Raw genomic sequence first — 50805 nt, 5'->3', positions numbered from 1 at the left:
ACCAAGGAAGGACGGGCACGGGCCGAAGCGGAAGACCGGGACGCCGGGGGCGGAGACGCTTCCGGCAGGGGATCTTCAGAGGCCGAGGGACGGTCCGTTGGTGCCGCGGGCTTGACGGCCGCCCCCCCCGCCACGGGAGGAAGCGTGACGGGCTGGGGCCTCCGCCCGCACCGGCCACGGCGGGCGGGAGCCGGCCGGAGGGACGCGGCCGGGAGGGCGTGGGCCCGGCGGCCCGGGTCACGCGCGTCTGGTCCCGCTTCGCCGGCTCCCACGGCGGCGACGGCGGGGGGGGGGGGGGGGGGGCGGTTCTCCGGATTGTCCTCACTCCCCCGAGGGGGCTGCCCGGGGACGGGAGAGGTAGTCCCTACGCTCCCATCCGGGAAGGTCTTGCTCGGAGGGCACGCTCTGCTCGGCCTCGGCACGGCCTCCGTGAGGAAAAAAGCGCGCGATCCCCTCGGCCGAAAACCGACGGACGAGGGGCGAACAAAAAGAGCCGCGAGTCTGAAGAGAGCCAACCGGCCAGAAGTAGGCAAGCACGACAAGAGAGGGATACTCCAAAGCCCGAAGGAGACTGCCCGCGTCGAGGGTCACTCGATTCACAGTGTCGAGTCGGAACCCCTCCGTTTCCCCTCCCCGCCCCCCAACCCCCGCCACTCCGTGCAGCTTTGTCCCCGAAACGGGGACGCGCACGGTCCACCTCAAAGGCTTCGGTCGGATTCAGTACTTCACTCCCGGAACGAACTCCTTGGCGTCGGGATTCAGGTTACTTTTGCTCTGAAAAGAGGACGGGAGAGGAGAGGGTGAACGGCGGGGGCGGCCGAAGCCCCGTTCCCCTTCCCTCCCGGGCCCCCCGGCCCCGTCCCGATCCGCTCCGGGACCCGGCCGGGCCCCGGGCCGCGCTCTCCTCTCCGGCCACGCCCGGGGTGGCCGCCGTTGGGGCCGTCTCTTCCGTCCCCGAGCTCCCGGGCGAGCCGCCCCGCGGTCGCGTGCCCACCCTCGGATCCGGCGCATCCCGCCCCTCCCGCCCCGGCTCTAAATCCCCGCTCCGAACCGAGGAAGCTGCCCCCGATCGACCCGACCTCGTCTCCACCCCGACCGGGGACCCGGACTTCCCCTCAACATCGATCCACTCTGGCAGATCCTCCACTTCTATTTCTACACTGTCACGTGTATCTGGAGAGCGAGACAGAGGGAGAGAGCCCCAGAGAGGCAGAGAGACACGGCATCCTTTGGGTCGAATCGTGGAAACTGCTTCACCTCCCTCTGTCGGGTCCGGGTGAGGCGTCGCCGCCACGTAAAAGGGAAACGGCCCAGGGAGCTGGGATCTGATCCCACCTGTCCGCTGTGTGACCTCGGGGAAGCCACCTCACTTCTCCGGGCTTGGGTCACCTCCTCTGAAAAGCGGAGAGTGAATCCTTCTCCCTCTTACTTACGACTGTGAGCCCAATCTGGGACGTGGACCGGGTCCGCCCTGATCATCCTCTATCTGCCCCAGTGCTTCGTACAGCGACTGGCACATTGTAAGCGCTCCAGGGCAAAAAAAAAAAAAAAAAAAAATCAGTTGGCCTACAGTTCTACAGTTTCGATTTTTAACTCGCCGGGCCTTTCTTACAACATTCTGTCGTTCTTCCACAGAAAACACCGGCCTCCTTGAGTCAAGCCATTTTGACTGCTACTGATGATACCCGTCCATTCGTTCGGTCCTATCGATTGAGCGCTTACTATGTGCAGAGCACGCTTGGAGCGTGCAATTCGGCACGAAGCACTCACTAGGTCCAAACGCGGTACTAGACACCGGGGTAGCTCTAAGATACTCAGCTTGGGCCCAGGCCCCGTCCCACTGGGGACCCACATCCTAAGTAAGAGGGAGTAGGACCGCGTCCCCACTTTAGAGGTGAGGAAACTGAGGCACAGAGACGTTAAACGACTCACCAAAGACCGTGCGGCAGGAAGCGGCACCTCCGGGATTAGAACCCAGTCCCTCGGACGACCAGACCTGTGCTTTTCCCGCCAGGCCACACCGCTTCTCTACAGCTTTGTTTACCCACCCGTCACTGGTGGGGGGGGGGGGGGGGGATGCTACCCAGGTAGCAGAACTGGGTCATTCATTCATTCATTCGGTCGTATTTATTGAGCACTTACTGTACGTATTGAGCACTGCATTAAGCGCTTGAAAAGTGCAGTTCGGCAACAGAGAGAGACAACCCCTACCCGACAACGGTAGGGCTCGATGGCGCGCGAGGGCTTTGCCGATAGGCATCTTAGGCCACGCGGAAGGCGCGCGAGCGTACGAGCGTCGGGATAAACACGGGTGCCTGATCTTGCGTAGATAGGCACGGGCGGGCACCGGGTGCTGGTCTTCCGGACCACGGACGCCACGATCCACCCGCGTGTCTCGGGAATGTTTTAGGCGAACCCGTCCGTTTCGATGACACGTTTGTCCGCTGGGAGTTCCCTAGCATGCTGAGCTCCTCGAGGGCAGAGACCGTGTTTCCCCCGGCTAAGATCTCGGGGGAATGAGGACGAGCAACGCCGAGAGCTTCCCTAGTCCGGGGATGACGTCAGAGAGGGTGGCAGGGAAGCCGCCACGAAGTCACAGCGAGGCCCGCTGCCTGGGCGCTCTTGCTCTCGGAGGCTAGCCGAGGCTGGCTTCCTTTTGCGACGGCTTTCCTGACCTCCGGTCCCCAAGGAACGGCGTGATCCCGATGGGATCCTACCGCTCCTCGCAAGCCGGGGATGGATCCTCTGGCCGACCCGGACCCAGCGGGTGACGGGACCCGAGGACCGGGGGCGGGTGATGGGTGAGTAGGGGGCCGGGCCCCCGAGCATACGTATGTAAATACGTACGTACGTACGCGGGTGAACGTGTGGACGTGAGGGCAGGTGATGTCGCACCTATCGAGTTCCCGCGCTGCTCCTGGTCCACAGAGAGCTCTCACCCCGGCGAGATTTCACCCGGACTTTTAACAGAGAAGTGACCGGCTTTCCCCGCCCCCGGAGTCATGGGGAGCGGGGCTGTCAGTGCCGGGGACGGGGGCGCTCCCTGGGGCCCCGCTGGACCCCCGAGCACGCCAACCTTCGAACCCCATCGCCCCCCCACCAGCCCCGAGCTGTCCGCTGAAGACTCCGTCATTCCCCTCCCACCTCCGGAGCCCCAGGCGGGGGAAACCTCCGACCGCAGAGTGTCCGATCTTCTCTCTCCTCACCGAAAAAAGGTCTCGGCACCGCAAGCCACCCTGAAGGCAGCTCCAACCTCAACCTCGCCCCTGAATCGTTCGGGGGCCTGGTCTGACGGGCCACCAGGAGCACAGCTCCGGGACTTGGCCAGAATGGGCTTTGAGTGGGTTGGGGTTTTTTGCGGTATTCGTTAAGCGAGCGAGCGAGGTGTACACGAGATCATCGGGTCGGATCCAGCCTCCGTCCCACGTGGGGCTCACGGTAAGTAGGAGAGAACGCCGATGGGGAAACCGAAGCACAGAGAGGTGACGTGCCCGCGGTCGGAACAGCGGGTAAGCGGCTGGGATTAGAACCTAGGTCCTCCGACTCCCAAGGCCGTACCCCTTCCATTAGGCCACACCGCTTCTCCGCTGGGATCCCCGGGATCACTGGACTTCCCCGCTGGCGCGGCGCTGCCGCGCCAGCGGGGGATTCCACGGATACACGGGGATCTCCCTCGACGGCTGCAACCGAAGATCGAACCGGCCTTCGGAGACCGTTGAGGAGCTGGCGGGGGGAGAAGAGGACACCAAGTCCCGCCTCCGTACACACGGACACACGCCCTTGTTAGAGTCTCTCCCTCCACCGGCTCAAGGGCGCGTGCTGGGCTGAGCCCAGCCTCAACGGTTGGGCCCCGACCTCAAGCTCCCGGATCGGCTTCCTCCTCCCTCTCCCGCCATCTTTCCCCACCCCGTCTGCCCAGGGCCGGACAGGAGCCCAGGGGCCCACGTCTGACCAAGAGATTCGTTCCCGGCCTGCTGAGGACAGCCGGCCGGCCCGGAAAGAAACGCCCGACATTCTTCCTCTCTTCCCGCACTCGCTTCTGCGCCGCTCTTACTCGGCTCGCATTCGTCCTCCCTCCCATCCCAACGGCACCCACCTATCTGTCATCTATTTATTTATACGGGCAGGAACGTACCCTCCCAGGCACCTCGAACAGTGCTCCGCACACAGGGAGCGCTCAACGGATACGACCGAATGAATCCTCGCTGGACGTCAGAGCGGCTCGGCTCCGGCTTTCTGACCTTCATTTTTCTCTAGCCTTTAAACGTCACCAGCCCCCGGGGCTTCCTGCTGGTGCGGGATCTCCCAGCTGGAGTGCAGAATGACACAAAACCAATAATCCTCTCACTCAGGCCGTGAACCCCACACGGGACGGGGACGGTGTCCAACCTCGCATCTACCCCGGTGCCCGGGACAGTGCTCGGCCCACGGTAAGCGCTTAAATGCCGCAATCGCTGTCGTGTCACTCGCTCGACGGCGCGCGCCACCGAGACCTCCGCCGACCCCCGCACGAGGCACGTTAAGCCCGGACTCACCGAACCTTCTGAGGAACAGGTCCTCCGGTAAAGGACGCCCGGTTTCTACGCGGCGGTCGATCTCACGGGACGTTCAGGAGAGCGGCCTAGGCCCGGGGCGGGGCGATCCCACCCACTCGGCCACCCCATCCGGGCTCCGATCGCTTCCGTTCCCGTTTTCATTTCTCCCGGCACGGGGCCGGAGGGAGGCGGGCGGCCGGGGGGGGCGAGCACGGGGGTGGGGAGCCTTACCAAAATGTCTTCCGAGCTGTGGCCGTCGCTGACGGAGAGTCCGTTCAGCTGCTGCTGCAGGTGCCCGATCCCCTGAGGGAGGTCCCGGGAGGGAATGAACCAGTCCTGGTCTTCTTCGTCCAGCATCTCCTGGAAGCAGCGGTCGAGGAATTCCTGCTCCTGAAGCTCCTCTTCCACCTGGCAGGGGCACAGTCGGTGCTGACCTTCACGGCTAAACCGCAGCCGGGACCGCCGGGGCGTCGCCCTCCCCTCCCGTCGCGGGGGCTCCCCGGAAGGACTCCCGGAGCCCGTCGGGGCCCTCCTCCCGCTCCGCCGGCTCGGACCGCGGGGAGCCACGACCGGGGCGGTGCTTCCAAAGCCCCGGGGGGCCGCCGGCGCGACCGACCGAGGGGCCGCTCCGAGCTGGGTTCCGCCGTGACGGGGGGTGTAGGGTGTGTGGCGGGGGGAGGGGAGTGCGGTCACCCAGCGGCGAGTGGGCTTTAGCCGACGCGCGACCGTGCTCCTCAAAAGACTCCAGTGGTCGCCCATCCGCCTCCGTACCCGCAGCTCCTCTCCGGTGGCTTTACGGCTCTCCATCGCCTTGTCCCCTCCTACCTCACCTGGCTTCCCCCCTCCCAGCCCCGCAGCCCGCACGCTCCGCTCCTCTGGCGCTGACCTTCTCGCCGGGCCTCCATCTCGCCTCTCTCGCCGTCGACCCCAGTCCTCAGTCCTCCATCGCCCTCCCTCCTCAAATCCGCCAGACGACCGCTCTCCCCCACTTCAGGGCCTTATCGAAGGCCCGTCTCCTCCAAGAGGCCTTCCCGGACTAAGCCCCACTTCTCCTCATCTCCCGCTCCCTTCTGCGCCACCCTGACCTGCTTCCTTCGCCCTCCCCTCACCCCCCGCCCGTCCCAAAGCACTTACGTACCTATCTGTAATTTTATTTACCCCCTTGCTCTTCCCCTCTCCCAGCCCCAAAGCCCTCACGTACAGATCTGTGATTTTATTCATTTGTACTGACGTCTGTCGCCCTCCCTCTGGACCGTGAGCTCGCCGTGGGCAGGGAATGTTCACTGTTGTACATTCCCAAGCGCTTAATACATGCCTTGCACACGGTAAGCGCTCAATAAATACGACTGAATGAATGAATGGCCACTCACGGGGGGGACGGGGCCACCTATATCGCAGACACGGAGGAAGACACCGGTCCACTTTCCCGTGACGAACGAGTAAACCGAGGACGCCTGGGAACGCGGAAACCGGCAGGCGGGCGCGCTCCGAGACGGACTCCAGGGCTGAGAGGGAGAAGGAGGTGCTATTTAATCTGCCCTGGAAGCTCCCCGAGGGCAGCGATCGTGTCTTCCGATTCAGCGGCACTGGACTTCCCCGACCGAGCCCTCTTTTCCCCGGCTCGCTCTCCCTTCCGCGCCGTCTGCGCACTCGGATCGGCGTCCTCTGGACGCCTGCCGTTCAACCCAACCCCGCGGCACTTATGTCCAGATCTCTCAATTACGTTATTACAAAATCACTCACGTTGGGGTCCGTCTCCCCCTCTACGCCGTAAGCTCATTACGGGCGGGGGACGTGTCCGCTCATTACGCCTCGTTGTATTGTCCCAAGCGCTTAATACGGCGTATTATAATCTTTATAAATACCACGGCCCGCTAGACTGACTCTCCTGAGCGCTCCGAGCAGTGATCTGCACACGGTCAGCCCTCGACAAATGCCACCGGTTTGGAGAATAACAACGTTGGTATCTGTTAAGCGCTTACTATGTGCAGAGCACTGTTCTAAGCGCTGAGGGAGATACAGAGTAATCAAGTTGTCCCACGTGAGGCTCACAGTGAATCCCCGTTTTCCAGATGAGGGAACTGAGGCCCAGAGAAGTGAAGTGACTCGCCCGCAGTCACACGGCTGACAGGCGGCAGAGCCGGGAGTCGAACCCGTGACCTCTGACTCCAAAGCCCAGGCTCTCTCCACCGAGCCACGTGGACGGCTAGCGCGGCCCCGCTCTCTCGCTGCCTCCTCTGGACCGGTCACTCGGTCGGGCCGGAGCCGAAAGGCCCCGGCGAAGGCCTCCTCCGACGGCCGCCCCGGGCGCGTCTCTTCAAGGGCGATCGATTGGGTCATCGGACTTGATGTGGCACAGGGCGGCGGGTAGTCCGCGGTCTCTTTATTGAGCGCTTACTACTAATGACGACAATGACGGCGCTCGTTAAGCGCTTACTACGTGCTGAGCACCGGGGTAGATCCGAGTGAATCGGGCTGGACACGGTCCCCGTCCCACGCGGGGCCCGCGCTCTCCCCATTTTACAGACGAGGTGACCGGGACCCGGAGAAGTGAGGCGACTGACCCAAGGTCACGGAGCAGAGATGTGGCGGAGCCGGGATTAGAACCCAGGTCCTCCCGACTCCCAGGGCCGTGCTCTATCCACCAAGGCACGCCGCTTACTGTGCGAGGGGCGCTGTCCTACCCGCTCGGGAGGGGACGATACGACAGAGTCGGTCGACGCGATCCCTGCCGATGGGGACGACAGGCGGACGACGGACTGCAGACGGGGAACCCGGACCCAGCCCGGGGACAAACCCCTCGATCGGAAGGCCCGTCTGCGCGGCTCGGACAGTTGCCGGCGGCGTCCGTCCAGCCACGGGGCGGGCACCTCCTCCCCCTCCCATCCTTTAACCGTCGGAGTTCCTCGAGGGTCAGTTCTCGGCCCTCTTCCGTTCTCCATGTACACTCACTCCCTCGGCGAACTCATCCGCTCTCAGGGCTTCGACTACCATCTCTACGCAGATGACACGCAGATCTACGTCTCCGCCCCCGTCCTCTCCCCCTCCCTTCGGGCTCGCGTCTCCTCCCGCCTCCGGGACGTCTCCGCCCGGATGTCGGCCCGCCGCCTAAAACTCGACGTGAGCGAGACCGAGCTCCTCGTCTTCCCTCCCGAACCCGGTCCTCTCCCGGACTTCCCTATCGCCGTGGACGGCACGACCGTCCCTCCCGTCTCTCGGGCCCGCGATCTCGGTGTCGTCCTCGACTCGTCTCTCTCGTCCGCCCCGCGCGTCCTATCCGTTACCGAGACCTGCCGGTTTCACCTTTCCGATATCGCCGAGATCCGCCCTCTCCTCTCCACCCGAACGGCTACCTTACCGCTACGGGCTCTCGTCATATCCCGGCTAGACTACCGTGTCGGCCTTCCCTCCGATCTCCCTTCCTCCTCTCTCGCCCCGCTCCGGTCTCTTCTTCACTCCGCCGCCCGGCTCATCTTCCCGCAGAAACCATCTGGGCACGTCACTCCCCTTCTTAAACAACTCCGGTGGTTGCCTGTCGACCTCCGCTCCAAACAGAAACTCCTCACTCTAGGCTTCGAGGCTCTCCGTCACCTCGCCCCTTCCTACCTCTCCTCCCTTCTCTCTCTCTACCGCCCACCCCGCACGCTCCGCTCCTCCGCCGCCCGCCTCCTCGCCGGCCCTCGGTCTCGCCCGTCCCGCCGTCGACCCCGGGGCCGCGTCCCCCCGCGGTCCCGGAACGCCCTCCCTCCTCGCCTCCGCCAGACTGATTCTCTTCCCCTCTTCGAAACCCTACTTAAAACTCACCTCCTCCGAGAGGCCTTCCCAGACTGAGCTCCTCTTCTCCCTCTCCCACCCCCCCCCGCACCTCTCCGCAGCTTAACCCTCTCTTCCCCCCCATCTCCCTCTGCTCCTCCCCCTCTCCCTTCCCATCCCCTCGGCACCGTACTCGTCCGCTCGACTGTATATATTTTCGTCACCCTATTTATTTTGTTAATGAAATGTACATCGCCTCGACTCTATTTAGTCGCCATCGTTTTTACGAGACGTTCTTCCCCTCGACTCTATCTATCGCCATCGTTCTCGTCCGTCCGTCTCCCCCGATCGGACCGTGAGCCCGTCAGAGGGCAGGGACCGTCTCTATCTGTCGCCGACTCGTTCATCCCAAGCGCTCAGTACAGTGCTCTGCACCTAGTAAGCGCTCAATAAATACTACTGAATGAATGAATCTCCCATTCTGGAGGACCCCGCTGCTTCTGCCACCGAAAACGGGGGCAGGCAGGCGGCCCCGAGGGGTCAGGCCGAAGAAACCGGGCGGGACCTGACCCTTCAGGGGGCGCCTGGGCCCGACAGGCCGAGGAGCAGCGTGGCCTACCGGATGGAGCAAGGGCCTGGGAGTCAGAAGCGATACCGTCTCCGCTACCTGTCTGCTGGGTGACCCTGGGCGGGCCGCTCGACTTCTCTGCGCCTCAGTTCCCTCGTCTGGGATTTAGCCCGTGAGCCCCATGTGGGACGGGGACCGTGCCCAACGCGATCGGCTTGATTCCACCCCAGTGCCTGGCACGGAAGTAGCGTTTCGCGAATATAATTACTACTACCACTATTATTATCGTCGCCTTAACCGGCCTCTTCTCTCCTCTGACGACCCCCCCCCCCAGCCGCTCACACACATCCGTTCCGCTCCAGCCCCCTTCCTCCCCGGGTCTCTTCCGCCGGCCACCGGCCTCCCGTTCACCCCCTCCGCGCTTTCCGCCCAACTTGCCGCTGCTCTCCCCACCCTCCGAGTCCTCCCGAAATCCCATCTCCTCCCCTCCGTCGCCCCGTCGCCACCCCCGGAGGTATCTGTCGGGCGCCCGCTGCGTGCGGGGCGCCGACTACAGAGTGCGGCCAACGGAGTCGGGAGACGCATTCCCCGCCCACGAGGAGCTCACGGTCTAGAGGGGGAGACGGTCATCGGCGTAAATAATCTTTTAGACACCCCCCCCCCCCCCGCCCGTTGCCTCCGGTGCCATCTAAACGCCTCGGTCAACACCGTGCGCCCTCCCGACCCGGTACCGCTCAGGCCGCACGGGAGGCGAGAGGCCGAGGCGGGACTGGAACCCGGGCCCGGGCTCTTTCCACTGATCCCAGGCGACGGCTCGCTCCTGGCCGGCCGTCACTTATTCTAGTTCCCGTCTCCTCCGGCGGACCATCGGCTCCTCGGAGCCGGGGATCGCGTCGATGAACTCGACGGTCCTCTGCGGAGCGCTCGGTCCGGTGGCCCGCCCTCGATCCTCTCGACCGATTCGCAGTTTTGGAGAAATCAGACCGACGGGATGACGATACCGGTATTGGTCGAGCGCTTACCGTGCGCCAGGCACCGGAAGATAACGGGGTTGGACACGGGCCCCGTCCCGCACAGGGCTCGCGGGCTTAATCGCCGTTTTAACGGATGAGGTAACGGGGGTCCGGAGGAGTGACCCACCCAAGGCCACACGGCCGACAAGTGGCAGATCCAGGATCAGAACCTGCGCCCGTCTGACTCCAGGGCCCGGGCCCTAACCGCTAAGCCAGGCCACGTCTCTACCTGGATGTCTGCCCGCCACCTAAAACTCAACGTGGCCAAAACTGAGCTCCTCATCTTCCCTCCCAAGCCCCGTCCTCTCCCCGACCTTCCTATCACCGTGGACGGTACGACCGTCCTCCCCGTCTCTCGGGCCCGCGACCTCGGTGTCACCTTTGACTCGGCTCTCTCGTTCGTTCTCGGCTCTCCATCCCCTCGCCCGCTCCTACCTCGCCTCCCTTCTCTCTTCCCGCCGCCCACCCCGCACGCTCCCCTCCTCCGCCGCCCGCCTCCCCGCCGGCCCCCCGTTCTCGCCCGTCCCGCCGTCGACCCCCGGGCCGCGTCCTCCCGCGGTCCCGGAACGCCCTCCCTCCTCGCCTCCGCCAGACTCATTCTCTTCCCCCCTTCGAAACCCTACTTGAAGCTCGCCTCCTCCGAGAGGCCTTCCCAGACTGAGCTCCCCTTTGCCCTCTGCTCCCTCTCCCCGCCCCCCCCGCTTCACCTCTCCGCAGCTAAACCCTCTCCTCCCCCCTCTCCCTCTGCTCCTCCCCCTCTCCCTTCCCATCCCCTCGGCACCGTACTCGTCCGCTCAACCGTATATACTTTAATCACCCTATTTATTTTGCCGATGAGATCACCTTGATTCAATTTATTCGCTATTGTTTTAACGAGATGTTCATCCATCCCCTTGATTCTATTTATTGTTATTGGTCTCGCCTGTCCGTCTCCCCCGATTAGACCGTAAGCCCGTCGAAGGGCAGGGACTGTCTCCATCTGTTACCGATCTGTACATTCCAAGCGCTTAGTTCGGTGCTCTGCACATGGTAAGCGCTCAGTAGATACTATTGAATGAATGACCGAAGGAACTTCAACCCGCTAAGCGGCCCGAATCCTTGTTGGGAGGGTCTCATCTGATCCCCGGTCTCTGAGTCCGGCCACCGCAAACCATCCGTCGACGATCAATCGATCCGTCGATGGTATTTACTGTGTGCCGGGCACCCAACTGGACGTCGGGGAGAGGACTGAAGCAGAAGCGGCGTGGCCTAGCGGAAAAGAGCACAGGCCCGGGCGGCGGAGGAGCCGGGCTCTGATCCCGGCCCTGCCGTTTGTCTGCGCCGTGACCTCGGGCAAGTCGCTTGGCGTCTCTGTGCCTCCATTACCTCACCTGCAGAAAGGGGATCAAGACCGTGAGCCCAGTGAGGGACGGGGGCCCGCGTCCAACTCGATCACCTTGCGTCTACCCCGGCGCTCGGTACGGAGCCGGGCACGTAGCCAGCTCTACGGATCAAAGAGAGGAAACAGGGACAAGGCCAGAAGACCCGAACAGTTCGACTGAGTTGAAAGACGGGTTCCCCGGCCCCGAAGGGTACCCGGTCCAGGGGATTCTGGCAGCCTTCCAGACCGATATAATAATAATAATGGCGTCTGTTAAACTCTTACCACGTGCCGAGCACTGTTCTGAGTCCGAGGTAATCAGGTCGCCCCACTTGAGGCTCACAGTCTTGATCCCGACTTTACAGATGAGGTAACTGAGGCCCAGAAATTCCGTGGCTTGCCCGAGTTCACCCGGGATTAGAACCCACGTCCTCTGACTGCCAAGCCCGGGCTCTTGGCCCTGAGCCACGCTGCCTCCTTCCCCGATCCCCGGCGAAACCCTCGGCCGTCACTGTCTGCCTCCTGCTAGCCGGCAGTCTTCCGCGAGGGTCCGACGGTCGATCGGTGGCATTTACGGGGCGCTCGCTGTGCGCGGGGCGCTGCACTAAGCGCTCGGGAGAGGACGATACAACAGAACCGGCAGACCCGTTCCCCGCCCGCGACGAGCTCACAGTCCAGAGGACCCTTTCCTTCGGAGACGCCGCGCGCCGCCCCCCGTTGGGGCTCCTCAAATCCCTCCGCCGAATGAGCCCCCGGGCCTCCGGGCCGGACTCCCCCACGGCCATTTCTCGGTAGCCGTCTCCCCACGAGACCGACACGCTCCGCTCCCTCCCCCTCGGTGCTCCGTTCTTCTCCGCCTCCAGCCCAGAGCTTAGTCCTAATTTCTCCCAAGGGAAGACGAGGGAAGCGACACGGCGTGGAGGCGACAGCCCGGGCCGGGAGTCAGAGGTCACGCCGGGTCCTGATCCCGGCTCCTCCACCCGTCCGCCGGGCGACCTTGGGCGAGTCACTCCGGCCCTCGGTGGCCTCATCTCTAAAATGGGGCCGGAGACCGCGAGCCCCATTTAGAGAACGGGAAGCCCCACTGGAAAATGGCTAGCCCGTCCCCTTCGCCGGTGCTGGGGGTTGACCGCTCCCCCGCCGCCCGCACGGGTTCCAGCTCCCGCACGCGGGGTCGCATCTCATCCGCCCCGGAACCGGGGTCGATGCCCGGATCCGGGGGGCGGTGGGGGGGGGGGGAGGGGGGGACGTTTGCCGAGCGGCCCCCGGGGAGAGTCGGCACCTGTCTTCCCTCGGGGGCTACCGGTCCGACTACTAATAACGGCACCCGAGAAGCGCTCGCTCTGTGCCGGGCACCGCACGGGGCTGGATGCAAGCAGACGGAGTCGGGCACCCTCCCCGTCCCATACGGGGCTCACAGTCTCCATCCCCATTTTACAGATGAGGTCGCTGAGGCACAGAGAAGTGACGTGACTTGCCCAAATCACGCAGCGGACGAGAACCCAGCATCTTCCGCCTCCCGGGCCCGTGCTCCATCCACCGTGCCACGCCGCTCCTCCAGGCGGGGGTCCTCGCAACCCTCCCTGGGCCCCGTCCCCCGCCGCACCTCCCGTCACCCCCGGGTCCCTCCGCGCCCCACCGGACCCCGGACTTGCCGCTCGGAGCCTCCCTGCCCCTTTCTTTACCTGCCTGTTGAAATCCTCTTCGTTCTCCATCCACATGTACTCTGCGAAGGGGTTGTTTTCCTTCTCGTCGTGCCCGTTCACCACCTGGTCCTCTTTAGATTTGGTGTTGGGCGTCGCGTTGGTGACGCTGGGCCCATTCATTATTACGGGATCTACACGAGGGACAGAAGGAAGGAGCGAGGGAGAGAGAGGGCGTGACTAAGGATGAGCGATCGAGGCGGCCCCGTGGAATCCCGACCTCCACAGGCGCCGTCGCCACCGAATAAGGCCCGGGCCTCGCCGGACGCCGGGACCATCTGGTCGCCGCCGGCGGGACCGGACCGCTGTGGCTTCCCCGAGCGTTTCCAGAGAGACCGAGGGCGACCGGCCCCCGCCGAGGCCGCAGACGCTTCTCCGCCTGGGAACCGTGACGTGGCTCTCTCCGAAGGCCTCGAGCCCTGCCGGCTCCCGGCGGTCCGGCTGGCTTCCCCAGACCGCGGCCCCCCGCCCCGGGAACCCGGGGGCCGGGAGCCCGGCTCTCTCCGCTCTTCCAGAGACCGGCCGAGGCGCGGCTCGGCGCCCGGGCCACGCTCCGGCTGCCCCGCCGCTCGCCGCTTCCCCGCGTTCCCGGGACGAGAACTCCGGGAGGAGAACAAGATCTCCACGGCTTGGATCGCTTAGAACCGTTTCCCTCGGATCACGGTGGGGCGGGGGAAAGGGAAAACTGGGGGGAAGGGGCTTGTTTCGCGGCCCTCCCGTGGGGGCGGGTGGGCGTCGGACCCCATCCCCGAACCACACGGGGCTCACGGCCCATCTTGTCCCATTTCTCGGATGAGGAAGCCGGGGCCCGGGGAGGCGAGGGGCTGCCCTCGGTCCCGCGGGAAGGGGTGGAGCCGCCAGCCAAACCCGGGTCTCCTCACAGCCCATCCCAGGCTCATTCTGAGGCCACACTGCTTCCTGCTAAGCGCTTGCCGTCATAATAACTCTTCTATTCTTCACTCCGCTGCCCGGCTCATCTTCCGGCAGAAACGCTCTGGGCACGTCACTCCCCTTCTTAAAACCCTCCAGCGGTGGCCTATCGACCTCCGCACGAAACAAAAACTCGTCACTCTAGGCTTGGAGGCTCTCCATCGCCTCGCCCCTCCCTTCTCTCTGTCCACCGCCCAGCCCGCACGCTCCGCTCCTCCGCCGCCCGCCTCCTCGCCGTCCCTCGGTCTCGTCTTTCCCGCCGTCGACCCCCGGGCCGCGTCCTCCCGCGGTCCCCAACGCCCTCCCTCCTCACCTCCGCCAAACTCATTCTCTTCCCCTCTTCCATACCCTACTTAAAGCTCACCTCCTCCGAGAGGCCTTCCCAGACTGAGCTCCCCCCTTTTTCCCTCTGCTCCCCCCGCCCCCCGCTTCACCTCTCCGCGGCTAAACCCTCTTCTCCCCCCTTCCCCTCTCCTCCTCCCCCTCTCCCGTCCCATCCCCTCGGCACCGTACTCGTCCGCTCGACTGTATATATCTTCATCACCCTATTTATTTTGTTGATGAGACCTTGATTCTATTTATTTGCTATTGTTTCAACGAGATGTTCATCCCCTCGATTCTATTTATCGCTAGTGTTCTCGTCTGTCCGGCTCCCCCGACTAGACCGTGAGCCCGCCAAAGGGCAGGGACTGTCTCTATCTGTTACCGATCTGTCCATTCCAAGCGCTTAGTACAGTGCTCTGCACCTAGTGAGCGCTCAATAAATACTATCGAATGAATGAATGAATGAATAATAATAATAACGTTTAAGGGCTTACTACGTGCCCGCCACCGTACAGAGTGCTGGGGTGGATTCGGGCAAATCGGGTTGGACACGGTCCCTTGTTCGACGTGGGGCTCGCGGTCTCAGTCCCCATTTCACAGACGAGGTGACTGAGGCGCAACAGATACCGTAAAAAAAAAAAAAAAAGAGACAGACTGGATGACAGCAGGACACCTGACCGGCCTCGGCCCCCAGGCTCGCCGCCATCCTCCACCTACACCCCACTTCCGCGCGACAACTCCTGGGCTCCCACGGCTTCGACCGCCGCCTCTACGTGGACGATTCCCAAATCTCCCTCTCCGGCCCCGATCCCTCCCCTCCTCTGCACTATCGCATTTCCTCCGGCTCCCGGGACACCCGCCGGCATCTCAAATTTACCGTGCCATTCGGTCGTGCCGACTGAGCGCTTACCGTCCGTGTCAAAACTCCTCATCTCCCCCAGCCAAACCCGGTCGGCCCCCAGACCCGACCAACGTGTAGACATCACCGCCACCCTCAAGCCCATATCCGTGGCATCACCTTCGACTGGTTTCCCCTCGTTCGACCCGTCGCCGATCTCGTCGGTTCTACCTTCACGTCACTTCTAGACTTCACGTCACCTTTTCCTCCCTACCCAAGCTCCTTCCGGGTCAATGCCGAGTGAAACAGAGCGTTCTCCCTCCCTCTCTCTATAATGTTAAGCGCTTCTGATGCGCCACACGCTGCACTAAGCGCTGGGGGGGGGGGGGGGTGGACAGAGGCAAATCGGGATGGACGCGGTCTCCCGTCCCAAGTGGGGGCTCACGGTCTCGGTCCCCATTTTCCAGACGAGGCGACTGAGGCCCGGAGAAGTGATCTGCCTAAGACCACACAGCCGGAGAGCGGCGGAGCCGGGATTCGAACCCACGACCTCCTGACCGCCAGACCCCTGCTCGATCCACTACGCCGTGCGGCCCACTGTACACGGGGAATACATCTACCGGCTCTGTGGCGTCGTACTCTCCCAAGCACGCGGTACAAGCGTTCGGCTCACACTAAGCGCTCAAATACCACTGACTGATGTTGCGGTAATAATAATAATGATAATTAGTAATAACTGTGGTATTTCTTAAGCGCTGACTGTGTGCCAGGCACTGTTCTAAGCCCAGGGGTGTAGGTACAAAATAATCCGGCCGTGTCCCCCCGAGGGCTCACAGTTTTACAGATGAGGGAACCGAGGCACAGAGAAGTGACTCGCTCGAGGCCGCAGAGCAGACAGGTGTCGGGGGCGGGATTAGAACCCAGGTCTTTCTGACTCCCAGGCCTGAGAGCTATCCACCAGGCCACGCTCGTGAGCCCCTCGAGGGACAGGGTCTGTGTCTGATTCCCACCGGGGGACTCTTCCCCAGCGCTCGGTACGGTGCTCGGCACACAGCGTGGTACGGTGGAAAGAGGCCGGGCTTGGGAGTCAGAGTTCATGGGTTCGAATCCCGGCTCCGCCGCTCGCCAGCTGTGTGACTTTGGGCAAGTCACTTCACTTCTCCGTGCCTCAGTTCCCTCATCTGTAAAACGGGGATTAAAACTGTGAGCCCCACGTGGGACCACCTGATGACCCCGTGCCTACCCCAGCGCCTAGAACAGTGCTCTGCACACAGTAAGCGCTTCACAAATGCCAACATTATTATCATTATTGTTCCTCAACACGACGGCACTCTCCGCGTCTTCTAAGCCCACCTAAGACACATCTCCTCCAGGATTAATCCCCCATCTCCCAGCCCTATTTTTTCCCTCCCTTCCTCATCACCCCTGAGTTCCCTAAGCAGTCCGATTCCCACTCCACCCCGACCCACAGACCTCACATCCACATCCCGCGCTCCACCGTTTCCCCTACTTGCGATTTCTCTTAACGCCTGTCCCTCCCGCTAGACCTGGACGTTCCTCGAGGAGAGGGGCCGACTGACGACGGCACCGGACTCTCCCCGATGCTCCGCCCGGCGCCCTGCGGAGACCCGTTGAGCTTTTACTGAATATTAAGCGACTGGGAGAGATAGGAAACGGTTCAACTGGACACCGTCCCCGTCCCGCGCGGGGCTCAGAGTCTGGGAAGGAGATTCGCCCCCCCCCCCCCCACTTTACAGATGCAGGAACCAAGGCACAGGGGAGTTGAATGACTTGCTCGAGGTCACGGCAGGCAAACGGGGGGGGGGGGGGCGCGACCCGATCTGAGGGCTGACCGCTCCCAGCCGCGCTCCGTACCCAAGGCTGAAGAAGGCGGCTTCTTGTGGGGAGGGACAAAGGTTGACAAAATCAGCGAGAGATGCGCCCAAGCAGGAGGGTGGGGAGCCAGGGCCAGTTAAGATGGCAGCCTGGGAGGAGCAGAGAGCCCCAGCCGGGATTTGGCGGGAAGAGACAGCTAAGAGGGAAGCCATTTCCCACACCATCTCTAAGGGCGTCCCGCATCGAAACAGCCGAAACGGCATCCCGAGGGCCAGGAGACTGGGTTCCATCCAGGCAGCGTAGAAGGCGTCTAGTCCCTAAGCGGTGAAGTCGGCCAGAACCCGTAGGCTTCGCTCAGCCGGGCGGACGGTCGAAGCTCCCCGCCGCGGCTGCGGCGATCGTATCTCTACGTATAAATGTCCACATCCATCCGGGGCGACAGGTGACTAGATATTCAGAAGAGCGGCGGAAAGGCAGGGCTGTCGCAGGATTGACGGAAAAGGAAGTGCTTCACCGCACTGTTCTCAACGCTCGGGTGGAAACAAGATAATCCGGTGCGATACGGTCCCCGTCCCGTGTATTCATTCATTCAGTAGTATCTATTGAGCGCTTACTATGCGCAGAGCACCGTACTGAGCGCTTGGAATGTACAGTTCGGCAACGGATAGAGACGATCCCTGCCCGCTGACGGGCTCACGGTCTAATCGGGGGAGACAGACGGACGAGAACAACAGCAGTGAACAGAATCGAGGGGACGTACATCTCATTGAGAAAATCAATAGGGTAACGAAAATAGATACGGACGAGCGAAGGAGCACGGGGCCGAGGGGAAGGGAGAGGGGGAGGAGCAGAGGGAGAGGGGGGAAAGGGAGCTTAGCTGAGGGGAGGTGAAGGGGGAGCAGGAGGGAGCAGAGGGAAAAGGGGCCGCTCAGTGTGGGAAGGCCTCTCGGAGGAGGTGAGCGCTCAGTAGGGCTTCGAAGAGGGGAAGAGAGTCGGTTTGGCGGAGGCGAGGAGGGAGGGCGTTCCGGGACGGCGGGAGGACGCGGCCCGGGGGGTCGACGGCGGGGAGGTGGGCGGCGGAGGAGCGGAGCGTGCCGGGTGGGCGGTGGAAAGAGAGAAGGGAGGGGAGGTAGGAGGGGGCGAGGGGACGGAGAGCCTCGAAGCCCAGAGTGAGGAGTTTCTGTTTCGTGCGGAGGTCGACAGGCAAATATAGGGCTAAGCGGGAGGGAGAGCAGATACTGAATCCTTGATTATACGGTGTGGACATTTCATCCGCAGGGACTCGCATCTGGGGTCCCCCCCCCCAAATCCCCTCCTCCACACTGACCGCTAAGTCCCCCGCGGGGCCACGTCCTCTCCCCCCGAAACCCGCCGAGCGACACGCCCGGGGAAGTCCAATCTACCGGAAACGGCTTTTCGATCACGTCTCGCCCCAGCTTCCGAACGCCATTTAGTCCGGAGCTCCGCCCGCACAAGCCACCGGAGAAGTACCGACGCGCAGAACGCTGACGGGAGTCTAAATGAGTCCCACGGGGAGGCACGGCCTAGCGCGAGGCGCGCGGGCCCGGGGTTAATCGGGGTTCCGCCCAGCCGCCTGCCGCCCACCTCTCCGGGTCTCCGACTCCTCATCTTCGAATGGGAGTAAGGTGCCCGTTCTCCCTTCCCCCCGGGACGGGAGAGCGACGGGGGCGGCTGGGGACCGCGTCCGATTCGATCACGTGTCTACCCCAGCGCCTTAAAGTGGGTTTGGCACGTACGGGCTCAATGCCGGGACGATGACGACGGGGAAGAGGAGGGGCGGGGGACGGGGGGAGTCATCTACGAAGAGTGGGCCGTCCCCAAACGTTCACGCCGCGAAGCGACTCACTCCGTCGTATTTACCGAGCGCTTACCGTGCGCAGAGCCTGATCCATCAGGTCGGCGGTCTCGGACCAGTTGGCCACGGCCAGGCGGGCCCCGGTCGCGTGTCCGCTCATCGCCCTTTCCGAAGGCAGAGAAAATACTTCCAGACTCCGGAGTCGGACTGAGGCCGCCGACTCTACCGGAGCGTCCTCTCCCGAGCGATCGGCACAGCGTTCGACCCAGGCGCTCGTGAAAAACCGGACGATCGCCAGTGCCGAAACGACCGTGTTTGAAACGGCCCGTTCGGTCCCGGAGGAGAGGTCTTACTGCGACGACTCTAGAACACGACGACGACATTCGTGAAGCGCTTACTAAGTACAGGTTTATCAGGCCGGACACGAACGTGGGGCTCACGGCCTAAGCGTGTGGGAGAACGGATGAGGAAACTGAGGCACCGGCGGCCTGGAGTCGGAGGACCTGGGCTGCAAACCCCGACTCTGCCGCTCGTCGGCCGGGTGCGTGGCTCGGTGGAGAGAGCCCGGGCCTGGGAGTCGGAGGTCACGGGTTCCAATCCCGGCTCCGCCGCCTGTCAGCCGTGTGACCGTGGGCGAGTCACCTCACTTCTCTGGGCCTCAGTTCCCTCGTCTGTAAAATGGGGATTAAAACCGTGAGCCCCACGTGGGACAACCCGATCACCCCGTATCTCCCCCGGCGCTTAGAACGGGGCTCCGCACACAGTAGGCGCTTGACGGGCACCAACGTCATTATTAAGTCACGACTTCTCCGCGCCTCGGTCGCCTCACGTTCAGATGGGGATTAAATCGTACCGTCTCTTTCTTGGACCGTCAGGGCCTCGTGGGCGGGCGACCCGACTGCCTCGCATCCACCACGGCGCTTAATACGGCGTTCGGCGTCCGGCGAGCACTTCACCAGGACCGAGAAACCCACCAGAAAACCAGAGAGGCGAAGCGGTTCGCCCCAAGTCACACAGCGGGCGGGGGGGGGGGCTGGGATTAGAAACAGCTCCCAGACCCAGGCTCTCCAGCAGATTTTCAAACGAAGCTGGGAAGGGGCTTAGGAGGAGTTGGCCCAGCTGGTCCTCCGACGAAAAGAGACTGTTTTGGCGGATCCTTAACATCCGTTCATTACGGAGCGCTGACTGTGCGCACGGCCCCGTACCAAGCGCTTGGAATGGACGGTTGGGCCCATCGACGGGCTCGCGGTCCGATCGGGGGGAGACGGGCGGGCGGAAGCCAGACGACGTAGTCGCGGTAAAGAGAATCGGGGGGATGCGATCGGGTCGCCGACCGGTCGTACTTACCGAGCACCCACCGTAGGCAGAGCACCGTACTGAGCGTGGGGGCGAGCGCGACATGCGTCAGAGAGGTGCTCTCTCCGCTCCGGAAGCTCACCCTCTCCCCGGGGAGGGAGACGGAACAGATGACCGAAAGGAAGAGGGAGAAAACGGAGGGACAGCGGGGCGAAAGTGACCCCCGCCCCGACGCTCGACCGGGGACCACGGCCACTTGCGATCCATCGGGGCTATTTACCGGGCACCTCCTACGCGCGGAGCCCCGTGCTCGACGTTTATCGCGATCGGCGCGGAAGAAGCGACAAGACCGCAGCAGGAGAGGAGCGGGGCGGCCTAGCGGAAACAGCACGGGCCTGGGTCCCGATCCCAGGTCGGCCACTTGCCTGCCGAGGGACCCGGGGGAAGTCGCCTCGCTCCTCTGGGCCTCGGTTACCTCATCTGTAAAACGGGAGGGGGGGGCGTCGGATACCTGTCCTCCCTCCTATCCGGCCCGTGAGCCCCGCGTGCCAGCTGACTACCCGGTATCCTCTCCGGTGCTCGGAACAGCGCCCGACACGAAACAAGCGCTCGGCAAATGCCAAAATCACTACCGTTACGAGGCATCCGGTTCGAATCCCGGCTCTGCCACTTGTCGGCTGTGTGACCGTGGGCGAGTCACTTCGCTTCTCTGGGCCTCAGTCCCCTCACCTGGAAAATGGGGCCGAAGACCGTGAGCCTCACGGGGGACGACCCGATCACCCTGTATCTCCCCCAGCGCTCAGAACGGTGCTCTGCACGGAGTGAGCGCTTCACAGATACCAACGTTATTATCATCATCATCATCTTTCTCCTCGGCCAGTAGCGTGGCCTAACGGGAAGGGCCGGGACCCGGGAGTCGGAGGCCCCGGCTCTGCCCTTCGCCTGCTGGGTGACCGTGGGCGAGTCACTTTGCTTCTCCGGGTCTCGGTCTCCTCGGCTGTAAATCGGGGATTCGACGCCCACCCTCCCTTCCCCGAGCGCTCGCAGCCCCACGGAGGACAGGGGCCGATCATCTTTTCTCTGGACTAATGCTTAGCACGCGCGATTCGCTAGGGAGAGCCTGGAAAGAGTCGTGGAATGTGCTGACGTAACAACCGGCTCGGCGGCTCTGCCGCTCGGCGGCTGTGCGGCTGTGGGCAAGTCGCTTCACTTCCCCGCGCCTCAGTTCCCTCATCGAAATCGGGACGAAGACCGCGAGCCCCACGTGGGACGACCCGACGACCCCGTATCCACCTCAGCGCTCGGAACGGCGCGCTGCCCGTAGCGAGCGCCTAACGGATACCGACGTTCTTACTGTTACTCTTGGTAACCGCCACAAAAACACAAACTGTCACTTCCGTGGCGTCTCGGGGACCACGTATGGATCCGAAAGGCGGACAGGGGAAAAACGGGACAGAAAGAGCAGCGATGCCTTTGGAACGTGGCGTTGGAGAAGTCTTCCGCGAATAGCACAGACTGTCCGAGGAACAAACGAACGGATTCTGGGGCAGACTGAGCCGAAGCGGTCTTCGGAAGGCCAGACGACACATCGTCGGGAGGACCGATCCACCGGAGCAGACGCGGACGCTGGGAAAAGTTCAGGGAAAAGGTGGAAGGGGCGGACCGGCGGCCAGGTGGACGGAGATCCCACCGACGACGGAAGGACCGTTATCGACGCTCCGGATCACGACGGGACGTACCGGAGAAAATACATCCGCGGAGTCGCTCCGAATCGGGGGGGCGACTCGACGGCACCTGACGATAATCGCGCTCGGCGCGGTGCTCGGCGCGCAGGCCGTGCACGGCGAAGAGCGTCGTCACCGTTCTGTTTCGAGCGTTGGGATGAGATCCCGGCGGGATCGGCCTGAACGCCGCAAGGGATTAGCGAATCGGTGAAACACGTGCCGTCTTAGCTGTCCCGCCCCGCGCTCCTCCCCGGCCGAGTCACTGCAAAGCGGCTAGAAGACGCCAGGCGACTGCAGCTGTGCCTTCTGGCTGGCGTGGCGGACGGCGGACGGTCCTCTTTACCGTCGAGAGCCGGACGCCGGGCCTCGCCGGGGGTTTAGTCTACGGCACTTCACGTGGGTCAAGGGTCTGAAGACGCAAGCTGCGGCCCGGGGGAGGGCTCCCGGCTCACGAGCTATAAATGACTCTGGGCGTCAGGGGCCCGGACGGGCATTTCTGACTCCTCCCTCCGTCGCTTCGCTCCCGGGGAAGGCTCGCAGCGGGGCTTCCGAACTGCGGAGAGGGGGCCCCGGGTGCGGCCGGTGATAATTACGGTAACCTGTTAAGCGCTTACTACGCGAACGAATCAGATGGGGCCACGGTCCTGGCCCGCGGCGGGCTCCCAGTCTTAATCCCGTTTTTTTCTGCAGACGAGGCAAACGAGGCCCAGGGAAGTGAGGCACTCGCCCGAGGTCACACGGCGCGGGCAAGCGGCGGAGCCGAGATTAGAACAGCGTGGCTCGGCGGGAAGAGGCCGGGCTCGGGAGGCAGGGGTCGTGGGTTCTAATCCCGGCGCCGCCGCCTGTCCGCCGTGGGACCTCGGGCCCGTCGCTGTCGCTTCCCGGGGCCTCGGGACCTCATCTGGAAAATGGGGATCGAGACGTGAGCCCACGTGGGGCGGGGACCGCGTCCAACCCGATCTGCTTGTCTCCACCCCAGCGGCACACAGTTTAAGCGCTAACAGATACCGGTTATCATCGTCATCGCGGCCTTCCGACTCTCGGGCCCGTGCCCTACAGAGGTCTCGTCTAGAGAAGCGGCGTGGCTCGGTGGCAAGAGCCCGGGCTTGGCGGTCAGAGGCTGTGGGTTCTAATCCCGGCTCCGCCGCTAACCAGCCGTGTGACTTGGGCCAAGTCGCTTCACCTCTCTGGGCCTCAGGTCCCTCATCTGCAAAATGGGGATGAAGACTGTGAGTCCCACCCCACTACCTTGCATCCACCCCGGCGCTTTAGAACGGCGCTCGGCCCACACTGAGCGCTTAGCGAACACCGTCGTCATTATTATTATCGTGCTCTGGGGCCTCGGGCTTCCCGTCGCACTTGCGCCGGAGGCGGGAGACGCCAAATGAGGCCACCGGGGCCGAACCCCGGCCGGGGAATCTGGCTCGGGGGATCGCTCCGCTCCGCCTCTCAACTACTACGGGGACGGAGGATGGGATTCCACGGGCAACGTCTGCCGACCTTCCGCCAGTACGAGAAGCAGCGTGGCTCGGCGGGAAGAGCCCGGGCCTGCGAGTCAGAGGCCGGGGATTCTAACCCCGGCTCCGCCGCCTGTCTGCTGGGTGACCTTGGGCAAGCCACTTCACTTCTCGGGGCCTCAGTGACCTCATCCGCAAGATGGGGTAATCCCGTGGGGCAACCCGATTACCTCGTATTCGTTCGTATCCAGCGCTTAGAACGGTGCTCGGCACGCAGTAAGCGCTTAATAAATACCCTGATCGTTCATTACGCGCTTACCGTGTGCAGCGCGCTGTACTAAGTTCATTCATTCATTCATTCATTCGATAGTATTCACTGCGGGCTTACTATGTGCAGAGCACTGTACTAAGCGCCCGGAATGTACAAATCGGTAACAGAGAGAGACGGTCCCCGCCCTCTGACGGGCTCACGGTCTAATCGGGGGAGACGGACGGACGAGAACAATGGCGATAAAAGTACCTGGGAAAGCACGACGCAACAATAAACAGGGCAGTAATAATAATAATGTTGGTATTTGTTAAGCGCTCACTATGTGCCGAGCACTGTTCTAAGCGCTGGGGTAGACGCAGGGGAATCGGGTGGTCCCACGTGGGGCTCACGGTCTTAATCCCCATTTGACAGATGAGGGGAACTGAGGCACAGAGAAGTGAAGTGACTCGCCCGCAGTCACACAGCCGACGAGCGCCAGAGCCGGCATTCGAACTCATGAGCCCCGACTCCAAAGCCCCGTGCTCTTTCCACTGCGCCACGCTGCTTCTCTACCCCAGTGCTTAGAACGGTGCCGGGCACACAGTAAACGCTTAACAAATACCATGATTACGATTATTATTAGCTTCCAGTTTCCCCTCTCTGGTTCCTTTTTCGCCAGCCTCCTGGGGACCCCGCGGCCACCAATCCGCCCAGCAACCGCAGGTGTTTCCTGAGCGCCTACTGCGTGCGGGCACTGGGAAAGCGCGATACGACAGAGTCGGGGGACGCGACCGCCGCCCGCAAGGACGGGCGTTCCGACAGATTACCGCCGTGCCGCGGGCCCAAACGCCGTGGGGCCGGGGCGAGTGTCGACGCAGAGAGGAGCGGGAGGCGATGAGGACTCGGTCACCTACGTCTTTACCCTTTTTCTACCCCAGCGCTTGGAACAGTGCTCTGCACGTGGTAAGCGCTTAACGAATACCAACATCGTTATTATTTTCAAACACGACGCCCCCTTAATTATCCTTTCGGACGGTCTCCGGATTCTACCGCGTCTCGCTTCCCGGTTTATCCTCACAGCGGTGGCACTCGGTAAGCGCTTACTGCGTGCCAGTCGCCGTACTGGGCGCTGGGGTGCCTACGAGCAAATCGGGTCGCCGTCCCGCGGGGGGCTCACGGTCTCTATCCCCATCTGACAGACGAGGGAACTGAGGCCCAGGGAAGTGAAGTGACTTGCCCAAAGGTCACAGAGCAGACCAGTGGCGGAGTGGGGATCAGAACCCACGGCCCTCTGACTCCCAGGCCCGGGCTCCAGCCGTAACGCCGTGCCGCTTCCCGGCTCTTGACCGGGAGCCAGAGGAGCTGGGTTCCAATCCCGGCTCCGCGTGACCTCGGTCAAGCCGCTTCGCTTCTCCGGGCCTCGCTCGTTCACTCGTATCGATCGAGCGCTCGCCGTGTGCAGAGCGCCGTACGACGTGCCCCAGAGTACAGCACGCCACGAGGCACGTTCCCTGCCCACAGGAAGCTTACGGTCCAGAGGGGGAGACGGACGGCGACAGGAATGAATAAATGACAGATACGTACATGAGCGTCTTGGGGCCGGGACGGTTGCGGGGAGAACAGAGGAGCGAGTCGGGTCGACGCGGGGACGCCCCCACTTATCTGCTGGGTGACCCCGGGCGAGTCGCTTCGCTTCTCCGTGCCTCGGTTACCTCGCCTGGAAAACGGAGATTGAGACCGTGAGGCCCACGCGGGACGGCGTCCGACCCCATTTGCTTGTATTCGCCCCGGCGCTTCCGACGGGGCCCGGCGCCGAGGATAGGGCTTAACGGATACCCTGACTAGTATTATTCCCCTCCTCAGACCGCGGGCCCCCGTGGGACAGGGACAGAGTCCCTTTAATCGTGCCGCTCTTCCCTAGGATTCGGTACCACGCCTGGCCGAAAAGCGGACTCCGCGACCCCACGGCGGTCATTACTATCATTCCCGTTAGCAGCACGGCTGGACTTTCCGCAGCCACGACATTCCCCGGTGGACCCCGGCGCGGCCGTCTGCGGGATTTTGCCGCCGGAGAGCTGCGGCTACGAGGCTGTGGCCGGGCTGGGGAGGAGGGACGTCACCGGGCACCTCCTTCCCCTCCGCGGGGCTTCCGACATTTCTCCGAGAGCGGGGCCGGGCGCTCCCGCGGCTTTACCGGCTGTGCCTTTCTACCGACTCCTGAATTTAGAGCAGGTCCGAGGTTGCCAGAGAGAGGGATGTTCACGCTGGGTGACCGGGGGATAAAGACGTCTAGCTCGACGTGGTTTTTTTTTTTTTAAAGGGGATCATTAAGTGTTTACTATGCGCCAGGCACTGTACTAAGCACTGGGGCAAGATACAAGATAATCGGGTTGGACACGGTCCCTGCCCTACGCGGGGCTCATCGTCTTAATCCCCATTTTACAGATGAGGTCGCAGAGAAGTGAAGCGACCAGCACACGGCGGATACGTGACTCCCGGGCCCGCGCTCGACCCACCGGGCCACGCCGCTTCTCTATTTTCCCCCCGAAAGCCGAACTCCTCCTGCTCCTCCCGGAAGCAGCGTGGCCCAGTAGGCGGAGCACGGGCCAGGGAGCCCGGGGGACCTGGGTTCTAATCCCGGCTCCGCCACCCGTCTGCTGCATGACCCCGCGCTAGTCGCTTGGCCTCTCCGTGCCTCGGTTACCTCGACTGTAAAATGAAGATTAGGACCGTGACAGGGACTGTGTCCAACCTGAATAACTTGGATCTATCGCACCGGAAGAACTTAACAGATACCATCCTTCCCCCCCCGCCCAGAGACGACCACCCGACCCCGCCGGGTGCCCTCTGTCACAGGAGCACTCTTCGAGGAAGGGGCCGCGACGAGCTTTCCCGACCGGACGGGCCTCGGCGAAGCCCCCGTCCCTTCCCGGGCCCAGCGGCAGAGGAGGAGAAACCCGGGGTCTCCGAGTCTCCCCATCGACGGCCCACGTGAACTCGGGGGGCTCCCGCTTGGCCCCGGTGGGGCCTCGGGATCGGGGAGGTGCTTGTTACGGGCAGGGGACGCGTCTAAGCGCTCATCCTATCCCGCCTCGATTATATCAGCCTCCTTGCCGACATCCCTGCCTCCTGTCTCTCCCCGCTCCAGTCCCGCTGTTGGCTCCGCTGCCCGGATCGTTTCGCGACAGAAACGTTTAGGACACGTCGCCCCGCTCCTCAAAAAGCTCCGGTGGTTGCCCATCTATTCATCCCTCCTCCCAGCCCCACGGCACTTGAGTACGTATTTATGTTACCGTCTCCCACTCCAGAACGTAAGCTTGCGGCGGGCAGGGAACGTGCCCGTTTCATTGTTATACTGGACTCTCCCAAGCGCTTAGTATTCATTCATTCAGTCGTATTTACGGGGCGCTGCGTGCAGAGCGCTCGGAGAGTACGATGCGCCGACGGCCAGTGACGATCCCCACCCGACAACGGACTCACTGGTCTGCACCCAGGATCCATCGACACAGCAGAAGCGGTTCACGTGAGAGACGACGGGCCCGACCGGCCTTGGGCCTCGGCTCTTTCCCGGCTCCTCTCTCTGCGGGTCCGCCCCGCCCGCGTTTAGGTGCGTCACGGCGGCGAGTGAGCGCCCGAGGGGGGAGACTCTAGGGAGACCGGCTTCCCTAGCCTCGCACGGCTCCTCTTTACGGCGGGGGATCTGGGATGTCATTTCAGGGAATCAATTGCGTGGAAGAGGCCTTAGAGCATTTCGGTTCCTCCGTCTCGAGTATCGTCACGCTCTTCCAGGCGCCGGATGGACCTGTCGTCCGCCTCCGGCAACTCCGGCGTGGCAAAGGGGGAACGGGAGTTGGGATGCTTCCTTCAGGGTAGAACGCTCGATCCCGGGCCAGCCCGGAAAGGACGGGAAGTCCCTCCCGGGACGGCCATCTCCCTTGCTCGATGAACAGCTGGGATCTTCGTCATTAAAAAAAATAATAATAATAATGATAACGGCATCTGGTGAGCACTTACTACGCGCCAAGCACTGTTCTAAGCTAATCAGCGTGTCCCACGTGGGGCTCACGGTCTTAATCCCCATTTTCCAGATGAGGCGACCGAGGCCCGGAGAAGTGAGGCGGCTTGCCCAGGGTCACGCAGCAGACGGGCGGCGGAGCAGGGACTAGAACCCACGTCCTCCGACTCCCAGGTCCGCGCTCTTTCCGCTAAGCTCTTTCCGCCGCTTCTAACGGAAGGGAAAGGGGCCACGTCCCCCGTCCGCCTTGCGGTCCCCGGGGCCGGCGGCCCCGACACCCCGGTGCTCCTCTCGTACGTAATAAATACTACCGCAAACAGTCCGAGTGGCAATCGAGCGCTTACCCGGTGCCACGCACTGAGGCGGGATACAAAAATGATACCAGATAAGGAGCAGGGTGGTCCGGTGGGAAGAGCGGGGGCTCGGAGTCAGGGGTCCCGGATTCTAATCCCGGGAGCCGCCATTTTTCCGCCGTGAGACCCTCTGGCGCTCTGCTTCTCTGTGCCTCGGTTACCCCATCTGCAAAACGGCGATTGAGACCGCGAACACCACGTGGGCCATGGTCTGCGCTCAATCCCAGTGCTTAATACAGTGCCGGTCACAGAGCGAGCGCTCGACAAATACCGTTTTCCGAAAAGGGCGGGAAAAAAGACAAGGAGAAGCTAGAGGTGGCCTAACACAGGCATGCTCGGAAAATGGATCTCATCAGTCAGCCCGGCCACCAGTCGGTAGTGAGCGTCCAAAGGCAGAAACTGCCAATCTTATCTAGTGCATTCTTATTTTTCACGGAACCCTGTTATTAAGGGCTCGGGGACTCGGGGGAGTCGGTCATTCCGTCGGATTTAGCGAGCACTTACCGTGCGCGGAGCCCCGTACTAACCGCTTCGGAGAGTACGATGTAACAGAGACGTTCCCTGCCCACAGCGAGCTTACGGTCTAGAGGGGGAGAGACGGTAATAGAAACACGCTGCTGTTGGACTAGAACTAGACTGGGATCTCCTCGACGGCAGGGATTCTCTTGTACTCTCCCAAGAGTTTTAATGCCTACATCGGTTGGCCCTTTAATATAAGCGCTTAGCACAGAGCTCTGACCCCCGTAGGCGCTCGATAAAGACGACTGAATGAAAGTTCAGTCCGTCTCCATTACCGCTGCTGGGATTCGTTACAACACGCCACCGCAGAGGGTGTCGAGCGGGAAAGTCACGTCGGTAAAAATAACGATAATCGCTATTCTTCTTCTTCTAGGCTGTGAGCCCCTTGTCTCCGTCGCCGAATCGTGTTTTCCAAGCGTCCAGTACGGTGCTCGGCACACGGTGACCGCTCAGTAAGCACGAGTGAGTGGATGAAAACGATGAGAATCCCAAATCTGGGTGTGAGACAGCAAGAATAATGATAACGATGGCATTCGTTACGGGCTTACCGTGTGCTGGGGTAGATACAAGGTAATTAGGTTGGCCCACGTGGCGTTCACGGTCTTCACACCCATTTTATAGATGAGGTGACTGAGGCCCAGAGAAGTGAGGTGGCCTGCCCACAGCCACCCGGCTGACAAGCGGCGGAGCCGGGATCAGAACCCACGCCCTCTGACTCCCAAGCCCGGGCTCTTTCCACCGAGCCACGCTGCTTCTCTAAGAAGAACCGCTCGGGAATGAGATTAGGTGTCCCGGTGCCAGGAGCTTGGGAGCCTCCCGGTCTCTGGCAACGGGATTTCACCCAACTGAGGACGTACTGCAGAAATGGCAGGGCGATCGCTTTATTATTTTGCCGGATCAGAACGGAAACTCGATCGTAATGGGACGGGGGCGGTCACTTCACTGGACGTCTCCAAGCCAAAAAGATCCCGGGGCTCCCCTGAGGAAGGGAGGCGGTGTAAGAAGAGCAAAGAGAAGCATTCTGCTTTGGGGCTTGACTCTGGAGAGAAAAAGAGGAAAGATCTCAGTGCCTGAAGAGGAAGCGGCCTATTTTTAGGGCATGGGACGAGGTCATCGTCAAAAAAAAAAAAAATAAGATTATTAAATGTGCCCTTCTAGGATCTGGCAAGCTACGCCACTTTGGGAGAACGAGATTAATGGGGCGAGCTGTCGTGCCGGGCTGGAAATCCCAGACGCCAAGGCGGCGAGGGTTCCCGGGAGAGCCCCGAGGGGCCCAAATTCCAGGACTCGGGTCCGTCGGAGAGGGGAGCGGGAACCAAGCGGCGAGGGGGTGCCGGGGGAGGCTTAGAGGAAGGAGAGAAAGAGAGAGGGACCAGCTTTACAATCTCACTATTTAATTCAGACCACGAATTCCGACGACCTCCGTTACGCCGTTAACCGACGAGAGGATTAACAGTGGCATCTGTTTAGTGTGAAGTACCGAGGCCTGGGCTTGATAGTGGGGTAGACGTAATACCACTGGACGGAACACAGACCCTGTCCCACTTGGGGCTCACTAAGGGGGAGGGAGAACAGCCACTGCACGCCCATTTTACAAAGGGGGAAACCGGGGCCCAGAGAATCCGTCGACCAGTTGCATTCCTTGAGCACCCGTGCAAACCACCGTACCTACTAAGCGCTTGGGAGAGTTCCAAAGAACGGGAAAGTGAAGTGACTCGGGCAAGGAGGCGGTGGAGCGGAGATCGGAACCCAGGACTCCTGACTCCCGGGCTTCTGTCACTAGGCCACGCTGCTTCGCCACCGAAGACCTTCTCAATATGCCCTGGGTTTCTGAGATACGTAACACGGTAACAAAGGAATTTATAAACCCCACTGAGACTTTTCGTCCTTAACGACACATCCAATCAGTCAGATTTACCCAGCGCTTACTACGTGCGGAATGCTAGGCTAAGCGCTTGGGAGAGTTCAGGACAACAGAGCTGGCAGATGCATCCCCTTCCCAAAGCGAGCTCACGGTCGAAAGGGGAGGACCGACACTAATCTAAATCGGTAAATTACAGATGGGTACATCAGTCCCGACGGGCTGAGGGAGGGAGGGAGATGCAGAAGGGAGCGGGAAAAGAGGAAAGGAGAGTTTAGTCGGGGAAGACGTGCCTAGAAGAGTGCTCCGAAGGTGGACGGAGTGACCGCCCGTAGGATGCCAAGGGGGAAGGCGTGCCAGGCCGGAGGCAGGACGCGGGCGAGGGGTCGGCGGCGAGAAGGTCGACACGCAAGTGCTGTGAACGGGCTGGCGATAGAGGAGTGAAGTGAAGCGGGTTGGGTTGTAGCAGGAGAGCAGCGAGGTGAGGTAGGAGGGGGCAAGGTGAGTGAGGGCTTTAAAGCCGACGGTGAGGAGCTTCTGGGTGATGCGGAAGTCGGGGGGCAAACCTGGAGGTCGGGGGGGGGGTGGAGGGGCAAGTGGGGAAACACGGACGGGACAGTTCTGTAGAAAAATGACCCGGGCGGCAGCATGAAGGAGGGCGGGGTGAGACAGAGGGCAGGGAGATCACCAAGGAGGCCGACAGAGTAATCAAAGCGGGGTAGGACAAACCTTCGGATTTATGCGGTGGCAGTGAGGACGGAGAGGAAAAGGCAGATTTCAGCCATGTACCGAAGGGCGAACCGACGGAATGAACACGGGGGCTGGATGGGAAGAGTCAAGGAAGAAACCGAGCTCGCGGGTTTGAGAGACGGGAAGGCTGGCGGTGCCTCTACGGCGACGGGAAAATCAGGGGGAGGACGGGGACCCTCTACAAGCTAAATACGCTCATTTTGCTGACGCCCGTGAGTGAACTGACTCCCAACTTTCCCATAGAGGTTTTATATTTAGAACCACTTGCATCCCTGATTCTTCCTTACATTTAAGTGCTAACGACGTGCCGGGCACTCTGCTGAACGCTGGGGTAGACACAAGCCAATCGGGTCGGACACGGTCCACGTCCCCCAAGGGGCTCACGGTTTTAATCCCCATTTTACAGAGGAGGTAACCGAGGCTCGCCCAAGGTCACAAAGCAGACAAGTAGCGGAGCTGGGGTTCGAACCCAGGTCCTTCCGTCTCCCAGGCCCATGTTCTATCCACCAGGTGATGCTTCTTCCCAATAGTCGCGGATTCTCGTTTTCCAGCTACCCGACGAGTTTAGAGAACACCCGACAGGCCCTCGCGACGTGGAGGAGCACATTTAACCTGCCAACGGCGTGTAAGTCGCTAGTCAAGTGGCTTCAGTTTTAAAAAGCCAACAAGGTAATGAGCCATTAGTTAATAGGAGTGGGAGCCTTAAGGAGTCAGAAAGACCGCCGTGGTACCCACCTGTGTAATTCAGACGCTTATTGGGGGTGGGAAGGAGGGAGGGAGAGAGAGAGGGAGGTGTGCGTTGAATTCTGCTTCCTGCATTTCAAAAAGGACGAGGACAAACCGGAGCGGATCCACAGAAGCTGGACAAAAGCGAGGAAAGGAAAACAGGGACCGAGAGGAAAAGCGAAAAGAACCGGAGCAGCTTAGCCCGGAGAAGAGGCGGCTAAGGGGGCGTCCTGAGAAGGGCCCCGAAGCATCTCAAGGGTTCTTACCAAGTCGCCGACTGCCTCTTCGTCCCTAGAAGACCAACGGGGGGAAACGGATTGGGGTTCAAGGAGGAAGGAGCTCAATAGGACATTTGGGCGGACGTGGGAACGTGTCTGTCGATCGTTCTGGCGCGTTCTCCCAAGCGCACGGGGCAGCTTCCGCACAGAGGCCGCGCTCGATAAATACGACTGACTGACCCAGCACCGGGAAGGTCAGGAAAGCAGGAGGTGGGCAGGGGTGGGAGGGGGCACAATTTCCCGGAATCCCAGGGAAGTCCAAGTCCTCGGGGCCCAACTCGGTGCCAGCGACTGACCACGGAGGGTGAACCCTGGCCGTTCTCCCGCTTGCTGACCCAGAGACGGAGGGAAGGGGGACGACGACGACGGGGACGCAGAGCAGGAATCCCGCCCGGGGTTACGACCCCGCCGAGCGGCCCCCGCCCGGACGTCCCCGGCTCGGCTCTGACGCGTCACCGTTCGGAATTCCCGGGGGAACTCCTCGGCATCCTGACCCAGTTTCGACCCTCTCCCCCTCCATTCCCCTTCCGGTCTGCGCGGACCCGAGGCGAATCCACGGATATTAAAGAGCGCTCATGCCCTTTCGAGGCTTCGTACTTTTACCTTTACGCCTAAAAATGCCCCGTCCGTCCTTTAATCTGGGCTCCCGGGGTCAGGCCTCCGTGCCTGGGGCCAGAGCGCCTGGCCGGGGAGCCCGCGGCGAGTGGAGGCCACAGCCTGACACTTGGCTACCTGTAAGCCCACGGAATGAGCGGTTTCTCCTTGCCGATCGACAACGTGAGCACCCCTTTCGGGACGCCGACCCATCAGGCCGAGCTGGGGAGCTTCCCCGGGATTTTGCTGACGGCATCGTTACTATTCTATATTAGAAATTATCTATATTAATAGTACAGTTCATATTACATAATATTCTATACTGTTGTACACGCACACACGCACGCAGATACATATCTATGAGGGCCAGGGGCCGTGTGTCTGATTCCCACCTGTGCTCTCTCCCAGTGCTTAGCACAGTGCTCTGCCCACAGTGAGCACTTCGCACACGGAGCGCTTAAGCTACAAATACAAGGGAGAGGGAACCACTTCCTCCCCAGGGGCAGTTAGGTCCCATTTCACCTTCTTAACCTCACCGGTCTAGCGGAAAGGGCCCGGGCCTGGGGGTCAGAGGACCCGGGTTCTGATCCCGGTCTGCTGGGTGACCTTGGGCGAATCACGTCCCTGCCCCGGGCCTCAGTTCCCTCATCTGCAAAATGGGGACTCAACAGGCTCAGTGGAAAGAGCCCGGGCTTGGGAGTCCGAGGTCATGGGTTCGAATGCCGGCTCCGCCGCTTGCCAGCTGGGTGACTCTGGGCAAGTCACTTCACTTCTCCGGGCCTCAGTTACCTCATCTGTAAAATGGGGATTAAGACCGTGAGCCCCACGTGGGACAACCCGATCACCTCGTATCCCCCCAGCGCTTAGAACGGTGCCTTGCACGTAGTAGGCGCTGAACAAACACCACATTCTTATCACTTAGACCGTGAGGCCCCACGTGGGATCCGACGACCCCGCATCTACCTCGGTGCTCAGTGCAGTGCTCGACAGATGAGCCCGTCGTTGGGCAGGGATGGTCTCTATCTGTTGCCCAACTGTACACTCCAAGCGCTTAGTACAGTGCTCCGCGCACAGTAAGCGCGCAATAAATACTGCGGAAGGAAAAACAGCACCATCATTAGTACGATCAACCTCCAACACCAGCCGGGCTGCTCGAAAAACCAAGGGATCATTTAAACGGGGGCTGCGGCCTGTTCCCGACAGACTCCTCCTGAGAAGAGGGTTTGGCTTGCCGGTTTTATCGCGGTCGGGTTCGCAGCTCAAAAACTCTGGATGGGGTCATCTTTTCGACTTTAAAAAGAATAAAAATAAAATTCCCAAGGATCCTTCCAAGGCAGAAGTGGCCCACGCGGAGATCCCAAAGCTAGAGATATCGCTCCGGGTCTTTCCTGACAAAAGGATTCTGCGCTAATGCTGCCGGAGTCCCCGTCCGGACCGTGAGCTCGCTGTGGGCAGGGAATCTGTCTGTTGTTGCCCCGTACTCTCCCAGGCGCTTAGTACAGTGCTGTGCACACAGCCAGCGCTCAGCAAACACGACGGAAGGAACGATTCAAAGGGTGTTGCTTGGCCTAATTATCACGCCCCAGGGGTCAAGCCCCATATATAATAATAATTAGTAGTAGTAGTAATAATAATAATAGTGTTTGTTAAGCGCTCGCTCTGGGCCAAGCACTGTTCTAAGCGCCGGGGTAGACGCAAGGTAATCGGGTTGGAAACAGTCCCTGTCCCACATGGGGCTCGGAGTCTTCATCCCCATCCGACAGACGGTGCCCGAGGTCACCCGGCACCCGGCCTAGGCTCGGAAACGAGCTGCCCTCCCACAGGCTCTGGCCGCTGGAGAAGCTGTACCACTGGGAAGGCAGGCCCCGACTCTTTAGATCCCGATGCTGCACCGCGATCACTCCACCGAAGGTACCCAGCGAGCGCTTTCTGCGTCCCGCGCGCCGTACTAAGCGTTCGGGAGAGGACGGCGCCGAAGAGTTGGTCAACGCGTCCCCGCCCACGGGGAGCTCGCGCTGTGAAAACAAAATCAACTGTCGGGGGTCGGGAAAAGACGCCGCTCGCCTCACCCCGGAATTCTCCGCGAGGAGACCGAGAGCCGTCGGGCTCGAGGTCCCCGCCCTTAACGGTCCGAAGGGAGCCACGGACGTGATTCCGCGGCTCCGGCCGAGGGCGGACGGCAGGTCTCGACGACGCCCTGCACGCCCCGACCTCTGGGTGAGGAACGGAGGGAGGCCGGGCACGGAGCGGGGCCCCTGCCCGGCGGACCGTGGCCAGGCCCCCGGCTCTTCTTTCACCACAGCTTTTCCCCGATCGGGGACTCGGAGCGGAGGAGGAGGCCGCGACTGGATCCCCGCGGCCCGGAGGGAGCCCGACGAACCAGAAAAACCTGTCCGAGCAGGGTGAGTCCGGGAAGGGGAAAACAGGCGGGGTTTCTAAAGCCTCGGGTGGGTTCTCGTCGACACCGGCCCGGCGAGGGGTTCTTCCTATGCGAGGAGCGAGAGAATGCGGCAGGGACGATTTGGGGTTTTAAAGACGCCGGGGAACACCTCGGGCACGGTGCTCCATCTCTGATTCTGAGGGTGGCTGGCAAACGCTTACTCGCAAGTCTCACTCCTCGCCGATTCTGTCCCGGCCCTTCAGCTCCTCTGAAGAAAGGGACTTGGTAAAATGCGAAAAGGTCACCCCACGCTGAGGACGGGGCTACGTGCCCTGGGCCGCCCAATAAAATACCCGAGGACTTTAACCCCGGTGAGCGGATCCATCCTTTTCAGAGGCCCCTCGTTCCGTCACAGTGTACGTCTCCCTCCCCGCCCCACCGAATAAAAAGTCTGGCAGATAACGGGGGAGAGAAGAAAGACAAAAGGAGGAGAGGCAGGGTCAGTGTCCCCTCTCCGCCCTTATCGGAGGTCAGACAGTTCTTGCCCTTCCTTCCCTCATCCCCGGCTGCTGCCAACCTCCCGGGGAGATCGTCAGCCTCCTTAAAGGTCAGATCCGAGGCGAGGCCCGGGCTCCACCCTCACTCACTCGCCGGTTCCTGCCACCGACGGGCCCACAACCTACTCTGCCCCGGGTTTCCACGTCGCCACCTTTGCTCTCTTTCTAACTTCTCCCCGATATCTCCTTCAGAGATTCCCCCTTTTCAAACCTCCAGCTGAGGGGGCCACTCTTGGGGGGCGGGGGGGGGGGGATCTCTCCGGAACGGCCCCCAACCCCACGTCCTCTACCCTCTCCACCCATCCATTATTCAGCATCCAGAATTTTAGCTTTCGCGTAGGCACGCCGCTCCTGAATCTGCCACCCCAACCCCTTTCAGTGGGCTAATAAGAATAATAACGTCGGCATTTGTTAAGCGTTTACTACGGGCAGAGCCCTGCTCTAAGCGCCGGGGTAGACACAGGGTCATCGGGTTGTCCCACGTGAGGCTCAACGTTAATCCCCATTTTACAGATGAGGGAACCGAGGCCCAGAGAAGTGAAGTGACTCGCCCACAGTCGCCCAGCTGACAAGTGGCGGAGCCGGGATTCGAACCCATGCCCTCTGACTCCCGAGCCCGGGCTCTCGCCACTGAGCCCCGCTGCTTCTCTGATGTCCTCTACGCAAAAATCAACCCGGCAGAGGCAGAGCCACCCATTTTTGGCCTGGGCCCTTACCTCTTCTCTAATCTAATAATAATAATAACAATACTGTTTGTTAAGCGCTTACTAAGGGCCAAGCACTGGTCTAAGCGCTGTGGTACAATCCACGCGCTCAGCACAGTGCTCTGCACGTAGTAAGCGCTCAGTAAATACCACTGAATGAAAAGGTAATCGGGTTGGACGCAGTCCCCGTCCCGCACGGGGCTCGGAGTCTTAATCCCCATCTGACAGACGGAGTGACGGAGAAGTGAAACGACTCGCCCGAGGCCACACGGCGGACAAGTGGCAGAGCCGGGATTAGAACCCGCGTCCCCTGACTTCCAAGCCCGTGTTCGCTCACTCATTCGTTCGATCGTATTTACCGCGCGTCTACCGTGTGCCCGGCGCTGTACTGAGCGCTTGGAAAGCACAAGTGGGCAACAGGGAGAGACGATCGCTGCCCAACAGCGGGCTCACGGTCTAGGAGGGGGAGACAGACGACGAAACAAGACAGGCAGACAGGCACCGACAGCATCGAGGTAGATCGATAGAATTATAGATGTCTACACCTCATTAATAAAATAAATAGAATAATAAATACGCACAAACGGACACATTTGCAAACGATCATTTGCGATCATTATCGTTGCCGTTATTATGGACGTGTCCCCCCCCCCCCCCCCCGGCCTCGGGTTCCCCACCGGCAATTCATCAACGGGATTTATGGGGCGCTTACCGCGGGCAGGGGACCGCACCGCGAAGAATACGACACAACCGAGTCGGTAGGCACGTTCCTCGCCGGGAAGGATCTTGCCGCCGAGAGGGGGAGACAGACACGAACGCAAATAAATTCCGAGCGAATCCGGTAACTGCGGCACCGCCCACCCCGTCTGCGTCCGAACCCAGATTTTCCCAGACTAATTACGTGCTCCAATTCCCAAACTTCAACCTCAGCATTTAGCGGGAGGGAGAAGAGAACCTCCCATCCGCCGGCCGGATCGCGGTCGGGCGAGGCGGACGAAGGCAGGGAGGTTTCTGTCTAATTACTCGAAGCTCGGGCCGGTCACCCCGGGACGGGCTGCCCGCGGACAAGGCCCAGTTCCTACTCGAGTCGGGCGGGTACGGCGGAGCGGACACGGCGCGGGCCCGGGAGTCGGAAGGTCACGGGTTCCGGTCTCGGCTCCGCCGCCCGTAGGCTGCGACGCCCCGGGTGAGTCCCTTCGCCTCCGCGGGCCTCGGTCGCCTCGTCCGCCGAACGGGAATCGCGCCAGTGAGTCCCACGTGGGACAGGGACGGTGTCCGACCCGATCCGCTTGGATCCGCCCCAGCGCTCAGCACGCCGCCTGGCTCGGAGTAAGCTCTTGACAGATGCCAGAGTGATCACAGAGATGATTAACGACAATAATGAAAATGAGAAAAGTGGTCACCGTGAAGCCGAGCACCGTCTTCGCGCCGGGGGATCGAGATATTCTGGTCGGACCCCGTCCCCGTCCCACCTGGAGCTCGCAATCTGAGAGAGGGAGGGAATCCCCATTTTACAAAGGAGGCGACCGAGGCCCAGGAAACTTAAGTGACTTGCCCGAGGTCACGCGGCGGGCAGGCGGCCGAGCCGGCATTGGAACCTGGGCCCCCGATTTCCCGGCCTGGCCTCTTTCCACCAAGCCGCGCTGCTTCCCTGCTGTTTGGCTTCTAAGACTTTAAAAAAAACAAACCACACGCGGACACCGGGACGGACATAAGAAATCGAAGATCTGCAAGGTCCGGTCGGTTAAACAGAGCGTCCGGGCTAAAGTCCCGCTGACCACAGAGTTCCAGCCCCAGACCACGTTCTGCCACTCTGCAAATTCCGGTGGACACAGTCCCAATCCGAAACCCTTTTTGTTTTCTGCCCCGTTTTAGGAAGGAGTCCCCCCCCCCGGCCCCCCTCCGAGGTGGCAACTCCTCTCTTGTCTCGAAAGCACTCTTCGGGACGTCACCATCCGCTCGGAGAGATCCCCCGGAAACACGTGGTTTAAAGTACGGAATTTCGGTGGGCAAAACAGGAGTGACCCCCTGATCCACGGGCCCCACCCTCTCCGGGAAACTGGAGCCAATTAAGTCTTACAAAATCTGAGGCTCGGCTCCTCCCGGTCAGGACCCAGCCGAGGGGCAGGGGTCCTTCCCGGCTTCCCTCCGAGGCGGAGAACGATCCGTTATTTCCCGAAACGATCCACGGGTCGTCGGGTGACGCCCACGCCCACCCAGAGGACGGGTCCCACGGATCCGCCCTCAGAGCCGAAGAGAAGCCCGACCGGTCGGCGGACACGCGATCGCTTCACCGCAGGGGCCAATTTCGGATACGCTCAAAAGACACGGTGGACCTCAAAAACCCAAGCTGCTCCCCCTCACGTTTTTACGGTCTCACATCCGCGGACCGTTTCCCGGCGGGATAATCCGCGGACCGCCGCATCGTCGCCGCCGCTCCGTTGGAAACTGAGGGAGGGTCACAGTCATCTGGGCGAGCTGGAGCCACGTGGAGTCAACTGGGGACCGTGTCCGACCCGAGCGCCGCGTATCTGCCCCGGCGCCGTGGAAACGGCGCTTGGCACGGAGTAAGCGTCATGATTCGGTTGGGGTGAAGCAGAGGGGGCTAACGGACAGGGGAGGGAGGATGATAATACTGTTGATAATAATCAGGCTCTCGTTAAGCGCTTGCGATGGGCCAAGCACCGTTCTAAGCGCTGGGGCGGCACAAGTTCGTCACGTCGGACACGGCCCCCGTCCCGGTGGCGCTCCCGCTCTTAATCCCCGGTTTACAGATGAGGTCCCCGAGGCCGTACCTGCCCAGAGTCACCCAGCCGACGAGCGGCGCTCCCGCCCTTCCACCCCGGTTCCCTGGACTCCCGGCCGGCGCCTCGGTACGCGACGAAAGGAGGTGCCGGACACTCACCTCGTTCTCAACTCGCCATACGGCTGGCGCGGCCCGTCAACCATCGTCGCCGTTTGGAGCGACGCGGTCTTATCCTGGAGGCTCGGCAGAATCCCGGGTGGGTACCCACCCGGGATGAAGCAGACCCGTGAATCCGACGAACGCCTCCGACACCCGCGCACAAGACTGCGGGTGAGAGAAGGGGTTTTGCCGGGCGGATGCCAGATGACTTAGTGAGTGGAATTTTTGACCAAAACAGGCTAGACTTTTACACTTTACGCTCCTGTCCTGGAGCATCGGCTCTACACACACACACACACACACACACACACACACACAAAGGCGATCTCTCTCGGGTTTTCTGCAGCTCCAATTTTTACGTCCCGTAGTTCCACTCGTCGGTAAACACGTACGTAAAGACCGAGGAGATCCTAGATTTTCCTAGATGAAGTGTGGGAATCTCACCTACCGACTCTGCTGTACCGAACGCTCCCGAGTGCTTAGTCCAGTGCTCCGCACGCAGTAAGCACTCAGGCGATACCACTGACTGCCTGTCACCGTCCCCAAGCACAAGTCTAACGGAGAACTAAGTCTTCCGGAGCCTACAGTTCCTCCGGGTCTTTGCCGGCGAGGGAAGCCGGGTCAGCCCTCCTGCGACCCGCGAGACAGGTTCCCGGCGAAACGCGTGCGAAGAAGAACCCGGGCGGGAGGATGCTCAGGCCCCGAGGGTTCGGCAGTCGATCGATCACTGGCATGTACTGAGCCCTCACCGTGGGAGAGCAAAATAGAAGAGGGTCGGCGGACACGTTCCCTGCCCACGACGAGCTCAGGGTCTAGGGGCGAGACGGACGTTGATATATAACGTCGTATCTGTACACGAGTCCCGTGGGGCCGCGGGTCGGGCGACTAAAGGTGCAAATCCAACGGCGGGGGCGACGCAGAGAGGAGGGGGAGACGAGGAGACGAGGGCTCAGTCGGGGAAGGCCTCCTGGAGGAGGTGCGCTTTAAATGAGGCTTTGGAGGTGGGGAAAGTGATCTGTGGATCACGTCTGTCGGACGTGACGGGGGCGGGAGCCCCGGGCCGGGGGCAGAACGTAGGGCGAGAGGTCGACGGCGAGACGGACGAGCCCGTGATCATTTTTAGGGACATCACGCTGCACTTCGTCCAGACACGCGGCAGCAGGGTGCTGCCCGGGACTGTTCTAATCTAAAACCAAGGTTACGGATTAGAGGGAGCGTAAGGATAAATAACTTCAGGTTTGAGATGATGTTCACACTTACTAGGCATCACACACTGTGCTAAGCCCTGAGGGAGGCACCAGCTAATCACGTCGGACACGGTCCCCGTCCCGCGCACGAGATTCCCGGTCTAAAGAAGGGAGGACTGGCATTTTATCGCCATTTTACGGATGACGACACCAAAGCTTACAGAAACTAAGGCCGCACAGCGGGCAAACAAGAGGCAGCGGGGCAACGGGGGAGGAGGAGGACCGGGGGGGGGGGTGCAAGATTAGAACCCGGGGCTCCCGTCTCCCAGGCCTGAGCACTCTCCAGGAGGTCGTGCTGCCTCAGTGGCAAAACTGAACACGGAAAACTTGCGTCTTCCAAAATATCTGCGTGACCAGAGCCACCTCAATCCCGTCTGTTCTGGATATTCAAATTTTATTTAATCAATTCCAGGCGACCTAGACGACTACAGAATCAAGTAGGTTTTTACAGACAGGAGACGGAGAAGAGGTCGTCCCGCCAGTCAGGATTGAGAAGAGGGTCCCCGTCTGTACCAGACGCTCCTCGTCGCCTCAAGTCAACGTGGGAATAAATCTGGCACCTCAAAACCCAGAAATGGGATGGGCACAGAGGGGCCTGGGCCGTCCCGGGGAAGCTCTGGGCCCCAGGAGAGGGACCGCGATAATCAAGGGCGGCATTTTTTTACGGTACTCGTCAAACGTTTACCCCGGGGGGACGACGCTACGCGCCGGGGCAGACACAGGTTGATCAGGTGGGACGCAGTCCCCGTCCCACCTAGGGCTCACGGTCTTAACCCCCACTGTGCAGACGAGGTCGCCGAGACACAGAAGAGTGAAGTGACTCGCCCAAGGTCACCCAGCAGACGCGTGGCAGGGCTAGGATTAGAACCCAGGTCCTTCCGACTCCCAGGCCTGCGCTCTATCCACTCGGCCACGCCGCTTCCGGCCTACCAGCTCCCGCCGGTCCCATCTTTTCTTCTTTCCGGGATTCTACCCCCGATGGAAAACGGTCTCGCCATGCCGCCGCTTCCTTTCGCTTCGGACGGTAAAGGGGAGGACTGACGGGTGAGGGGCGTTTCTCAGACTCTTTCTAGTTTGAAAGTTCGGGCGGGCTTTCCCGCCGGATGCCAACTGAGGATCCACCACCCGGTAGGGAGCCCGAACCTCCCCCGCCCCACGGATGGGCCTCGACCGTAGCGTCGTCCCACGGCAGCGTTCACGAGAAGAGCCCGGGTTCCCAGGACTCCGCTAGGGCGGAGGGAGGAGGCAAGAAACGGCTCATAATAATAACTGAGTATCTGTTAAGTGCTCACTGCGGTACTGAGGGCCGGATATGGTGGGAAAGCAGAAAGAGCCCGGGCCGGGGAGTCGGGGGACCCGACTTCTAATCCCGGCTTGGCCGCTTGCCTGCTGCGTGACCTTGGGCAGATCACTTCACCTCTCTGGGCCTCTGTCTCCTCATCTGTAAACTAGGGATTCGATCCCCGTTCTCCCTCCCGCTTAGACTGTGAGCCTCGACTGGGACCGGGACCGGATCCGACTGGATTATCTTGGGTCCATCCCAGTGCTCGGCCAATAATAAGCACTTAAGATCCACCCTCATGATACTAATAATAATGATACGATGATATAGGCCACAGGGCACAGAGAAGGCCAGGCCGTCTGATGACCCGCCGCTAGGCCCTTCCGGAACCGAGAAGACTTTTTGAAAAGCCAGGATCTGACCCGAACCGCTGCTGTTCGCCCCATCTGACACGGCGGGGTCTGACTCTGCAACACCGGAACGCCTCTTGGCCCTGGAGTCGTTCGGTGACATTCTACGGCAACCCCTCTCCCCGTCACTCCGGGGATTCCCGCTGATCTCCCCGAAGCCTGCGGACATCGGGCCCGCAGAACGGCCCCCCGTCTTGCCTTCGGACCGCGGACGGCTGGCGAAAGGACCCCCGCCCCGCCTAGCTGGTGAATTCGATTCTCCAAGGGGAGAGCGTCGAGCCCGACGGGTTTGGAAACCACGGACAGACGCGGACGCACTGTGACTCAGAGTGTTCGCGCTCTGTTTTGACAGCTCTGCCAAGAGGAACGAGGCGACACGCTGACTTGCGGGCTTACGCCTCGGGATCGGCGGCCCCGTTACACGTTCCGCTTCTGTTAGTCTGTCCGGGTTTCTTTTTCTCTCCCCCAAGCCTCCACCCCACAACTAATAACAATAATGTTGGTATTTGTTAAGCGCTTACTACGTGCCGAGCACCGTTCTGAGCGCTGGGGTAGATACAGGGTCATCGGGTCGTCCCACGTGAGGCTCGCGGTTAATCCCCATTTTACAGATGAGGTCGCTGAGGCCCAGAGAAGTGAAGTGACTCGCCCACAGTCACACAGCTGAGAAGTGGCAGAGCCGGGATTCGACCCCATGACCTCCGACTCCCAAGCCCGTGCTCTTTCCACCGAGCCACGCTGCTTCTCTAATAACCGCGGCATTCGTTCCGCGCCCGCCGCGACCCAAACACCACGCCGAGCGCCGGGGTAGACGTGAGGCAAGCGGGTCGGACACGGTCCCCGGCCCCACCGGGGCTTACGGCCCGCCAAGACTCGGGAATCCCTCGCAATTTAGAGGCTACGTTTCGAAACCCCATTTTTCGCAGCTTCCCGGAGACCGCGGCCCAAGCGATCCCCGCGTGCGAAAAGGAAAGCAGGGCCGGTTGCGGCCGGGCGTTTTATTTTGAATGTAAATAAAGCAAGCTTAAAGATTCCATCACGAAGCTTCGAGCCACCCACCGTTCAAAAACAGCGCGTCAGCCGTGAGGGTTCCTTCCGCGAAGTCACGACAAGGGAAACCTCCAGCCCCTTCGTCTTCCTTAACCCTCAGGAGCCGGCCTTTCCGGGAGCCCCTCTCCGGCGGCCAGTTTAGAGCGAGGAGAAAGCCGTCCGTCGTCCTCCGGGCCCGCCGAGTCTGCGGCCCTCTCTCCCCCAGGTCGAGGCCGCACGCGTGGGCGGGGAACGCGCCTACCGACTCCGTTGTACCGCCCTCTCCCAAGCGCTTAGTACAGCGCCCCGCGCACGGTCAAGAAATACCACCGACGACGAAGACGCGAGCGCCGAGACCTCTCTCTGGAGAGGGGCACTGGGGGATTAAACTCCAACGCGACACCTCAGTGGAACAAAATAACCCATCGTAGACTTGAGACACAATGCCGATCTTGATTTATGAGGTCATTCGGAATTTACAGGCCGGGAATCCAACAACAGAACAAAGGTAGGGAGGCGGGGAATGTACCCGGGGCCAGGGGGGAACTGCATTTTGTGTTGTCTTCATTCCAAGGACCGCGAAAATCCCCGACACAGAGCGGTAAGGCTTTAGGTCGGTGACCTCAACCTTTCTTGGCTCGCGCCCCGGCTCCAAGATACAGGGTTGGCGGGCGGCGTGGCCGGGCCGGACCCGGCGACGTCTCGGCAAGGTGGAAGTCGTGCCTCTCCCGCGGTGCCGGCCGCGCCACGTCGGCAAAGTTAGCAGCGGCGAGCGAGTCATTCCACAGCGGGGAGGAGGGCGGGCAGCGCCCCAGGCGCCCGAGGGAGCCCGGGAGGACGGACACGACCCGTTCGCAGCCCCGACGCCGGGAACGCCCCGAAGACGCAAACCGGCCCTCCACCTCCGGAACCGAGATCCCACATCTCCCGAACCCAATTCGATCTGCGGCTGGGCTGGCCGGCGGGCCCCTGCCGTGGTTCCGGCACGCCGATTCGGTGGGCCGACCTGAAATTCCCGTCCGGTGCGCGGGCGGAAAGCCCGAGGCGGGGAACGGACGCTCCGCGGCCCAACGGCCACAGGCTCGGGGAGAGCCCGACGCCGACCGGGAGCTCGGCCCGGACGCTCTGGACGAATACTGCAGAACAAGTACGAAGAAAAACCGATCGTACGTCACCCCCCTCGGCCCACGGCCCAGCGGACAGAGCGCGGGCCTGGGAATCGGAAAGACACGGGTTCTAATCCCGGCTCTGCCGCTTGGCAGCCGCGTGACCTTGGGTAAGTCACTTCGCTTCTCCGGGCCTCGGTCGCCTCGTCTGTGAAACGGGGATTAATGCCGTCGGTCCCACGTGGGCCTGGCCCATAGCAGGCGCTTAACAGATCCCGTCATCATCACGGTACAGGAAGGTGAAAAACAGAAAACCAGAACGTTCGGAAAGCTTGAGGGAAATGGGTGCAAACCGAAGGCCCGGCCCGGCCCGGCCCGGGGGACGAGCACGGACGATTCTCTCGGACCGCCTCCGAGTCCCTCGCGGAAATCCCGCGGAAGGACAAGAAACGCACACTACCGAGGAACAGCCCAGAGGTGCGGTCCGTCCCGAGATCTCGCGACGCCCGGAAATCTTTAAAAATCTCGAAAACTAAACCGAAAGGTAAATCCGCCTTCCAGACGACCGCTCCCCAACACTTTCACGCAGGTGAACACGGCTCAAGTCCGGGTGGCAAAACTTTCAAACGGTGGAACGAGCCCACGTCGGCCCTAGGCGGCTCGTACGCGAACCGTTTTTTAGAGCCCGTAAATTGGAGGGGAAGGTCGCGTCTCATAACCCCGTGATCAACTCCTCCGATGTACAAATCTTGAAATAAAGAACACGTCTACAGCGAGCTAAGCTTTTGCACGACAGGGGGAGATCGAGCACGGGGTGATCGTAAAGATAAACGAGCCCGGTCCCATTCATCCTCTCCCCATTTCGGGCCCGATTACTTCCTCCGCTCTCGGGAGGCGGCGTGGCCGAGTGGCTGGAGCCCGGGCCCGGGAGTCGGACGGTCACGGGTTCTAATCCCGACTCCGCCCCTCCCCCCCGTCCGCCGTGTGGCCTCGAGCAGGTCGCTTCACCTCTCTGGGCCTCGGCGACCTCATCCGGAAAACGGGGATCGAGACTGTGACTGAGACGTGGGACACGGACCCTGTCCAACCCCATCTGCTTCCACCCGCCCCGGCGATCAGTACAGCGCCCGGCATATAGTAGGTGCTTAATGATAACAATAATAATATTGGTATTTGTTAAGCGCTGACTATGTGCAGGGCACTGTTCTGAGCACCGGGGTAGATACGGGGCAATCAGGTTGTCCCTCGCGAGGCTCACGGTCTTCATCCCCATTTTACGGATGAGGGAACTGAGGCGCAGAGAAGTGAAGTGACTTGCTGACGAGCGGCTTAACAAGCACCATAATGATCATCATTTTATGAGAAGCAGCGTGGCTCAGCGGAAGGAGCCCGGGCTTGGGGGTGAGAGGACGTGGGTTCCGATCCCGGCTCCGTCGCCCGTCTGCTGCGTGACCCTGGGCAACCCCCTTCGCTTCTCTGTGCCTCAGTTCCCTCATCTGTCAAATGGGAACGGAGACTGTCGGCCCCACGTGGGACGACCCCACGACCTGAGTTCTACCCCGGCGCTTGGAACGGCGCCCGGCACACAGCGAGCCCTTTAACCAACGCCACGGTCAGCATAATTATCATCATTCGACCGTGAGTCCGATGGGGACCGCGCCCCACCCGGCTGACCTGCGTCTACCCCGGGGCCCAGAACCGGGCCGGACGCCACGGCGCAATCACCAAAGCCACGCTGAACGCCGCGGTGCTTCTACTAGCGATGGCCACGGCACCTGTCGGCTCTCACTCTGCGCCGAGCACTCCGAGAAGGAAATCGGATGGGCCCCGGGGACCCGAGCCCGGCCGCCCACGGGCCTCGGTCCTGGGTAAGCGCACCCGTAGCTCCGGAAAGACTCTCCGTAATCCTAGCCCGACGACCGCCCGGCGACGTCTTCCCTATTCCGCATCGCGATCCGCCCAGCCCGACGGGCGCGTGGCCCAGTCCGGCCACGCTGCCACGTCACTCGTCCCCGGCTCTCCTTTTCAGGTCTCCCGACAGCCGTTGAGCGCAGCCCCGCTGCTCGGGTTTTCTTCGAACTAAAAACCTTCATCCTTAGAACCGCCCACCGTAAATCTAGCGGCGTAGTCGTCCTGGGGATAACTGGAGCGAAAGGAGCTCTTCCAACCGCCCCCCGGGGGGGCGTCGGAAGGCCGGCGGTCCCGAGCCGCCGAGCCGTGGCCGTGATCGCGTCCCGCCAGCCGGGATCCGCGCGGTCGCCCGCCATCCGTCTGCTGGGGGTCAGGAGGACGGGGCACCCGACGCTTTACGACGGAAAGGGGTGGGGGGCGGCTTCACCCCTCCGCACGCCCCCCCGAAAAGCCTTAAATGAGGAGCGCGCGGGGAGGGGGCGAAGAGGCGTGTGACGGGCGGGTCGTCAACCGTCGGGCAGTCCCCAGACGGAAGGCCAAGAGCGGGATCGCCAAACTCCGCAAAAGCGCCGCTATTTTTACCTCTCCCGCGGCTCCCCGGGCGCAACCCTCCGCGAGGCACTGGGGACACGGGGGCGGGGGGGGGGGGACGGGGTCTGACTCGAGGGCACCAGGCTCGCGGGGGTCACGGGAAGCGGCGCGGCTCAGTGGAAAGAGCCCGGGCTTCGGAGTCAGAGGTCACGGGTTCGACTCCCGGCTCTGCCGCTTGGCAGCTGTGGGACTGTGGGCGAGTCGCTTCACTTCTCTGGGCCTCGGTTCCCTCATCTGTAAAAACAGTGGGACGACCCGATTCCCCTGTGTCTCCCCCGGCGCTCAGAACAGCGCTCTGCGCGTAGTAAGCGCTTAACGAATACCGACGTTATTATTATTATTATGAGGGTGTGGGAGCGCTAAAGGGCCGACCCAGCCAAGATCTCGGGGAGGCCCGCCTCCTCCGAGAGGCCCTCCCAGACTAATTCCCGCTTTTCCCTCATTTCCCACTCCCTTCTGCGTGGCCCTCGCTTGCCCCCTCGGCTCTTCCCCCCCCCCCCCCGGCCCCACGCCATCTCTATCCATCATCTGATTTACAGGTACCCGTGTCCGTCTCCCCCACCGTCCAGACCGTAAGCTCGTCGTGGGCGGGGAACGTCCCCGTTTTTTCTTGCGCTGTACTTTCCCAGGCGCTCGGTACAGCGCCCTGCGCGGGGCGAGCGCTCAGTAGATACGAGCGAATGAATTAATGAAAGGCTTGGGGTCCGGGGGAGGGTGCGCGGGAGGGTCAGCAAGGAGAGGAGGGGGCAGAGGGGGGCGGGTGGGTGCGTGTTTCGGGGGGGGGGGGGGTCTGTCCGGCTGGACACCTGGACAGAAGGAACTCCGCCTCAGGACACGACATGAGGAGCTCGGTGAAAAGAGCCCGGGCTTGGGAGCCGGAGGACGTGGGTTCTAATCCCGCCCCTTGTCTGCCGTGCGACCCTGGGCTAGTCACTTCACTTCTCTGCGCCTCGGTTCCCTCATCCGTAAACCGGGGATGAAGACCGCGAGCCCCACGTGGGACAACCTGATGAGCTCGTACCTACCCCAGTGCTCAGGACAGCGTTCGGTACACTGTAAGCGCTTAATACTATTATCACTGGAGGGAAAAATGGCCGGGGGGGGGGGGGGACTGTGTGAATCCAGGGCCTCCAGGGGCAAAGCCGAAGAGGAAAGAGATAAGATGGAGCGCCTCAATCAATCAGTGGCAATTACTGAGCCCTGACGGCGTGCAGAGCCCCCTACTAAGCACTGGGGAGGGTCCAACATGCTATAAAGTAATGGGTTCCAATCCCGGCTCTGCCGCTTGTCTGCTGCGTGACCTTGGGCAGGTCACTTCGCTTCAGCGTGGCCCGGCGGAAGGAACGCGGGCTTGGGAGTCGGAGGCCACGGGTCCCGATCCCGGCTCCGCCTCTTGTCGGCTGGGTGGCTCGGGGCCAGTCGCCTCACCTCTCTGGGCCTCAGTCTCCCTCATCTGTAAAAGGGGGATGAAGACTGTGAGCCCCACGTGGGGACCGCCCGATGACCTTGTATCCCCCCACCCCAGCGCTTGGCGCACAGCAGGCGCACAATGAACACCATCATTCTTCTTCTAATTCTCTGTGCCTCAGTTTCCCTCCTCTGTAAAAGGGGGATGAAGACTGTGAGCCCCACGTGGCGACAGCCTGATGACCTTGTATCCTCCCCAGCGCTCGGCGCCCGGTAAGCGCTCAATAAATACCGTCGTGCTTACTATTATTCTCTGGGCCTCAGTTCCCTCCTCCGTAAAATGGGGATGAAGACTGTGAGCCCCACGTGGCACTTGTATCCCTCCCCGGCGCTTGGCACACGGTAGGCGCACAGTAAATACCATCGTTCTTCTTCTTATCCTCTGGGCCTCAGTTTCCCTCATCTGTAAAATGGGCACAATGATAACGATGGCCTCTGTTAGGCGCTTACTATGTGCCAAGCACTGTGCAAAGATGAAGACCGTGAGCCCCACGTGGGGACAGCCCGATGGCCCTGTACCCCACCCCAGCGCTTGGAAAACCGTGCTCTGCACAGAGTAGGCGCTCAACAAACACCACCGTTCTCCTCCTTCTTCTCGGGGCCTCAGTTTCCCTCATCTGTAAAAGGGGGAGGGGCCACAGAGGGGCTGTGTCCAACCCAGCTGGCTTGTCTCCACCCCAGCGCTTAGTACAGTGTCGGGAGGCGCTTAATAAATACCGTAATCATTATTATATAAGAGAGGGCGGCCCTGCTCACAATCCTGTCAGGAAGGGAGGGGGGGGGGGCCAGCGGGGCGCGCGCCGCCCTCGCGCATGCGCCCCCCCCGCCCGCCCGCCCGCCCGCCGGCGCGCGCGCCGCCTCCTCCTCCCCCCGCGCATGCGCCTCCCGGCCGCGCGGCCTCCCGAGCACGCGGACGGTCCTCGCGCGCCGCAGGCCCCTCCCCCCTCCCTCCGCGGCGCGCGGCGGGGTGCCGCCGCCGGCCCTACCCGGGCCAAGGAGCGACTCCTCCGCCCGACGACCCTCCGCCACGTCGGCCGCCGCCGTCCCCCCGCCGCGGTGGTCGCCGCCGTCTCCTCGGCCCACGGCTACCGACAGGGAAGCCACAGCCGCCGCTCGCTCCCTCCCTCCCTCCCTCCCCACCCGCCGCCGGCCCCGCCCCCCCGCTGCCGCTCCGCTCTGCCCATTGGACGCGGCCGGACGCCAGTCAAGCCCCGCGCCGTTCTGATTGGCCGAGAGGCGGGAGGGGGGCGGGCCCTCCCTCGAGCCCCGCCTCCGGGCCGTCCTCGCCTCCGATTGGCCGGCGCGCCCGTCAGTCCGCCCCACCCCGCTCCGAACGCCGGCTCTGATTGGTTGGCGGGGCCTCCCGGTGGGGGCGACGATTGGCCCGCGGCCGCGGCGGCCCCCACGTGGGGGAGGGACTCGGGACTTCAACCCCCTCGGGGGTTTGTTTACACGGCGCCGCCCCGGGCCGCCGCCCCATTGGTCGAGAGGGCCGTCGGTCAAACGCGAAGGCCGCCAATCGCCGCACAGAGCAGCCGGCGGGGGCGGGGACCCGGGCTTTAGGGCCATCGAACGCCACCCGAGAAGCCGAAAATACTAATTATTAATAACAATCATAATAATGATGGCTTTTTGTTAAGCGCTTACGATGTGCCAAGCACTGCTCTAAGCGCTGGGGTAAACACAGTAATGATAACGGTGGTATTTGTTAAGCGTTTATCGGGTGCAAAGCACTGCTCTGAGCGCTGGGGTAAACGCAATAATAACAACGGTGGTGTTTGTTAAGCGTTTACTATGTGCCGAGCACTGCTCTTAAGCGCTGGGCTAAATACGATAATAATTCATTCACTAGTATTTACTGAGCGCTTCCTACGTGCGGAGCCCCGTACTAAGCGCTTGGAATTTGCAATTTGGCAACAGATAGAGACCGTCCCCGCCCAGTGACGGGCTCACGGTCTGAACGAGGGGGACAGAACAAAACCAAAACAAGACCGCATCGCCAAGATAAAAAGAATCAAGGAGATGTACACCTCATTAACAAAATAAAGAGGGTGATAAATAATCTATACAAATGGGCACAGTGCTGAGGGGAGGGGAAGGGGGAAGAGCAGAGGGTGGGGAGGGAAAGGGGGAGCTCAGTCTGGGAAGGCCTCCTGGAGGAGGTGAGCTCTCAATGGTGGTTAGTTAATAATAATAATAACGTTGGTATTTATTAAGCGCTTACTATGTGCAGAGCACCGTTCTGAGCGCTGGGCTATACAGGGTAATCAGGTCGTCCCACATGAGGCTCACAGTCTCAATCCCCATTTTACAGCTGAGGTAACTGAGGCCCAGAGAAGTGAAGTGACTCGCCCAAAGTCACAACAGCTGACAAGTGGCAGAGCCGGGATCCGGACTCATGACCTCTGACTCCCAAGCCCGGGCTCTTTCCACTGAGCCACGCTGCTAGTTAAGCGCTTACTGTGTGCCGAGCACTGTTCTTAAGCGCTGGGGTAAATACAATAATAACGACGGTATCTGTTAAGCGCTCACTATGTGCCGAGCGCCGGTCGAAGCACCGTGGGGATACGAGGTCGTCGGGTTGTCCCCCGTGGGGCTCCCGGTCTTCGTCCCCATTTTACAGGCGAGGGAACTGAGGCCCAGAGAAGTGAAGCGACTTGCCCAAGGTCACACGGCAGACAGTAGTCATAATGATGTCGGTATTTGCTAAGCGCTTA

The 50805-nt window shown here is 61.7% G+C and overlaps 1 protein-coding gene across 4 annotated transcripts; it reads right to left on the bottom strand.

The window, feature by feature from the left end:
* Nucleotides 1-550: 550 nt before the first annotated feature.
* On the bottom strand, nucleotides 551-49191 carry PAIP2B (poly(A) binding protein interacting protein 2B). Of its 4 annotated transcripts, none has more exons than XM_029083283.2 (4): nucleotides 49075-49191; nucleotides 12915-13066; nucleotides 4767-4943; nucleotides 551-774 (listed from the first exon to the last, which is right to left on the bottom strand). In XM_029083283.2, the coding sequence occupies exons 2-4, from the start codon at nucleotides 13053-13055 to the stop codon at nucleotides 718-720; spliced, it is 375 nt and encodes a 124-aa protein (XP_028939116.1). In that variant the 5' UTR covers nucleotides 13056-13066; nucleotides 49075-49191; the 3' UTR covers nucleotides 551-717. The 4 variants fall into 4 exon arrangements, with proteins under 4 accessions (XP_028939116.1, XP_028939119.1, XP_028939118.1 ...); XM_029083286.2 differs by lacking the exon at nucleotides 49075-49191 and adding an exon at nucleotides 43044-43257; XM_029083285.2 differs by lacking the exon at nucleotides 49075-49191 and adding an exon at nucleotides 39046-39145.
* Nucleotides 49192-50805: the final 1614 nt, after the last annotated feature.

Source organism: Ornithorhynchus anatinus, chromosome 18 (assembly GCF_004115215.2).
Source record: "Ornithorhynchus anatinus isolate Pmale09 chromosome 18, mOrnAna1.pri.v4, whole genome shotgun sequence".
Lineage (NCBI taxonomy): Eukaryota > Metazoa > Chordata > Mammalia > Monotremata > Ornithorhynchidae > Ornithorhynchus > Ornithorhynchus anatinus.
Note: the sequence above shows the minus strand (reverse complement) of the source record. Positions and strands in the feature narration are given on the sequence as shown.

What these genes read in the sequence shown, in the direction of transcription:
- PAIP2B (XM_029083283.2), bottom strand. Translation starts at nt 13,055, where the DNA reads ATGAATGGGCCCAGCGTCACCAACGCGACGCCCAACACCAAATCTAAA. An exon ending in AAGAGGATTTCAACAGGCAG is followed by an intron (nt 4,944 to 12,914) that starts GTAAAGAAAGGG and finishes TGCCCCTGCCAG; the next exon opens with GTGGAAGAGGAGCTTCAGGA. An exon ending in ACAGCTCGGAAGACATTTTG is followed by an intron (nt 775 to 4,766) that starts GTAAGGCTCCCC and finishes TCCTCTTTTCAG; the next exon opens with AGCAAAAGTAACCTGAATCC.